Source organism: Mesocricetus auratus, unplaced genomic scaffold, assembly GCF_017639785.1.
Source record: "Mesocricetus auratus isolate SY011 unplaced genomic scaffold, BCM_Maur_2.0 Super-Scaffold_15014, whole genome shotgun sequence".
Lineage (NCBI taxonomy): Eukaryota > Metazoa > Chordata > Mammalia > Rodentia > Cricetidae > Mesocricetus > Mesocricetus auratus.
Genome location: NW_024429186.1, coordinates 64,382,699 through 64,454,787, shown reverse-complemented (window position 1 = coordinate 64,454,787; position 72,089 = coordinate 64,382,699). Strand labels below are relative to the sequence as shown.

Below are 72,089 nucleotides of genomic sequence, written 5' to 3'. Positions count from 1 at the left end.
AGGGAGGGATGCAGGGGAAGAGCGATGAAAAAGATATCTTCATAGAGAGAGCCACTATGGGGTTAGGGAGAAACCTAGTGCTAGGGTAACTCCAACGAATCCACAAGGAGGACCCCAGCTAAGACTCCTAGCAATAGTGGAGAGGATGCCTGAACTAATCTACCCCTATAATCAGATTTGTGAATAACCCAACTATCATCATCGACCCTCATCCAGTAATTGATGGAACCAGACACAGAGATTCACAACCAAGAAGCAAGCCAAGCTCCGGGAATCCAGTCTATGAGAGGGAAGAGGGAATATATGAGCAAGGGTGATCAAGATCATGATGGAGAAATCTACAGAGACAGCTGAACCAAGCCCACAGAAACTCATGAACTCCAGACCTCCAACTGTGGAGACTCCAGGGGACTGAACTAGGCCCTCTACATGTGGGAGATAGTTGTGAAGCTTGGACTAGCTGAGGGGCCTCTGGTAGTATGACCATGATACAAACCTGGTACATGAGCTAGCTTATTGGAGCCTATTCCTTAGTGTGGAATGCCAAGTTCAGTGGCAATAGGACCACGATATTGTACCAGCACATGAACTAGCTTGTTGGAGCCCACTCTCAGTCTTAATGCATGGGAGAGGGGTCTGGTCCTGTCCCAACCTATCATGCCACACTATGTTGACTCCTCATGGGAACCCCTACCCATCAGGAGGAGTGAACTGGGGGTGGGCAAGGGAGGGTGGGAGGAGTTGTGGGAGGGAGAACTGTGGTTGGAATATGAAATCAAAAAATTTTTAAAAATTGAAAAAAAATTCCACTGGGGAACTCCTACAACTGATTAATACTTTCAGCAAAGTAACTGGATACAAAATTAACTCACACAAATAAATAGTCCTCCTACATATAAACAGCAAACAGTCTGAGAAAGAAATCATGGAAACAACAATAGCTTTAAATAATATATAATATATTGGGGGAAACTCTGTCCAAGCAAGTGAAATGCTTGTATGATAAAAACTCCAAGTCTTTGAAGAAAGAATTAAGAAAATATCAGAAGATGGAAAGATAACTCATGCTCATGGATCTGTATGATTAGTCTTATAAAAATGGTCATCCTACAAAAATCAATCTACAGATTCAATGCAACCCCCATCAAAATCCCAACACAGTTCTTCAGAAAAAAACAGAATAGCTAAAACAATCATGAATAGTAAAATAACTGCTGGAGTTATCACCATTTCTGATTTCATGTTGTACTACAAAGATATAGTAATAAAACCTGAATGGTACTGACATGAAAACACCCATTGATCAATGAAATTGAAATTTAATTGAAAGCTCAGACATAAATCCACATAAATGAACACCTGATTTTTTATAAAGAAGTCAGAAATAGACACTGGAAAACAGATAGCATCTTCAATAAACAGTTCTGGTCAAACTGGATGTGCATATAGAACAATGCAAATAGATGATTACTTATCACCATTCACAAAATTAAACTCCAAATGGACCAAAGACCCCAACTTAAGGCCAGATATACTGAATCTGATATGAGAAAAAGTGAATTTGTTGGCTCAGAAGATTTTCAGAGAAAAACATTGTTAGCACAGGCACTAAGATCAACAATTAGTAAATGGAAACTCATGAAACTAAAAAGCTTCTATAAGGCAAAGGATACCATCATTCAGATAAAGCAATAGCCTACAGAATAGGGAAAGATTATTTACCACTAAACATCCAATAGGGAAGTAATATCCAACCTATTTAAAGAACTTAAAAACTAGATAACAAGAAAATGACTCAAAGAAGCTAGAAAACAAGGAAGTCCCTAAGAGAGACATACATGGTCTCCCGGATAAGGGGAAAGGGAAAAAGAAGGGGAGAAGAGGAGGGGAGAGGAGGACATGAGAGAGCAGGAACATTGAGTCAGGGGAAGAATAGACAGCAAGAAAAGAGATACCTTAATAGAGGGAGCCACTATAGTTTTAAAGAGAAATCTGGCACTAGGGAAATGTCCAGAGATCTACAAGGTTGACCCCCTACTAACAATCTAAGCAATAGTAGAGAGGTTACCTTAAATGCCCCTCTCCAATAATGAGATTGATGACTACCTTATATACCATCCTAGAGCCTTCATCCAGTAGCTGATGGACGCAGAAGCAGAAGCTAAACACTGAGCTGATCTCTGGAATCCAGAGAGCAAAGTAGTGAAGACCATGCTGGAGAAAGCCACAGAAACAGCTGACCTGAACAAGGGGGAGCTCATGGACCCCAGACTGAAAGCTGGGAAACCAGCATAGGACTGTTCCAGACCCCCTGAATAAGGATGTCAGTTTGGAGGTCTATGGGGCCTCTGGTAGTGGATCAGTATTTATCCCTAGTACACAAATGGACTTTGGGAGCCCACTCCACACAGAGGAATACTCTCTCATCCAAGACCAACGTGGGAGGGTCTAGGCCCAGCTCCAAAGGATACGCGAAGATCCCCCATGGAAGGCCTCACCCTCCCTGGGGAGCAGAAAGGGAATGGGATAGGGGTCAGTTGGGGGCAGGGGAGGAGGGAGGGAGAGGGAACTGAGATTGACATGTAAAACAAGTTTGTTTCTAATTTAAATTTAAAAAGGAAAAAAATAAAAATAAATATAAAAAAGAGACATCTTATTTACCTGTAATTTCAAAAAATGGGGTACAGATCTATCCAGAAAATTCACAAAAGAATATTCAAATGACTAAAATAATTAAAGACATGTTCAATATCCTTAGGCATCAGGGAAACGCAAATCAAAACTACACTGAGATTTCATATTAGAATGGCCAAGGTCAATAAAACAAATGACAGTTCATACTGGCAAGAATATAGAGTAAGGGGAACACTCATCCACTGCTGGTGGGAGTGCTAACTTGTATAGCCACTATGGAAATTGCTGTGGCAGTACCTCAGAAACTGGGAATAGACCTCAAGATCTAGATATACCACTTTTAGTCATATACCCAAAGGACTCTACATTCTGCTATAAAACCACTTGCTCAACCATGTTCATTGCTGCTCTATTCATAGCCAGAAACTGAAAATAGCCTAGATGTACATCAACAGAAGAGTGGATAAAGAAAATGTAGTACATTTACGCAATGAATTTTACTCTGCTCTTAAAAATGAAATCATGAAATTTGCAGGTAAATGGATGGAGTCAGGAAAATAAATCATCCTGAGTGAGGTAACTGAGATCCAAAATGACAAATATGGAATGTATCCACTTATATGTGGATGTTAGCTGCTAAGTCTCATTGACAAGCAAGCTAGAGGGGGAGGGGTGATCTCCTGAGGAAGGTGTGATGGATAGAGGCATCTGAGAGGAAGAAACCTCAATTAAGAAAATACCTCTATAAGATCAGGATGCAGGCAAGCCTGCAGGGCATTTTCTTAATAAGTGATTGATGGGGAGGGCCCAGCCCACTGTGGGTGGTGTCATCCCTGGGCTGGTGGTCCTGGGTTCTATAAGAAAGCAGGTTGAGACAGTCATGAGAAGCAAGCCAGTAAGCAGCATCCCTCCATGGCCTCTGCATCAGCTCTTGCCTCCAGGTTCCTGCCCTGTTTGAGTTCCTGTTCTGGCTTCCTTCAGTGATGGACCACAGCACAGAAATGTAAACCAAATAAACCCTTTCCTCCCCAACTTGCTTTTTGGTCACAGTGTTTTGTCCCAACAATATAAACCCTATGTAAGTCAAAAGGGGAAATAAAGTAGTTATGGAGGGAGGACTGAAACAGAGGATCAAACAGTGGGTAGGGAAGAGGGAGGGGATACAGGGAAGAGCATAGGGTGAGGGAGAAGATACAGGAGGAAACAGCTGAAAGTAAGGGCCACTTGAGGATCATGTGAAAACCTAATACAGTACAACCTTGTTAAAAATAAATACATTTATGAAATGATTCTCAATGGAGTCATCAAATGGTAGGGAAGGCAAAGCCCCAACTAGACATTTCTTTTCACCAAGTGAAAACTCCAGTGCAGGGAATAGGTTACATCTAATCGAGTTGTTAGCTAAAGACGCTCCATGGAGACCCCTAAACAACACAGGCTATTGCTGAGTCTATTGTTTGCTGTCCACAGACAGACAGTAAGATCCTATTGCTGAGAACAACACTTATACAATGCGTTTGCTGTGGAAGACCCCTTTTGTACACTGTAAACATGTATTGCTCTCATTGCTAATAAAAAGTTGACTGGCCAATAGCTGGGCAGGAAGAGTTTGGGTAAGACAGCCTGAGACAGAGATGAGGAAGAAGGGTGGAGTCAGAGGAGTCACCAGCCAGAACAAGTCAGGCACACAAAATGGGATAGAGGTAAAAGCCATGAGCCTAGGGGAAGCACACAGATTAACAGAAATGAGTTAAGTTGTAAGAGCTAGTTAGCAACAAGCCTGAGCTATTGGCCCAGAATTTTTAATTTAAGCTTCCAAAAAGTCAGTTATTTGGGAAGTGGCTGCTGGTTATTTGAGAGCAGGTGGTTGGGACACTCACTGAAGACAAAGAAGTTGACCTGGTGCCTAAATAGAGCCTTCACCCCTACTGACTAATGTTCATGGTATTGGAAGGTACTTCGCATAATGCCAAAGGAAGGAAGGAAAACACCAAACCAGCTACAATCCCTGTGATCTCCAGTGGGAATCTGACTGCAAGACACACTTGTGCAATATGACACAAAGCTTGTGGAAGTGACCAACTATATCTGATTGGATTTAAGGTCATTTCCCCGAGGTGGGTATGTCTGACGCTGCTTGGGTGGCCAAAAACTAGATATACAGGCCAGGAACCTAGGGGAAAGCCAAGTACTATTGTTATACTAAAGGAATGTAGCAATAGAAAACTCCTAACAATGTTCTGCTATACTCAATGATCAGGGTCTTGCTCAGCCATCATAGGGCCTGCACTTCAGAGTGCTTTGTATACCCGTTGGGAAAACAAATTTTTCCTTTGCAAGTGGGTTATCAATTGAGAAAACTTCCGGGTTGTGGATGGGGGCTTGTGTCTATTTTCCCTCTCAGTGCTGGGACCCCATCTGGCTTAGACCCACGCAGGCCTTGTGCATGCTGCCACAGTGCCTATGAGTCCCTACGTGTGTCTGTCCAGCTGGGTTTAGAAGATCTTGTTTCCTTGGTGTTGCCCATCCCCTCTGCATCCTTTTCCGTTTGGTGCCCTGAGGAGAGGAATGTGATGGAGACATCCCAGTTAGGACTGAGTGTCCCTCGTCTCTCACTCTCTGCACAATGTTCAGTGTGGGTCTTTGTGTCCGTTCCCATCTACTACACCATTCCTTTTGACTTTGCTTCGAAGTGCCCATGTGCTTGCATTCATTCATTCATTCTTTCTTTCATCCAAGTAATCATTTATCAAACATCACTACTTCGGGATGCTCAGGAAGCTAGAGTTACAGAGATGGAAAAACAAAGTTATAGCTTCCCAAAGATTGGAGCCAGTACCATACTTTTACATGACAGATGGGGAGGTAAGCCATGGTCAGAAATGGAGTTCTAAATCATGAGAGTTGCAGCTGTGAGAAAACTGTTGGCAATAATGGGATCTTTCTTAGGTTCAGTTAGGCCAGTCAATATCATAACAGAAAGTTGCAGGCCCTAAGAAAATGCTTTAGCAATAGTGGAACCCAGCTTGACCTCCTAGAGTTGCATTGGCCCTGAGTCCAGTCTCCTGTTGAGTTACCCTGCCAACTCTGAGAAGAGCTACCAAGAGGCAGGGCTTGTGCTGAGCACCTTTCTTCAGTCTAACACTCTCCAACTGAGCTGTGTCTCCCCTTGATGGTAGTGCTATTGTTGTGTCAGCTCACGACAGCCGTCATTAGATGCACCATCACACACCCATCCTGTGGAACCCTGGGCCATCACCAGAAGTACCAATCACCTTTGCTACATTGTTCTGTGATGACTTCACTGCAGCTTCTTAAACTGATGGTTGTGGCCTCAACTGAGTGTGGAGGGTGTGAAAAAAATTGGCCACAGAAAAAGGGGTTCTGAATGTACAACAGGTAAAAATGTGTAGCCAAATGCATAATGAGTCCAAGGGATGATGGCAAGCTTGCCAGGATGGCATCACACAATTCCACTGCAGCCTTGGCTCTGAGCAGTCAACATGTATACATTGCACTGTACACCATCATGCCACATGCCACCAGTGTCCACTGCCTGAAACACCTCAGTCCAGATGCAAGACCACTGTATGCTCTTAACTACCACGTTCTCACTACACACACCAAGTCTCCTATTCTTACAGAACACCATAGAAAACAAAGTATTTCCTACCTTCATATAGCCCTTCACAGCATGTATCAAATTGGTATAGTTTGGATTGTATTAGATTAAAATATTTGGTCTAAAAGGTAGTTCACTGAGTTGCTGGCTTGAGTTTAATTTAAAAAAATACATCACTGAATGAATTTGGTCTTAGCATTCCTACTAATGGAGGATATAGAGCCTGAGTTGACCATCTTCTGTAACCAGGCAACTTCCAGTGGTAGGACTGGGATACCAACCCAACCCCAAAACTTTCCACCAGCAACCTATCCTGCATGCAAGATGTGCTGGGATAATGTAGGTGCACTACTTGTAGGAATGGCCAACCAATGACTGATCTAATTTGAGGCTAGATAGTTCAGAGGCTAGATAGTTCAGAGATCTAGAATAGAAAAAAAATCAATAAAATGGTTCCTAATGATATGCTTACTATATTATACTCATAGACAGGTGCCTAGTCCAGTTGCTATCAGAGAGGCTTCCTCCAGTAGCTGATGGGAGCAGATGCAGAGACTCACAGCCAAATATTAAGTGGACAAATATCCCAAATTGGAGGTCCATCAGGTCCCTCCCTTTGGAGCTCAGGGAACCCCATAGAAGAAGGAGAGGGAAAATTATAGGAATAAAAGGGGTCTAGGACACCAGGAGAACAAGGCCTACACATTCAACTAAGCAGGGCTCAAAGGGCTCACAGAGACTGGAGTGGCAATCACAGAGCCTGTATGGGTCTCTGCTAGGTCCTCTTATATGCCTTATGGTTGTGTAGCATGGTGTTTCCTGTAGGACTCCTAACAGTGGGAGTGGGGAATCTCTGACTCTTCTACCTGCACGGGACCCTTTCCTTCCTACTGGGTTGCCTCATTCTGCCCTGATATGAGGGTTTGTGCCTAGTGTCATTGTAACTTGTGTTCTGTTGATATTCCTGGGATGCCTGCTCTCTTTTTTTTTTCAGGGAAATAGAAGAGGAGTGAATCTGGGGAGAGGGAAACTAAAAGAGTGGAGGGAATGGGAACTGCAGTTGGGATGTATTGCATGAGAGAAAACCAAATTTTAGAAAAACCACTGAATGAATGTGGGCTTGGAATTAAGGTAGAATTCCCAATAGTTCATAAAATACCCCTAAATGTACTGCTTCCATTTTATACTTTGTATCTATGCAAAGTGGCACTTTCCACACTAGCAACTATAAAATCAAAATATTGATGCTGGATGGCCCACAGCATGAAACATTCAGCCAAATTTTAACTCCTTTGTGTATTTACGCAAGTTTGCTTTTGTCTTTAATAAGCTAATATTGTAGATATACCAAAGAATTAGTTTAAAATAAATTTCTCCATGGTCCATCATTAGTAAATGGTTGGTTTCTACAATTATGATACATACTCAGGTTCACATAAAAGTTTCTTAAGCAGAAAGGACTTACCATCCAGGTCTACATGACTAAGACACATGGAGAGGTGCACAGCACTAAATATGGTGTATTTTTGTGTGTGCATGCAAGTTAGTAATATTGTTTACATCCTAAAACGGGAACAGGGTGCCAGGGGCACATGGGTACATAAGGAAAATCAACCTTAGCACACAAAGTTGAATTGTTAATCTGATGGATTATCTTATCTCTCAGAAGCATCTATCATTGTCATCTATTCTTGACCTCATTCTACGGCCTTCTTGACTTCAAAGTACCAATAGAGTCATTTGATCTGTATCTATTCACACCAGTTTCCAAGGCCTCAACATTGTAGATAAGAATCATGATATAAGGGAGAGAATGACACAAAAATTAAATTACAAAAAAAAAACACCATTAGATATTTTTCTGTAGCACAGTTTAGAAACACACAATTCTATTGTATATTGCCAGTAGTGAAAAATAAAAAGGGATTGCCTAGCATTCATAAAGTCCTGAGTTTAAGCTCCAGCAACACACGCACGCACACACGCACGCACGCACACACGCACGCAGGCACGCAAGCACGCACGCACGTTAATCGCTGGCTGAGCATCTGAAAGTAGGCTACCTGAATTCAATCCCAGCCTCTGTGTTGTTTTGAGAAGACTACTTATCATCCATAACTTCAATCTCCTCCTGATAAGGAAGGGAATGCCCACCCACCTTGGTAGTTGCATGTGGATTGGAGCTCTTTCGTGGACTACACTAGGACCCGTGTCTGAAGTTCAGTATCTATTCACTGCTGCTCCTACATCCGGTGCCACGCTTACCATGAGAAAAGAACCCTGCCACGCCCCTGAGCATCTGGTAGCTGTGCCCAGCGCAGGTCTACAGACCCGATATGAGGGGGCTCCTTTGGAATGGTTCCTACCAAGAATCAGGAGCCAGGTTGTTTGTCCCTGCCACCCTTGACCTCTGTGTTCAGACTCCTGCCTGAGACTTTTATAGGGACACAGAGACATCGCCATTCCTGTTGTTCAAGTTGCCCACCATGGTGTGTGTGGCACATGGTTCAGACAGCTAGGCAGGATTCTTGTCCTATTCTGCACCTCTCTCAAGATGCCACCAGTGGGGTCCATGGAGCAGCAGCCATTGTGTTTACAGGCACGCTGCTCCGGCTGGAAAGACAGGCTCCTTCACAAGCCCTCCTGAAGGCAGCGGTTCCCACATCTGAGTAGGAGGAGGCATTCCGAGTCATCCTGGAGCTGCAGGAACAGGAAGGGAGGAAACATGCTGGTTGCTTTCTCATTCCTCAGCTGTCATGTATGACTTGCTCTGCCTCCCTCCTGGCACAGCAAATGATGTGACCACTCTCCTGTGGTCTACTTGCAGAACGCATGCCAACTGTCATCTTTTCTCTGCCCTTGCGGCCAAATCTGCCAAAGTCCACACCCCACACATCTGCCTTGGCCCACTCTGCATCCTGACGCATCAAGGCAGGGTCCAGGCTCAGCAAGGCCGGCAGTCAGCCTCAGCAGCCCTGGCACACCACATCCCTAGTTCAGGGAAACAGTCAGTGACCCTGCTGCTACTTCAGTGGGATCCAGCCGGAGACAGTCTTCTGGCTCCAGAAGCTTCTTTGCAAGGGTTTCTAATGAAACACTTGAGATAGGAAAGAAAGCAATTCAAAGACAAAATGGACCTGAAGCTGCCGAAAACAGCAAATTTCCCCCCAAAAGTAAAACTAGGCTTCTACATCAAAGGGACCTTTGCCCTTTGTTTCTCAGGAGAGTATCCTTCTTGCCTAATACTTCCTCCTCCTCCCCCACCTCTTCAAGATTGCTCCCCTCCCCACCTTTCAGATTTACAGGGTTCCCTAGTTAAAGTGTCAACTTGCCACAGCCTAGTCATCTGAGAGGTAGTGTCATTTGGAGCATCCCCGGGGTGTGATAGGCATCTGGGGATGTCTGATTGTTAATTGATGTAGGAGGGCCCAGCACACTGTGGGCAGCACCATTCCCTAGGCAGGTCCTGAGCTATATAAGAAAGCTACCTAAGCACCAATCTGAGAACAAGCAGAAAGAACACTCCTTCACAGTCTCTGCTTCAAGTTCCTGCTTGAGTCTCTGCCCTGTATTTCCCCCATGATGGACTATGCATCTGTTGAATTAACCATTTTCCTTCTCCAATTTTTTTTGTGACAGTGTTTTATTGAAATCACTGAAAGGAAAATAGAGGCCACTGGCTGGTAAATTCACTACCAGTATTCTGCTCCAGGAGAGGCAAACCAATTCTCAAATATTCCAGTTTAGTTTATCTCTAGTCCAAGTATCCCTGTATGTTCTCATCAGGGATCTGTGGCATTGAACCATTTGACCCATTACTGCATTAGAGACTTTAGAAAGACAGACAGACAGACACTGACCTCAGGATGCCTTGCTTGGATTTCATATTCTATTTTTAATAATTGGGATGAAATCGTTGTATTTTAAAAGAAAAGGGGAGTGTGTTAGTAAGAGCCCCTTTAAAGTGGTTTGGGAGCCATTGCCCTCTTAGATGATAGAACCTTGGAAATGTAGCTTCTCTGCAATTGGCTCAGCCTAGTCACCCACACATCCCCTCAAACATCTCCACCAAGGAGGTCCCTGCCCAGAACAGCACCCCCACAGGGTCTGGCTTATGAGCCTGAGCCATGTTGGATAACTGGACCTGACTCAGGGAGCACGGGAGGCCCACATCCTGTATGCCCAGCAACCAGACTTTCAACGCAGTCTCTTCCACCACCCTGCGAAGCAAGTTTGTCCTGAAGAAAATGCTTACAGCCAGCCACCAGAAAGCAAGAGATCTGAGAACTGTGGCTGAACACACAAAGGCAGCAGCCTCCTTACAGCGGGACCCGTGCCCATGCTCCAAGAGTCTTCACAGCTGTCATGGACACCATTTGCTGAAGAGCATCTCCCGTGTAGTGTGGCCAGGGTATGTGTGAGGACGCATTCCCCAGATACACATGACACCTGGGTCCTCTAGCATCCTCCAAAGGAAAAGCCTCGCCAGGAGGCTGTCAGCACAGGAAACTCACCTCCAACCTTCCTTTTACCTAGGCGGTGTTTTCTTTGGGGACACATATGATTACTGAAGTGACTCATGGTGGACACGTTTGCAGAGGCCACAACAGGCCTAAGCAGTTCACGTGCTTGGGTATTTTAAAGGCCATTTTAACCATATGTTACTGCATGTATAGTGTCTTAGATTAGGTTTCTATTGCCATGATGAAACACTGTGCCCAAAAGCGGCTTGGAGAGAAAAGGGTTTATTTTCGTTTACAGGGGAGTCAGGAGAGAAATTAACGCAGACATCATGTAGGAGTGCTGCTTATTGGCTTTCTCTCCATGGATTGCTCACCCTGCTTTCTTACAGCACCCAGGCAGCACCACGGCAAGCAGGGACCTCCCACATGAATCACCAGCCAGGAAAATGCCCCCACAGACTTGCCCGCAGGGATATCCGGCAGAGGCGCTTCTCAATTGTGGTGCCCTTTTCCCAGATGACTCTGGCTGTGTCGTGTTGACAAACACTAGTCAGCTCACAGAGCAATGCAGCTTACATACTAAATAACACTGTATAGATTGATTTAATTTTAAATGGAAAAAAAGAGACGAAAATTTCAGGTTATAGGGGAAAAAAAGATGGTGGTGCCTGTACCCATCCCCTCGCCCCCCCTCCCCTCTCTCAATTCCCCCTCCCCACCATGGCCAAGGAGTTCTGAGGAGTCTGCTTTAGCTGGGAAAGTAGTCTGTGGCTCCCATAAGCTCTCCAGAACAACCAAAAGGCGGGTGAACCTCTGAGTTCAAAGACAACCAGAGATACAGAGAGAAACCCTCTCAAAAAAACAAAGCAAAACAAACACACACACACAAAAGCCAAATGTTTGTAGCGCCTTTAAAGTGTGGGTTGACCAAATTGGAAGAACAGAGCCACATGCAAGGAGAATGACAAATCTATACCCTGCGCTGCCAAGTCTCAGCCAGCAGGCTGCACGTACAAAAGTCATTTCTGATGAGCCATGTCGCTGCCGGCCCTAATGACTGGAGATGTGTGGCAGTTTGGGGCTCCTGCGGAAACAGGTCATTGCTGAAAAGGACCGGTCCTAAGCCCAGGTTCCAGCATGGAGATGCAGCCTGTATTGCTTGCCCCACTGGGAGACTGAGAATATGGGACAAAAGCACTGCCCACAGGCTACAAGCACAAAGGTTGAGCCTGGCAAGCCTCCTTGGGGTGGCAGACATCAAGGGCAGGGAGGTGTGTGGTAGCCAGGAGCTCTCATAGAACCTGCCCCCAGATGCACTGCCTAGCTGCACCATCACCCGGACTCTGGGCAACAGCAGGGTATCTGAGAGGAATCTCAGTGATGGTCCAGTATTTATGGTGCTTCGGAAACCAGATACCTTAAGGCAGACCAACAACTTGTTGTAATGAACAACAGTATGTAAATCTGTCTGGACAATATGATGTGACACATCACAGTTTCCAGTGCTGCCGAGGTGGGAAAGACAGATGGCCACAGCAGTGAGTGGGCAGTGGCGAGAGGCGGAGCTATAGGCAGGTGTGGAAGAAGCCTGTGGCAGACAGGGGATCATGCTGTTGCCCCCCTCGTAGGGCTGACCGAGCGGAACACAGCAGCCTGGAGCTCGTGCTCTCACTCGGCCCCTGAACTCTCTGCCCAGCCGCACGATTGCCCTAGCTATGAGCAGCATGACAGGATGTCCAAGGTGAGGAGTGGTTCATTTTCTGGACTGGACCTCTTGAAAAGACCTCTAAGGTCCATGCTCCCCCTGAACCCTTACCAAGCCGCCTTGGTATCCATAGTATGCTGCTCCAGGCTGTGTTGACGTCTCAGGTTCTTCTGATCATCCATGGTGCTGCTGCAGCCAAGGTGTGTGTTGATGACCTGTGTTACCACTAAAGGTCATGCAGATGTCCGTGGGCTGTTCTGCCACCAGGGGCATGTTGATGTGAGTGGACTGTGCTGCTGCCTGGGACCAAGGTGATGTCCATGTTCACGTTGCTGCTGAGGGCCATGTCTGGGTTCATGGTCCTCCTGAAGCTGTGATCCATGGGCTGTGATGCTACTGAGAGTCATGTCTGGGTCCATGGTCCTCCAGCAGCTGGAGTCCTGTAATGTTGCTGAGGGCAATGATGTATCCGTGGTCCATGTAGTGGCAGAGAGACATGCTGATGTCCATGTTAAGGTCCGTGGCATGTACCGACACCAGGCACCATGTGAATGTTCATGCTGTCACCAGAAATCATGTGTAAGTCCATGATCCTTGCTCCTGCTGACTGCAAAGGGCAAGAAATCTGCTTTTGCAATGCCCCTGATCACCTCAGACACAGAGTTGAGAAAGAGGGACATAGAAGGATTCTGTGACAACCTCCTTCACCAAAGTAATAGCCTGGGCAGAAAGCCTTTGAAGAGAACTCTTAAAAATTGTGATAGAGATGCTGAAGGGTAGCTCTCCAGAAGGGTGGCTTCTGGAAGGCATGTGAAAGGGGAAGGACCATTTTCTTTCAGGGGATGGCCCCTGGAGTTTGAGCATGCTCCAGAGAGTACATGAGCAACATAAATTGGACTCCTCCACCCCCTCCTCCTGCCCCCTCCTCCTCTCCCTCCCCATCCATCCTTCCCCTTTTCCTCCTCCTTCCTTCTTATTCTGTGTGGGAAGAAGTTATGAGGGTGGGGGATATGGACCTGGGAGAACTGGGAAGTGAGTGTGCTTGGGGTTCGTGATGTGAAATTTCCAAATAATCAATGAAAAAATTTCAGGTTATAGATTCCACCTCCTTCCAGAACAAAAAAAAATTAATCAATTCTTTCTAAGCGGGTAAATGTGAAAAACTGTACTCATAACTATCTGTGCCTAATTCCCATTGCACTAATGGTCAACGGAATTAGAAAGAAAGCCTGACTTTCACAATCACTGCTTCAGAGGAGGAGCACATGCTAGATTGGTTTGGAATGTAAAAATGGTTCTTGCTACATCAGCACACAGAGAATTAAATGCATATATCCAGCATGGGTGAGAGTGGAGTGAAGCAGGAAGGTATGCACCCTATTTCATGACGCATGTGTCCTTTTGTCTATTCTTTGTCCTTCTCCATCACTACATACTACTCTCTCTTAGTTTTCTTTATAAATTTTATACTATATTCCTACTTCTATCTATTTACATGTACATTATAAGCTAGGATCCATATATGGGGGAGAATATGTGGGATTTTTTTTTAGTTTGTATTACCTTACTTGAAATTATATTTTCTAGGTCCATCCATTATCCTTTAAATTTCATAGTTTCATTTTTCTTTATAGCTGAATAATATTCCATTTTGTCTATTACCATGTCTCATTATTCCATCATCACCTGGTAGACATCTGAGCTGGTTCCATTTCCTGGCTATTGTGAATACAGCAGCAGTAAATATAGATTTGAAAGTGAATCTCTGCTATGGCACTGGATGATGGAAAGACCTTCCCCATGCTTCTGCACGGCTTACCAAAAGATTTCCACAAATTCAGTGCAATACCAATTAAAACTCCAATGTCATACTTCACAGTTCTAGAAGAAATAATCCAAGAATGTATATGGAACCACAGAAGACCACAAATAGCCAAAGCATCCTAAGAAGAAAGAACACAGCTAGAAATATACCAATACCTGACCTCAAATTATAATACAGAGCCACAGTGACAAAGACAGCCCACTGGTATAAAAACAGACTGGTAGATGAACAGTATAGAATAGAAGACCCAGATGTAAACAAAGGCCATGATGCTAGAAAAAATACCATCCGGGGTATGGAATCACATGCATATATTTAACCCTATACAAAAAATAACTCAAAAGACCTTAATTCAAACCTTTAATTTCTAGGGGAAGGACAGTAAATACTTTTTAAGACATTGGGGTAGGCAAGGAATTTCTGCTAGAACATCAATAGTACAGAAACTCACTCTAAGGATATGAAGATAAAAAGTTTCTGCCTAGAATAATCAACTCTCAGTGGACCAGACAGACAGCTCACAGAGTGAGATAAAATGTTTACCATCCATAATTCAGATAAGGGGTAACATCCATAATTTACAAAGAACTACAAAAATTAGACACCAAAAATAAAAAAGCTGCTATTCAATAAATGGGCTAATTAAATGAACAAATGGGTCTCAAAAGAAGAAACACCAATAGACAATAACATTTTTCAAAAAAGTGTTCGACATCCCTAGACATGGGGGGGCATATGTAAAAGTACAAGTATAAAGAAGCACACTATAACCAGACAGTGATCATTCGAAAGCAACCCAGACAGTAATAATGTTTGCAACAACTACTTGTTGAGCATCTAACATGGGCCAAGAATCGGGTAAGCATGTTACATGTGTGTACCTGGGTAGCAGCTGGGCAGGAAAGATGATTGAGAGGTGTGGATTGTGGAATGAAAAAGCCACCCTCGAGTGTTGTATGCACCGTGCAGCTGAGAACCGCTACGGTGTACATGTGCGGTAAACGAACCTTCACCAGTAGCAAGTGTCAGACGTGAGTCACAGGCAAGGGTCTAGAAAGTCACCACCCAGTGAGGAGGAAACCAGGCCACTGGGCAATATCCAGAGGTCTTGGAAATAAGCTATATCACACAAGCTCCAGGAATTCTGACGGCAGCACCGGATGCTACTACTGTGACTTCTGCTTGCCTCCCAATGAGACTGGAAACACGCTGGAGAGAGGGTCCTTCGGGCTAGAAATGGTTCAGTGAGAAGACAGCTGTCCAGTTTGCTTTCTGTCTTTTTCTTTTTTTTTTTTTTTTTTTTTTTTTTTTTTTCATTTTTATTTTTATTTTTTTTATATTAATATTTTTTTATTTTCCATTTTAAATTTAGATAAGAAACAAGGTTGCTTCACAAGTCAGTACGAGGTCCCTCTCCCTTTCCCTCCCCTCCTCCTGTGCCCTCCCCCCATCCCCCCCCCGTTATCCCCTCATTCCCCCAGGGAGGGTGAGGCCCTCCATGGGGGTGTCCATAGTCTGTCATTTCATATAGGGCAGGGCCTAGACCCTTCCCCAAGAGTTCAGGGTGAGAGTGCACCTCACATTGTTCTATGGGAGTCCAGAGACCGTGTGTATACTTGGGATGGGTACTGATCTGCTGTCCAAGGCTCAATAGATTACCTAGGCCTCCTCACTGACACCCAGATTCAGGGGGTCTTGATCAGTCCCATGCTGGATTCCCAGGCTGATGCCTGGGATTCAAGAGTTAACCTTTGTCTGGTCAGCTGTTTCTGGGGGTTCAACCAGCCCAGTCTTAATCCCTTTGATCATCAGTCCTCCCTCTCTGATACTGGCTTTCTTGAGTTCAGCTCAGTACTTAACCAGCCAGTAAATGAAGTTTCTGTTTCCCAGACTCTCTGGCAATAGGATTGTAGGCTGGCACTCCCCAGATCTATGTCTAAAATCCATATATGAGAGAGTACATGCCATGTTTCTCTTTTTGTGACTGGGTTACCTCACTCAGGATGGTTTCTTCTAGTGTCATCCATTTGCCTGCGAATCTCATGATTCCATTATTTTTTTCTGCTGAATAGTACTCCATTGTGTAGATGTACCACATTTTCTCTATCCATTCTTCGGGTGAGGGACATCTAGGTTGCTTCCAAGTTCTGGCTATTACAAATAAAGCTGCTATGAACATAGTGGAACAGACATCTTTGTTATATGAATGGGCATCTTTTGGATATATGCCTAAGAGTGCAGTTGCTGGGTCTTGTGGTAGGTTTATTCCCATTTTTCTGAGGAATCTCCATACTGCTTTCCAAAGTGGCTGAACCAGTTGGCACTCCCACCAGCAATGGAGGAGTGTCCCCCTTTCACCACATCCTCTCCAGCATAAATTGTCATTGGTGTTTTTGATTTTAGCCATTCTGACAGGAGTGAGATGGTATCTCAGAGTTGCTTTGATTTGCATTTCCCGGATGGCTAAGGATGTTGAGCACTTTCTCAAGTGCCTCTCAGCCATTTTAGACTCCTCTATTGAAAACTCTCTATTTAGTTCTGCAGCCCACTTCTTAATTGGGTCCTTTGCTGTTTTGGAGACTTGCTTCTTGAGTTCTTTGTAAATTTTGGAGATCAACCCTCTGTCAGATGTGGGATTAGTGAATATTTTTTCCCATTCTGTGGGCTGCCTTTTTGTCTTGCTGACTGTGTCCTTTGCCTTACAGAAGCTTCTCAGTTTCAGTAGGTCCCATTTATTAATTGTTGATCTCACTGTCTGTGCTACTGGTGTTATGTTCAGGAAGCTGTCTCCTGTACCAATTCTTTCAAGGGTACCACCCACTTTCTCTTCTAAGAGGTTCAGTGTGGCTGGATTTATGTTGAGGTCTTTGATCCATTTGGACTTAAGTTTTGTGCATGGCGATAAACATGGATCGATCCGCATTTTTCTACATGCCAGTCTCCAATTATGCCAGCACCATTTGTTGAAGATGCTTTCTTTATTCCATTGTATATTTTTAGCTTCTTTGTCGAAGATCAGATGTTCGTACGTGTGTGGGTTAATACCCGGATTTTCAATTCGATTCCATTGGTCTGCCTGTCTATTTTTGTGCCAATACCAAGCTGTTTTCAGGACTATAGCTCTATAATAGAGCTTGAGGTCAGGGATAGTGATGCCTCCGGACGTTGCCTTGTTGAACAGGGTTGTTTTGGCTATCCTGGGTCTTTTGTTTTTCCATACAAAATTGATTATTGTTCTTTCAAGGTCTGTGAAGAATTGTGCTGGGATTTTAATGGGGATAGCATTGAATCTGTAGATTGCTTTTGGCAGGATTGCCATTTTTACTACATTGATCCTACCTATCCAAGAGCATGGGAGATCTTTCCATTTTCTGAGGGCTTCTTTAATTTCTTTCTTTAAAGATTCAAAGTTCTTACGATACAGGTCTTTCACTTGTTTGGTTAGCGTTACCCCAAGGTATTTTATGTTGTTTGTGGCAATTGTAAAGGGTGATGTTTCTCTGATTTCTCTTTCAGCCCTTTTATCATCTGTATATAGTAGGGCTACTGACTTTCTTGAGTTGATCTTGTAACCTGCCACTTTGCTGAAGGTGTTAATCAGCTGTAAGAGTTCCCTGGTAGAGTTCTTTGGGTCACTGATATAAACTATCATATCGTCTGCAAACAGTGAAAGTTTGACTTCTTCCTTCCCAATTTGTATCCCCTTGATCCCCCTTTGTTGTCGTATGGCTATAGCTAGAACTTCAAGTACCATGTTGAAAAGGTATGGAGAGAGTGGACAGCCTTGTTTTGTTCCTGATTTTAGAGGAATTGCGTTGAGTTTCTGTCCATTTAGTTTGATGTTGGCTGTTGGTTTACTGTATATGGCTTTTATTATGTTTAAGTATGTCCCTGTTATCCCAGATCTCTCCAAGACCTTTATCATGAAGGGATGTTGGATTTTGTCAAAGGCTTTTTCAGCATCTAGTGAGATGATCATGTGATTTTTGTTTTTCAGCTTGTTTATATGGTGGATTACGTTGATGGATTTTCGTATGTTGAACCATCCCTGCATCCCTGGGATGAAACCTACTTGATCGTGGTGAATGATTGTTTTGATGTGTTCTTGGATCCGATTTGCCAGTATTTTATTGAGTATTTTTGCATCAATGTTCATGAGGGATATTGGTCTGAAGTTCTCTTTCTTGGTTGTATCTTTGTGTGGCTTGGGGATCAAGGTTATTGAAGCCTCATAGAAAGAGTTTGGCAAAGACCCTTCTGCTTCTATTGTGTGGAACACTTTGAGAAGAATTGGTATAAGCTGTTCTTTGAATTTGTGGTAGAATTCTGCACTGAGGCCATCTGGACCTGGACTTTTTTTGGTTGGGAGACTTTTGATGACAGCTTCTATTTCCATAGGGGTTATAGGTCTATTTAAATTGCTTATCTGTTCTTGATTTAGTTTTGGCAAATGATAGCTGTCCAGGAAGTCATCCATTTCCTTTAAATTTTCGAATTTTGTGGAGTACAGGTTTTCAAAGTATGACCTAATGATTCTCTGGATTTCCTCAGAGTCTGTTGTTATGTCCCCCTTTTCATTTCTGATTTTGTTAATTTGCGTGTTCACTCTCTGCTGTTTGGTAAGTTTGGACAAAGGTTTGTCTATCTTGTTGATTTTCTCAAAGAACCAACTCTTCGTTGCATTGATTCTTTGTATTGTTTTCCTGGTTTCTACTTTGTTGATTTCAGCCCTCAATTTGATTATTTCCTGGCGTCTACTCCTCCTGGGGGAGTTTGCTTCTTTGTGTTCTAGAGCTTTTAGCTGTGATGTTAATTCTCTGGTATAACTGTTTTCCTGTTTCTTCATGTGAGCACTTAGTGCTATGAACTTCCCCGTAGCACTGCTTTCAAAGTGTCCCATAGGTTTGGGTATGTTGTGTCTTCATTCTCATTGAGTTCGAGGAAGTCTTTAATTTCTTTTTTTATTTCCTCTTTGACCCAGGGATGGTGCAGTTGAGCATTATTCAATTTCCATGAGTTTGTAGGTTTTCTGCACTTTGTGTTGTTGTTGAATTCTAGTTTTAAGGCATGGTGGTCTGATAAGATGCATGGAGTTATTCCAATTTTTTTGTAGCTGCTGAGGTTTGATATGTTGCCAAGTATGTGGTCGATTTTTGAGAAGGTTCCATGTGGTGGTGAGAAGAAGGTATATTCTTTTTTATGTGGATGAAATGTTCTATAGATATCTGTTAATCCCAGTTGGGTCATTACTTCTATTAGACCCTTTGCTTCTTTGTTGAGTTCCTGTCTGGTATTCTTGTCTAGTGGTGAGAGTGGTGTGTTGAAATCTCCCACTATAACTGTGTGGGGCTTTAGATGAGATTTAAGTTCTAATAATGTTTCTTTAACGAATGTGGATGCCTTTGTATTGGGGGCATAGATGTTCAGGATAGACACTTCGTCTTGGTGGGTTTCACCAGTGATGAGTATGTAATGACCTCCTTCATCTCTTTTGATTGATTTTATTTTAAAGTCTAGTTTGTTAGATATTAGGATTGCTACCCCTGCTTGTTTCTTGGGTCCATTTGATTGAAAAATTTTTTCCCAACCTTTAACTCTCAAGTAATGTCTGTCTTTGAGGGTGAGGTGTGTTTCTTGTATGCAGCAGAAGGAAGGGTTCTGTCTTCGAATCCATTCTGCTAGTCTGTGTCTTTTTATGGGTGAGTTAAGGCCATTAATATTGAGGGATATTAATGACCATTGATTGCTCATCCTTCTTCGATTTGCGATGGTTGTTGTTGGTGGAATTATGGGTGGAATTTCGCCCCTTTGTTCTTTTGGCTGTTGGTAGAGAGGATTCTCTAATGCTTATGTTTTTCTGGTTGTAGTTAGCTTCCTTGGGTTGGAGTTTTCCTTCCAAAATTTTCTGTAGGGCTGGGTTAGTGGACACATATTGGTTGAATCTAGTTTTGTCATGGAATATCTTGTTTTCTCCGTCTATAGTGATTGAGAGCTTTGCCGGGTATAGTAGTCTGGGCTGGCATCCATGGTCTCTTAGTGTAGGTAGAATATCTATCCAGGACCTTCTGGCTTTCAGAGTTTCCATGGAGAAATCAGGTGTAATTCTGATAGGTCTGCCTTTATATGTTACTTGACCTTTTTCCTTAGCTGCTCTTAATATTCTTTCTTTATTCTGTATGTTTGGGGTCTTGATTATTATGTGGCGAGGGGATTTTTTTTGTGGTCCACTCTATTTGGTGTTCTGTAGGCTTCTTGTACCTTCATTGGCATGTCTTTCTTAAGGTTGGGAAAGTTTTCTTCTATGATTTTGTTGAATATGCCTTCTGCCCCTTTGAGGTGGATTTCTTCTCCTTCTTCTATACCTATTATTCTTAGGTTTGGTCTTTTCATGGTGTCCCATAATTCCTGGATGTTTTGTGTTAAGGATTTGTTGGATTTAAGGTTTTCTTTGGTTGATAAATCCATTTCTCCTAATGTATCTTCAACACTTGAGATTCTCTCTTCCATCTCTTCTATTCTGTTGGTAATGCTTGTATTGGTAGTGCCTGACTGTTTGTCCAGCTTTTCTATTTTCTGCCTTTCTTCAGATTGTGTTTTTTTTAGTGTCTCTATTTCAGTTTTCAACCCTTGCAGCATTTGCATTGCTTCTTGCAATTTTCTGTTTATCTGTTCGTCCGTTTGTTGCCTTTTATGAATTTTTTGGTTTGTTCTTTCTTCCATTTCTTGCATTTTTTGGTTTGCTTTTTGTTCCATTTCTTGGATTTTGTGCTTTGTTTCTTCTTCCCTTTCCTGCCTTTTTTGGTTTGTTTCTTCCTCCATTTTTTTTATTTTTTGCTTTGTTTTTTCTACCATTTCTTGCATTTTTTGCTTTGTTGCTTCTTCCATTTCCTGCCTTATTTGGTATGTTTCTTCTTCTAATTCTTGCATTTTTTGCTTTGCTTTTTCTTCCATTTCTTGCATTTTTTGCTTCATTTCTTCTTCCATTTCGTGCCGTTTTTGGTTTGTTTTTTCTTCCAATTCTTGCATTTTTTGGTTTGTTTTTTCTTCCATTTCTTGCATTTTTTGGTTTGTTTTTTCTTCCATTTCTTTGAGGGATTTTCCAATATCCTCTTTTAGGGCCTCTATCATTTTCATGAAAGTGCTTTTAAGATCGTTCTCTTCTGCTTCCTTCGCGTTTGAATATTGGGGTCTTGCTGGTGTGGAGTCTCTAGAATCTGGCGGTGTCATATTTGTTTTTCTGTTGCTGACTGTGTTTTTGTATTGTCTCTTTCCCATCTCTTCTTTTAGTGGGTGCAGAAAGAGACCCTTCCTGGTCTGGGGACCAGAGTTCCCTTTTGGTGGGTGCTAGTAAGTCCAGTAATCTGGTGGTTCTTCTATGCCTTGTCCAAATGCTGGTCCGTGGGTAGAGAAGAAGAACAGGAATCTGGGGCGCTTAGCCTCCTACCTGGTCCCCTGGACCCTATGCTGGGTCCTGTTGTACCTGATCCGGAACAGCTACTCCCCTGGTCTCCCTGGTTCCTGTAGTTTCCTGGTCTCTTTGGTGGGAGAGAAGATCTGGAGTCTGGGGTGCTTGGCTCCCGCCGGGATTGGGAGCTCTGTGCAGTTCCCAGGCGATCTGCAGGCTCTGGAACTCAGGCTGGGAAGCTGGCCTGTTTACCTGATGATGCCAGAGGGACAGCTACTTCCCTGTACTCCCAGCCTCCTCTCCTTTCCTGGAATCGTTGGTGGGAGAGAAGATCTGGAGTCTGGGGTGCTTTGCTCCCGCCGGGATTGGGAGCTCTGTGCAGTTCCCAGGCGATCTGCAGGCTCTGGAACACAGGCCGGGAAGCTGGCCTGTTTACCTGATGTTCCCTCCGGGATTGGGAGCTCTGTGCAGTTCCCAGGCGATCTGCAGGCTCTGGAACACAGGCCGGGAAGCTGGCCTGTTTACCTGGTGCTCCCGCCGGGATTGGGAGCTCTGTGCAGTTCCCAGGCGATCTGCAGGCTCTGGAACTCAGGCCGGGAAGCTGGCCTGTTTACCTGATGATGCCAGAGGGACAGCTACTTCCCTGTACTCCCAGCCTCCTCTCCTTTCCTGGAATCGTTGGTGGGAGAGAAGATCTGGAGTCTGGGGTGCTTTGCTCCCGCCGGGATTGGGAGCTCTGTGCAGTTCCCAGGAGATCTGCAGGCTCTGGAACACAGGCCGGGAAGCTGGCCTGTTTACCTGATGCTCCCGCCGGGATTGGGAGCTCTGTGCAGTTCCCAGGCGATCTGCAGGCTCTGGAACTCAGGCCGGGAAGCTGGCCTGTTTACCTGATGATGCCAGAGGGACAGCTACTTCCCTGTACTCCCAGCCTCCTCTCCTTTCCTGGAATCGTTGGTGGGAGAGAAGATCTGGAGTCTGGGGTGCTTTGCTCCCGCCGGGATTGGGAGCTCTGTGCAGTTCCCAGGAGATCTGCAGGCTCTGGAACACAGGCCGGGAAGCTGGCCTGTTTACCTGATGCTCCCGCCGGGATTGGGAGCTCTGTGCAGTTCCCAGGCGATCTGCAGGCTCTGGAACTCAGGCCGGGAAGCTGGCCTGTTTACCTGATGATGCCAGAGGGACAGCTACTTCCCTGTACTCCCAGCCTCCTCTCCTTTCCTGGAATCGTTGGTGGGAGAGAAGATCTGGAGTCTGGGGTGCTTTGCTCCCGCCGGGATTGGGAGCTCTGTGCAGTTCCCAGGCGATCTGCAGGCTCTGGAACACAGGCCGGGAAGCTGGCCTGTTTACCTGATGCTCCCGCCGGGATTGGGAGCTCTGTGCAGTTCCCAGGTGATCTGCAGGCTCTGGAACTCAGGCCGGGAAGCTGGCCTGTTTACCTGATGATGCCAGAGGGACCGCTTTCTGTCTTTTTCAATAAAGGCTACGATCAAAGCAACTTAGAGAGGAACAGGTTTACTTCAGCTTACAACTTGTAGTCCATCATGAATCAAAGGCATGGCAGGGAAGTCAAGGCAGGAACGGAAGCAACAGCATGGGGAAGTGTTGTTTACTGGCTGGCTCCTCATGGCTTGCTCGATAGCTTTTATACAACCAAGACTCACCTACTCGTGGGTGGCACCACCCACAGCATGCTGGGCCCTCCCATCAAACATCAATCAAGAAAATGTCCTTCAAGCCAATCTGATGAAGGCCATTCCTCATTGAGATTTCCCCTTTCTAGATGAATTTAGCTTATGTCACCTTGACAACAAGCAACAACAAAACTAACTGTCCCAGTGGCCAAGGAGATGGATGATAGACGCTAAGGTAACTGTCATGCCGAAAGACCACAGCGCCACCGTAAGTAGACTAGACAAGAGAGCCCACAGCCTTGGGCCCGACAATGAAGCATCATAGGGGCTATAGGAACAGTGCTGGGAAAGCTGAACAATTAAATTACACACTTTTCCTCCTGCAGCCTTCATCCCAACTCACCAAAAGAGTTACTCATGTGTGCATTTTACAGATGAGAGTTGAGGCACAGGAAGTTGATTAATAAAAGGACTAGTATAAAAAACAAGACAGAGCTGGGGTTAGAAGGCAGGAATATAATTCCAAAATCCATTTTTGCTGTGCTGCTGTTCATGGAGCAGCATTTGAGTTGTGTGGCCAAAGGCCCAAGGATGTGTAGGAGATGGGCTGTTAGTGTCACCTCTGTGACTATTTATGAAGAGGGATGGAGTCTGATATGGCAATCCTTGATTCTTTGCGCAGAACGTATTCCACCCTACCCTAGTCAGAAGAGGTTAACTAATCAGCTTCAGGTTACAGGGCAGCTGTTCCAGTAAGAACTCTGATACCTACCCTTCCTCTGTCCTTTCTGAGGAAGCCATCCTAGCTACACCACCACTACCCTAAGAATGTTCTGGAACACATGACCTCTGAGTCCAGCCATTGGTGAATGAACCAGAGTGGCATCTATAAACTGAGGTAGGGTTATCTGACCTCAAGGGGTAACCCCAGGGTGGGTCACGCCTGAGCCTGCACGTCCTTTCTCTTCAGGAATGTGAAAACAAGACACACAGAAAGAAAAAGGTACTTCGTATTGGAAAAAACAGAGTGCTGGGCAGAGGGGATCGGGACAAAAGCCCAGCATGACTGAGTCCACTGATGGCAGAGAGTGAGTTTGATTTAGGGAAGCCCCAAACTCAAGAGAAGAAAGTTTGTACTGCTCAAACCCAAGCAACATCATTGACCTCCCAGGATTGTGCTATTTCCAGACTCACAAGTCCCCATGACGAAACCTTCCCCGGGCTTCACTACATCTGCAACCTGGGTCTGTGCGAAGCCTCACAGTGAAGCACCTGGTTTCTTTAGTTTGTCTGGATGAGGCACGGATCACCCTAGCAACCGTGAAACCACGAGAAGATTACATATAAAGCAGCCATCAGGTCAGGCCAGTTTCTGTTGGGATGAAATACTTGGGGAATGGCCACTTCTTCCAATGCGACCTTGCGACAAAGTGAAAAACCAATGCCAGCCAGCACGGGCCGCATGGCTTGTGGTGAGCCCCCCTGGCGTGGCTTTTCCATGCTAGGTCTGCTCTGTCAGGGCTCCTGCTTCTCATACTGCACTTCAGCACGTAAACTCTTGTCAGCTCATCCACACTCGTGACACTTTTTCTTTGTCTGACAGATTCTAACACTCATGGAAACTTGACGGGAAATGAACAAGTTAAAAAAGAAGAAGAAGAACTAGCTGGAGCCTTCCCCCCCACCATCTCGCCAACCCCCATTTTTACTAGATCTTTGAGAATTCTGTACAATGTACTTTGATCGCCACTCCTTCCAGATCTACCCTAATCCCACCCATCTTTGTGTTCTCTACCATCAAGTACAGTTGGGGCTGCCCACATGCTCCCGGATGTGTGGCCTTCTATGGCCAAGCCACCAAGCCTAAGGAAAGCTTACTCTCCCTTTCCAAGCAGCTAGCAGCTGCCAATTTTTCCTTAGCTAGAAGTGGGACTTCATGCCCACCTCCCCTCTCCATGCTGGAATCTTAACAACAAACAAACAAACAAACAAAAACTAAACCAAGAAACCCTAGAGTTAAATGATATCCTAAAGCCAATGGATTTAACATATCTATGGAACATTCTACCCAAACACTGAAGTATACACGTTCCTTTCAGCAGTCTATGGAAGGTTTCTCTAAAACTGACCACATATTAGTTCACAAAGAAAGTCTCAACAAATACACAATTTGAAACCATGTCTTGCATTATATTTGGACTTCATGGAATAAAGCTGGGTATCAACAGCAGCAGAAACTTACAGAAACTAAGAACATTCCCGTAATCTCTTTCTTGAGATTCTTATGATGCCTTTGTTGGTTTTAGACTGCATCTCTGGATCAGTTTGTGTTCAAAGTCAAAAGTGATCTGGCCACTTCTTCAGGTGCTGCAGCGTACTCCAAGCTAATCAAGGTTTGCCATCAGGGAATTCTCTGGCCTCTAACATCCAAGTTACAGTTGCTGGTTTTGACCCTTTCACTTAAATTTTTTTTCACTTCTGGGACTTTTTTCCATTTTGGTGGGGGGAGGGAATGGGATCCAAGGTGCTGTGTATTCTAGGCAAGTCTTCTACCACAGAGTAGCATCTCTAACCATGCCTGGGACTCCAGAAAACTAGGAGGCTAGGAAAATCTCAGTGGCCCTTGTGCTTCAACTCTGACTTAATACAGTATTAGGAAGGCCCAAATGTATTTTAAAAATCGTTTAGAATAAATGTTTCTTTGGGTAAGAGACCATTCACACATTTTATCCTGAAGTCTCTATCACATCAAGTCTCAACAGACAATGTGTCACAGAATGTAAATGACAAAGCTGGACACATAACAACTTACCTACTCAATAAGCCATATGGTGTACATTAAATGACAAGCTCTCCCAGAATACTGTCAAACTTTCATCTTAGCATGATGCCTGATTCAATAAGAAAAAGACCTCAAAAATGATGAAACGATAGAGAGGAAAAGAGCAGAAAGGCCTGACAGACACACAACCCAAGGACTAGACTCTAAAACCATGAATTTCATACAGTATCTCAAAAATGCACACAGTACGGCGAGCCACTGCCTGCCTATCTTCTTTCTGGCTCTTCCCGATCACAGTCTCTTCTCAGATTAAATAATCCATTGGAGACACAGGCCTATGATGCTGGAGGACCATAATGCATTGAAGTCACCAGCAATGAAGCACCAACAGCGCTGACCTGTGTTTGCCCATGACAGTGGAGCTATTATGTTTTGCAGGGTGTGTTTGGAGATTTCCCTGAGCTGTGTGGTCTTAGTGGCTGTCTCCTCACATCCTCCCGCTGAGAGGCATTCTACAACAGAGACATGAATGACTTCTGAGCCAAAATCTAAATGTTAGTTTATGTAGCCGAAAGTTTGCTTTTTTCCAAATGGTTTTTACTAGGCAAGCAAGTTCTATTCCCAGACTTGGCCACAACATTATCTAGCGTTTCCATTGTGGTTGGAAACTAGGAGATTGCACTTTCAACCGCCTCACTGAAGTTCAAAGTCAACACTAACATGCATAATAAGAGCTAATTTTTAGGGAGCAGATTTCCACAGAGGTCAGATGCCTTTCAAATAGAGATCTATTAGAGTGAAGTTGGTGAGGCAAACAATGAGACCTTTACTATCCTGACAGCTACTGTCTTCACGCAGGCAGGCTCATCTTTCAGCTTGTCAGGGGGCCAAAACCTTTGAAAATATGCCAATGGAAGGCAAGGATCATCCTGAGAGAGCTGGTATTAGCTTCCAACTTGCCAGAGTCTAGAACCACCCAAGAGATAGGCCTCTGGGCACACCTCTGGGCACGCCTCTGAGTGTATCTCTGGAGGCTTATCTTGATTTTGCTAGTTGAGGTAGAAAGACCTGCTGTTGGTATCCCTATTACCTGGCTGGGATCCTGGATGAGTGAGAGAGAGAGGCAGAAACAGGAAGATACAGAGTCATAGATGGACAGAGACACAGAGAGTCAGAGACAGAGATACAAAGACATAGAGACAGAAATATACAGAGACAAACAGAGAGATGGTGATAAAGAGAGAAAGAGAGACAGAGTGAGAGAGACTGAGAAAGACTGAAAGAGAGAGAGACTGAGGGGGGGAACAGCATGCCTCCGCCCCTCTCTGCATCCTGACTCCGGCTGGCATGTGACCAGCCGTTTGAAGCTCCTGCCATCTTAACTCCCCCTCATGCTGACCTTTGAACTATGAACTAGAACCAAGCATTTTGCCCTCAAGTTGTTTGTCAGAGTATTTCATCACAGAAAAGGGAAAGATTGGCACTTGCTCTTAAGAAGTTTACATTCTTGGGAGAAGAGGGGAAGTGGAGCTAACATATTAACTATTACACTAAAAAATTTTCATTTGGGGGCTGAAGTGATGGCTTGGAGATTAAGAGCACTGGCTGTTCTTCCAGAGGACCTGGTTCAATTCCCATGGAAGCTCACAACTGTCTGTAACTCAAAGACCTCACACCCTCACACAGACATACACGCAGGCAAAACACCAATGCACATAAAGTAAAAATAAATTATTTTGAAAAATTATAATGTGTTTGAATAAAGCAAAATTGGTACAAGTTCAAGGATGGGAATGTACTGGGAAGAGTTAGCAGTGTAGGGTCAGCTGTGCTGAAAATGTCAGAAGTTTAAGAAGGACACAGAAGAGATGAAACTGAACTAAACACTGAGCCCTATCACTGTGACCTCAGAAGAAAGAATAAACTCTCAATAGACAAATGACAAGGAAACAAAGGAAACCACAGCATCTCTCTGTTCTTGCTCAGGTGAGATGATGGCTGTCACTCCATATCCAGGGTTAGCAACGTTCCCTGATCATGCTTCTCAGTGTTGGTGGGCTGGGACACCCGACAGGCATTCTAATGGCAGAATCCTGTGCCTCCAATCTTACAGGCTACCTCTCTAGTCTTTCGAGTCCTCAGCATCATCCTCCATGGTCATTCATTAGGGTCATCTTTATTAAATGCATTTATATGCCCATATTTAATATTATGGTTGTTACCAAAATTGTGAGCAGTCCCATCTGGAATGCCACATGTTACCAGCAAAACTAGAAGCCCCCTGTTCCCCTATCACTTAGGGTTCTTAGTCTCAATGATAAAAGAATTTATGGATAGTCTACAAGGATGCTTGAAGATGATTTTAGTAGAGTTTAAAGGAAAATCTCATAGCAGGCAAGCTCTGAATCTTAGCAACTGGCCAGAGCAGGAAAGATGGAAAGGAAGGAAAAAGCCATGTCCCTTAGAGTCAGGCATGGAAGTCTGGCACAGAGCCACACAACAAAAAGACTCTACTTTAGCTTCAGAAAACAGTGAAGAGGCATACTAGGCAAGAATACTCGGGCTCTGGTTAGCATCCAAGAGGAAGAAAGAGAAAAGAAGAAAAGGAAAAGTTGTGCCTGTACCAGAGTACCCAAAATCAAACAAGAGAGGCTACTCATGCTGGCATAGTAATTTAGATGGAAATGACTCCCAAGCTGAATATTCAGCTATGGACAATTTTAACAGTGACCATGGCAGTGAGAAAGAAAATATAACAACTTTCACTAAGCTAATTCAGTGACTTGTCTGATGGCCATATATCGGAGCACAAGGGATATACTCTTGATAATCCAACCCAGCCCATCTCTCAAAGCAGCCAAATAGGGAGAGAAAGAGAGTCAAGAAAACAGCCAAGGGGCTATGTGGGAACTTCACTGAACACAAGTTAACAGAGAGGGTGGAGCAGTACCTAAGCGGGACTCCATGGTGGGGTCCAATGCTTGCACAGAACAGGCTAAGGTCCATTTTTTCTATTACCTTCGCTGCAGCCTATTTCAGACCTATGACTTACAGGAATACTTGAATTTGTTGCTAAATGACCTTCCACATTCTGGTCTATTTTGCATCCAGTGTATCTTCGAATATGTCACTGGACTTATTCACATAAAATTGAAATCTAATAATGACTCCCCACCGAGCGTTCTAGAGTTGGGCAGTGTGCTGAGTATTTACATGAATTATTTCATTCTACTGTCTTCCTAATGAGAAAACCGAATGACAGTTAAATAATTCGCTCAGTCACAAACCTCATAGAGTTAGTAGCAAGGCAAGTGCAGAGCTGGTTTTCAAAGGCAGCTGTGTCTGAATACTGCTTTTGTCTTAACTACTACCATACATCGTTCCTCCCGGAAAGCAAAAGTCTTACATGTGCAGAAATGACTCAAACAGAAAAACAGGGTTATTAAAAAAATACTAACTGCTGCCCTGCTTCCACTTAAGACGTAGAAAAGCACAAGAGGTGATTGTTTCCACCCTACAATACAGAGAGACTTAATATTTCCGGTTATAGAGTTTAGCTTCTGTTGAACATAGCAGATCACAGGGGCCTAAAAAGCTGTGGGCAGATCACAGACATCACGACATCCCCAGGCCACTTGCAGAGTTGGTAATGTCCAACTTGTGGGTTGACATGATGCTGTCAGCAGTAAGTGTGTTGGGCTATACTCATAGCCATCTTGGGATGCGTGTGACCCGGGCTACATGTTAGGCATGGCTGGAGACTAACAGCATTCAACCCAGAGGAAGTGATGTCTACGGCAGATGCAAATAAACAAACCCCACTAAATTGTTGCCAAGACTGCTTCAGGTCCTCATATTACAACCTGATGGATGAAGTACCTCCTCAGATTCACTGTAGTCTCTCCTCCTCTACAGGGTCTAGCATCCAAGGACAAATCACAAATGCCATGGAAAGTGAAAACCAAAACACATTTTCAAGATGGGCATGGCGGTGCAGGCCATTAATCCCAGCACTTGGGAGACAGAAGCAGGCAGATCTCTGTAAGCTCAAGGTCAGTGTAGTCTACATAGTAAGCTCCAGGACAGCCAGAGTTTCAGACCCTGTTCTCACCAAAAACAGAAAATGGTATAAAACCATCAACAGAATCTGATTCATCATCTTTAAGGATGGATGGTGAAACAGCTGTAATTAATTAAGAACCGTTGGGAATAGTGAACATCATCTACAAATAGAGAGGCCCAAAACATCAATAAAAATTCATTTTGAGAACTCATATGAGAATTCTGGAAGTAAAACATGATATCAGAAATAAAACATTTCTTTAGAGGATTTATTAGAAGACCAAACATGGCAGAGAAAAGAATTGGGTATCTTGAAGATAGGCAAATAGAAATTATGTAAACAGAACCACGAGAATGCTGCACATTCAAAAGACTATTATGCGTGATGTTTTTGTTTTCACTACATTCAAAATATTTACTAATTTCTCCCAAAAGCTCTTATTTGTCCCAAAGCTTTTTTAGAAATGGCATGTGTACTTTACAAGTCTTTGTACATTTTTCAAAAGCCTTTCCGTTTTTTACTTCTGATTTAATTTGTAGAGTTCAAAGAATACAATACGTATGATTCCAATTATTTTAAAAATTGGTTTGTCCAATACTTTATTCCTGCAGGAGAATGTGTCTGAAAGCCCTCTTAACTAGGGAGAGATCCCAATGATTAAGTAACAGAAGCATCTGCGAATTGTTACCAGGCAGAACCAAGAAGCCTCAGGAAGGGTGCCATTGCTCCACTCACTATCCAGTTACGTGGAGACAGTCACCTGACATAATTATCTGGGAATATGAAGGACTTAGAGCAAACTGGGGACCGTAGGAACTACCAGATAATAGCGGTTTCCCCTTACTCATGCACTAGCAAAACACCCTAGGGAATGGATACAGCAGAAACTTGAAAGCATTCTATTATGTGAAGTAATAAGAAAGAACTGAAAAGAATTTTAAAAATTGGTTTGTTTTATGGCCTAAAATATGGTCCTTCTTGATTGACTGTTGCACGTGCACTGGAGAAATGTTTAGCCTGGTACTTTCTGGTTGGAGTGTTCTAGTGCTAGGTTAGCTTCTGGTATTGTAGACATCTATGTCATTGCATTAAATGACAGAATTAGAGCATCTTACATACTCCATACAGAGCTGTAGATTTGTCTATTTGCTTTTGGTTTCTGTCAGTTTTCTTTATATATTTTAAAGAATTTGTTATGACCAAATGCACAAATAGCACTTACACTCTTATTTTTTCTGTTTTTAGCGAGAGGGGGTCTAGTTATATAGCCCAGGCTGGCCTTCAAATCGTAATTCTCCTGTCTCTACCTGCCAAGTGCTGAGATTTCAAGTGCGTGCCAACATACTGACCAGATAGTGTATCCTATAACTGTATGATTTGGTTTCCTCTCATATCTTTTACACACATATTTTTGTGTGTACATGTATGTGTGACTGTGTATGTGTATGCATGTAGGAGTGTGTATATGTACGGGAGGTGGTATGTGCACCCATTCTGTGTGAAGGCTAGACAGGATCTCTCTACTGAACCTGGAGCTAGTCTGGTGACCAGCCAACCCCAGCAATCCTCCTGCCTGTGTGCTACTCCAAACTCCGCAGTGATGGAGTCACAGTTCCCGTTCCACCATGCCCACCTTCTTTGTGTGTTCCAGGAATTTCCACTGGTGCTTGAACAGCAAGCGCCCGTCCCCTGAGCCATCATCTCCCACTGTGAACAGTGCTTTCCTTTTAACTTCTGTATGTGTTAATCCCGTTTTTTTCTCTAAGTAGTCAATAGCATTAAGTGCTTGTGATCACAGAGAAGAAAGGACTTTAATTGATAAGTGAAGAACAGAAAGCAATGAATGAGACACAGAAAATCCATGAAACCAAAAGCTAGTTATGTGAAAATTTCAATGACGTTCATAAACATTTAGCCAAATGTATCAAGAAAAGGAAGGAAGGGCTCAGAATGCAGTGCAGTACTCCATGGCTGACCCAGCATGCACAAAACCCTGGATTTGAGCCTCAGCTAGTGGGGAGGGAGGAGAACATATGAGTTCTCAGCATCAGAAGATGGCTCAATAGTAAGGAAAATTAGTAAAAATCTTAGACAAACAAATACGGCGTGGTGTTGGTTGTTTTAACTCTAGCCCCATATTGGAACACCAAAATGTTGTTGGTTTTTTACTCTTTCGGGGGCTCACCACCCAGCTCCCAGATAGATACACATGGAGGTTTATTATTATTTATAAGTGCCCTGCCGTAGCTTGGCTTATTTCTAGCCAGCTTTCCTTAACTTAAATTATCCCGTCTACCCTTTGCCTCCGGGCTCTTATCTTTCTGTATTCCTGTATACCGTTCTTCACTTCTTATTCCATTGCTGGCTGTGTGACTAGGTGGCTGGCCCCTAGCATCTTCTCTCCTTGTTCTTGCTCCTCCTTTTCCCAGATTTCTCCTTCTATTTACTCTGTATGTCTGGCAGACCTGACCATCCTTTGTCCTGACTTGCATTGGCCACTCAGCTCTTTATTAGACCATCAGGTGTTTTAGACAGGCAAAGAATCACAGTTTCACAGAGTTAAACAAATGCAGCATAAACAAAAGCAGCACATCTTTACGCCATTAAACAAATGTTCCCCAGCATAAAAAAATGTAACACACCTTAAAATAATATTCTACAACAATGACAAATAAAACATGTGATTTACTTTAAAAAGCAATGGTCTTGACTACCCATGAGCAGTTGGAACTTGAAAAACAAAACCATATGTCAACAAATTAAAATACATGAACTCCTTGAGAATAAATCTAACAAAATACATACAATATATGTGCATTGAATATTAGCCATTATTGAAGGAAATTAAAGATATTAAGAAATGGAATGCTAAATCATATCATGGGTCAAGCAATTTAACATTATTGTTAAAACACACCCATCCCCAGCTGATCTAAAGAATCAACACAATCTAGTGAAAATCCCAGTAAGCCTTCCTGATGGAAAAGCTAACTGAGGAACTGGAGAGATGGTTCAGCAGTTAGGAACACTGGCTGCTCTTCCAGAACACCCAGGTTCAATTTCCAACATGATATGGTGGCTCACAACCATGAGTAACTCCATTCCCAGGGGATCAGTGGACACTGGGCACAACACAAGTTGCACAAACATATAACAGATAAAACACCCATATGCAATAATAAATTAATTCATAAAAATGAAAAGTTAGTTGAACTGAGGAAACTCAAGTTACCTGTTTTCAAGACAACACAGGCATGAGCCTAACAATACAGAACAAATAGTCCAGATTTAAACCTTCACCTGTGTAGCCGATTGACATCTGCCTTGCTCAGTGGTGAGAGAATTGTGATGTCTATAATGATGCTAGAAAAACCAACCCCCAAAAGACATTAGTTTACCAATAATCTCTACCTATACACACAAAAAAATGAACCCGAAATGGATCATAGTCCTCAATGTAAGAATCATAGCTATGGAACATCTAGAAGGAAGTCTTCACAACTTCAGATTACACCGATTTCTTAAACAGGACATAAAAATTGTCAACTATCTAAAGTTCATGAATTCTATCTCTTTGACATCTTGTTTCTTTGGTGATTGTCTTAGATTGCTTTATGTTGCTGTAATAAACACCATGAACAACAACAACAAAAAAAGCAACTTGGGTAGGAAAGGGCTAATTCCGTCATGAATTGAGACCAGGAAAAAACTCAAAGGCAAGAACAGAAGCAGAGACCATGGAGGAAAACTCCTTACTGGTTTGCCCAACCAGGTTCCCCAACCCCCAACTCCCATTTACCTGCCCAGGGGTAGTATCACTCACAGTACATCTATCATTAACTCATGAAAATGCACTACAGACTTGCCAACGGGCAATCTGATAGACTCTAGTTTGTGTCATTGACAAAAAAAATTTTAAGAAAGTAAGAAAAGGCACAGATTTGGAAAAATATTTAGAGAACAATATTGAATTAAAACTACCGTGTAGACAGTATAACATACATCTTTTGATAAAGACAGAACTGCAAGGGCAAAATGTCAGGTCAGAGGATACCAGGGGCTGGGTGTAGGGAGAAGGAGCTGACATCAGCGGGGTTTAAGGGGCAGACCCTTTAGGACTTTGGATGATAGGAATAATCCATGTGTTATGGTGGGGACTACACAATTGGAAGTAATTGTTAAAATATAAGTGTTAAAAGGACACCTTCTATCCTCAATGAGATAGAGCTAATAGATACAAAGTTAAAAATGCTAAGTGAGGTCTTCCTATGCCCTGCTTGGAGCCTCCTGAGGCTTGGGGACAGCGCATGAGGGAACCAGTCCCAGTGAAACAGTCCATCCAGAGTTTCCCAATGTCGCAGTGCTAGTCCTGCCTCCACCCACTGGAAGAGGAGAGCCATCGGAGTATTGAACCTGCTTGTACCCACTGTAAGAAAACCTTGGATCTCTACCAACCAGGAGAGGGAGAGACTCCACTGGCACCCACTGGAATAAGGGATGGGAAGACAACAACATAAGAACACAGTCAACAACAAAAAGATCAATATGATGCCACCAGAGTGCAGGGCCTCCATACCAGTGAGACCTGAGCATCCCAACACAGATGAAACAGAAGAGAACAACCCTAAAAACAACTTTAAGAAGATGATAGAGACCCTTAAAGAAGCAAAGAGAAAAATCACTTAAAGAAATGGAAGAAAAAGCAAACAAAAAATTCAAGAAATAGAGGAAAAGACAAACCGAAAATTGTAAGAAATAAACAAATCTCTTAAAGAAAACAAGGAAAGCCAAGAAAAAGCAACCAAACAAGTGAAGGAAACAATTCAAACAGTGCAAGGTTTGAAAGCTGAAATAGAGACAATAAAGAAACACAGTCTGAGGGAATGCTGGAAAAAGAAAAGCTGGGTAAATGATCAGGAACTACAGATGCAAGCATAACCAACATAATATAAGAGATGGAAAAGAGAATCTCAGGCATTGAAGATAGACTAGGAGAAATAGATTCACCAAACAAAGAAAATCTGAAGTCCACAAATCCCTAACACAAAATATCCAGTAAATATGGGACACCATGAAAAGACAAAACCTAAGAATAATAGGTATAGAAGAAGGTGAAGAAACCCACATCAAAGGTGCAGAAAACATATCCAACAAAATCATAGAAGAAAACTTTCCCAACCTAAAGAAAGACATGGCAATGAAAGTACAAGAAGCTTACAGAACACAAAACAGAAAAGTCCCCTCACCACAAAATAATCAAAACACCAAACATACAGAATAAAGAAAGAATATTAAGAGCAGCAAAGCAAAAAGGCCAAGTAACATATAAAGGCAAACCTATCAGAGTTACACCTGACTTCTCCATGGAAGCTCTGAAAGCCAGAAGTTCCTGGATATATATTCTACCAACATTAAGAGATCATGGATGCCAGCCCAGACTACTATAGCCAGCAAAGCTTTCAATCACTATAGATGGAGAAAACAAGATATTCCATGACAAAACCAGATTTAAGCAATACATATCCACTAATGCAGTCCTACAGAAAGTTCCAACCTAAGGAAGTTAACTACACTCACAAAAACAAAGGCAATAGATAATCCCACCTTACTAACAGCTAAAAGAAAAAAGGGGTGGAAATCCACACACAATACCACCACCACCAACAAATCCAAAACAAACAAGAATGAACAATCAATGACCATTAATATACCTCAATATTAATGGTCTCAATTTGCCTATAAAAAGATAAGGCTAACAGAATGGATACAAAGACAGAATCCATCCTTCTGCTGCATACAAGAAACACACATCAACTTCAAAGACAGATGTTACCTCAGAGTTAAGGGTTGGGAAAAGATTAGGTACAATCAAATGGACCTAAAAAAACAAGTGGTTATAACAATCCTAGTATCTAACAAATTAGACTTTAAACTGAAAACAATCAAAAGAGATGAAGAAGGTCATTTCATATTCATCACAGGAGAAATCCACCAAGATGAAGTTTCAATTCTGAACATCCATATTCGTAAAAGAAACATTACTAAAACTCAAATCACACATAAAATCTCACACACTTATAGTGGGAGACTTCAACACCCCACTCTCATTACTAGACAGGAACACCAGACAGAAACTTAACAAAGAAACAAAGGAACTAACAGAAGTTATGACCCAATTGGGTTTAACAGACATCTATAGAACATTATATCCAAACACAACAAAATATACCTTCTCAGTGCCACATGAACCTTTCTCTAAAATTGACCACATACTTGGCAACATAGCAAACCTCAACAGGTACAAAACAATTGGAATAACTCCCTGTATCTTATCAGACCACCAAGCTTTAAAGTTAGAATTAAACAACAACACAAGTTGCAAAAACCCTAAAAACTCATGGAAATTGAACAATTCACAATTGCACTATCCCTGAGTCAAGGAAAAAACAAAAATATAAATTAAAGACTTCCTAGAATTCAATGAAAATGAAGACACAACATACCCAAACATATAGGACACTTTGAACGTAGTGCTGAGAGTAAGGTTCATAGCACTAAGTGCCCACTGGAGAATAGTCACACTAGAGAATTAACAACACAACTGAAAGCTCTAGAACACAAAGAAGCAAACTTGCCCTGGAGGAGTAGATGCCAGGAAATAATCAAATTGAGGAGTGAAATCAATAAAGTAGAAACAAAGAAAACAATAGAAAGAATCAATATAACAAGATTTTCTTCAAGAAAATCAACAAGATAGACAAACCTTTATACAAACTAACCAAAAGGCAGAGAGAGAACATATACATTAACAAAATTAGAAAAGAAAAGGGGAAATAACAAGGGACACTGAGGAAATCCAGAGAATCTTTAGGTCATACTTTGAAAACCTGTACTCTACAAAATTCAAAAATTTAAAAGAATTGCACAATTTTCTGGAAAGATATCACTTACCAAAATTAAACCAAGAACAGATAAGCAATTTAAATAGATCTATTGAAATAGAAGCAGTCATTAAAAGTCTCCCTACCCAAAAAAAAAAAAAACCCAGGTCCAGATCGTTTCAGTATAAAAATTGTACCAGAAATTCAAAGAACAGCTAATACCAATACTCCTCAAAGTTTTCCACGCAATAGGAACAGAAAGGTCATTGCCAAATGCTTTTTATAAGGCTACAATTATCTTGGTACCCAAACCATACAAAGACACAATTAAGAAAGAGAGCTAAAGACCAATATCCCTCAATTCTCAATAAAATACTGGCAAATCAAATCCAAGAACACATCAGAAAAATCATCCACCATGATCAAGAGGGATTCAGGGATGGTTCAGCATATGAAAATTCATCAATGAAATCCACCATATAAACAAACTGAAAAAGAAAAACCACATGATCATCTCTCTAGATGCTGAAAAAGCCTTTCACAAAATTCAACACCCCTTCATAATAAAGGTCTTGGAGAGACCAGGGATAACATGAACATACCTGAACATAATAAAAGCAATACACAGCAAACCAACAGCCAACATCAAACTAAATGGAGAGAAACTCAACACGGTTCCTCTGAAATCAGGAAGAAGACAAGGCTATCCATTCTCTATATATATCTTCAATATTGTACTTGAAGTTCTAGCTAGTGTAATAAGACAACAAAAGGAGATCAAGAGGATGCAAATTGGAAAGGAAGAAGTCAAACTTTCACTATTTGTAGATGATATGATAATTTATATAAGTGACCAGAAAAACGCTAACAGGGAACTCCTTCAGCAAAGTGACAGGATAAAAGATTAATTAAAAAAAATCAGTAGTCCTGCTATATACAGACAATAATGGGCTGAGAAAGAAATCAGAGAAACATCGCCTTTACAATAGCCACAAACAACATAAAATATCTTGGGGTAATGCTAACCAAACAAGTGAAAGACCTGTGAAACAAGAACTTTGAGTCTTTAAAGAAAATATCAGAAAATGGAAAGATCTTCTATGCTCTTCAATAGGTAGGATCAACATAGTAAAAATGGCAATCTTGCTAAAAGCAATCAACAGATTCAATCCCATCAAAATCCCAACATAATTCTTCACAGGACTTGAAAGAACAATACTCAACTTTATATGGAAAAACAAAAGACCCAGGATAGCCAAAACGACCTTATACCATAAAGGAACTTCCAAAGGCATCACCATCCCTGACTTCAAGCTCTACTATGGAGCTATAGTAATGAAAACATCTTGGTATTGGTACAAAAATCGACAGATAGACCAATGGAATAAAATTGAAAACCCTGATATTAACCCACACACATACAAACACCTGATTTTTGACAAAGAAGCTAAAATTATACAATGGAAAAAAGAAAACATCTTCAACAAATGGTGCTGGCATAACTAGATGCTGGCATGTAGAAGACTGCAGATAGATTCATATCTATTGACATGCCCAAAACTTAAGTCCAAAAGGATGAAAACCTCAACATAAATCCAACACTGAACCTCATAGAAGAGAAACTTGGAGGCACCCTTTAATGAATTGTTACAGGAGATCACTTCATGAACATAACTCCACTAGCACAGACACTGAGATCAACAATTAATAAATGGGACCTCCTGAAACTGAGAAGCTTCTGTAAGGCAAAAGACACAGTCAACAAGACAAAACGTCAGTCCACAGAATGGGAAAAGATCTTCACCAACTCCACATCTGACAGAGGGCTTATTTCCAAAATATACAAAGAACTCAAGAAGGAAGTCTCCAAAACACTAAATAATCTAATTAAAAATGGATTACAGAACTAAATAGAGAATTTTCAATAGAGGAATTTAAAATGGCTGAGAGACACTTGAGAAAGTGCTCAACATCCTTAGCCATCAGGGAAATGCAAATCAAAACAATTCTGAGATACCATCTTACTCTTGTCAGAATGGCTAAACTAAAAAAAACATCAATGGCAGTTTATGTTAGAGAGAATCTGGACAAAGGGGAACACTCGTCCATTGCTGGTGAGAGTGCAAACTTGTACAGCTACTTTGGAAATTAGTATGGCGATTTCTCAGGAAAATGGGAATCAGTCTACCACAAAATCCAGCAATTCCACTCTTAGGCATATACCCAAAAGATGCACATTCATACTACAAGGACATCTCTTCAACTATGTTTACAGCAGCATTATTTGTAATAGCCAGAACCTGGAAGTAACCTATATGCCCCTCAACTGAAGAGTGTGGATAGAGAAAATGTGGTACATATATATAATGGAATACTATTCATCAGGGGAAAAAAAACAATGTAATCTTGAAATTCCCGGGTAAATAGATGGAACTAGAGAAGAAACCATCCTGAGTAAGGTAACCCAGTCACAAAAACACAAATATGGTATGTACTCACTAATATATAGATATTAGACATAGAGCAAAAGATTACCAGCCTACAATTCACACCACCAGAGAAGTTGGGAAAAAAGGAGGACCCTAAGAGAGACATACATGGTCTCCCAGAGAAGAGGAAAAGGATAAGATCTCCTGAGCAAATTGGGAACATAGAGTGAGGGGAGAGGGAGTTAGGAGAAAGAGACAGGATGAAGAGGAGGGGAGAGGAAGACATGAGAGAACAGGAATGCTAAGTCAGGGGAAGAATAGAGGAGAGCAAGAAAAGAGATACCATAATAGAGGGAGCCATTATAAGTTTAAAGAGAAACCTGGTACCAGGGAAATGTCCGGAGATCTACAAGGATGACCCCCCAACTAAGAATCTAGGCAATAGTGGAGAAGCTACCTTACATGACCTTCCCCTATAATGAGGTCGATGACTACTTTATATGCTATCCTAGAGCCTTCATCCAGTAGCTGATGGAAGCAGAACTAAACCACAAGCTAAACACTGAACTAAACTCCTGGAATCCAGTTGCAGAGAGGGAGATGTGATGAGCAAAGGGGTCAAGACCAGACTAGAGAAACCCACAGAAACAGATAACCTGAACAATGGGGACCTCATGAACTCCAGACTGATAGCTGGGAAACCCAGCATAGAACTGACCCAGACCCCCTGAACGTGGGTGTCAGTTACAAGGCCTGGGCAATCTATGGGGCCTCTGGTAGTGGATCAGTATTTATTCCTAGTGTACGAATGGACTTTGGGAGCCCATTCTACATAAAGGGATGCTATTTCAGCCTAGACACAGGGGGAGGTCCTAGGTTCTGCTCCAAAGAATATGATAGACCTTGAAGATCCCCCATGGAAGACCTCACCCTTCCTGGGGAGCAGAAAAGGGGATGGGACAGGGGGTCGGTGGGGAGAAGGGGAGGGAGAGGAAACTGGGATTAACATGTAAAACAAGATTATTTCTAATTTAAATTTTAAAAAGGTCAATTATAAAAAAAATGTTAAACTAAAGAATGCCAGACTGCCCATGGGCTGCCTGGGAGACATGTCTAAGAGGTGATGCTATGAGACTATTGCTGCTGCCGGGCAAAGTTTCTCTAGTTTCCACCACCATCCTCAACCACTGGGCACCTAATATCAGACCTGGCTCATGCTGTGTCTAAACAGGGAAGGCTCCTTCTTCAGACATGAAGTACACTTGGGGTCCCTGCTGCTTAGCACCTCTATGCAGACTCAGGAATGAAGAAGACATTATTGAGAAGAGCCTCCATCATGTAACAGTACTTAATTGCAGATGAAGTTGGGAAAGAAAGCATTCCACACCGTCTACCTCCATAATGAGTGAACTCTACCTGTACAGCATTGAGCATCTCTGACAAAGAAGCTAATTCCAACTTTCTCTAGCACAAAACTTGACATTCATTTCAGTTATCATTAAACACTAGCAATTTTACCTGAATAGTCGGTGTCATAAAACCAGACTCAGGGTCCGGACCTCATCTGTCTTCCTGATCTCGGGGTCCCTGCTTCATTCACCCATTCACTCAGGAATTGTCCCCATGTCTCTGGCAGTGGAGTAGCTTGAAATGTACTCTCCAACTGGCACAGATGCCCACACTCGCCTGTCAACGCCCCAGTCCTTGGGCAAGATGAACCAGGGTGCTCACTGTACTACGATGTACCATGCTGTCAGTGTGGATTACGGGAATAAATGCCTGGTAGCTAAGAACCTTTCTTGACATTCAAAGGAACAGCTTCCCATGCTTACTAGAAAAATAAATAAAAATAAAAACTACTCAGGTGGTGTGATGGCTATTCTTGGTTGTCAACTTGACTATATTTGGAATGAACTGCAATCCAGAAATGGAGGGCACACTTGTGGTCTGAATCTTGGGGCAGAAAGACAACATGCCTTTAATCTGGATCTTGAAGCACAATGACACACACCTTTAGTCTGGGCCACACCCTCGGCTGGAAGCCTATTTAAGGGCAATAGAAGAAGAAAAGGTTGGTTCATTCTTTGCCTGATTGAACTTGCCTTCCCAGTACATCCACTCCTTCACTGGCATTAGAAGCTATATCTTTGGGATTTCAGCATATACAGAAAACCAGAAGAGACACCCAGCCTCATGGGACTGAGAAACTACTAGGTTCTTGGACTTTCCATTCATAGCTAGCCATCGTTGGACTGCAGCCTGTAATACATTCCAGTTAACACCTTTATATTTATATTCTATAAAATATATGCTACGGGTATAGTCTGTATATCTATTCTCTAAGTTCTGTGACTCTAGAGAACCCTGGCTAATAGATAAGTGTAGTGGTTTGAATTAGATAGTCAAACCCGGGCTCAGATGTTTATATTTGTCCCTAATTGGTGGTGTTGTTTGGGAAGTTTAGGTGTCACAGCCTTGCAGAAAGAAGTACATCACTGAGAGAAGGCTTCCAAGAGAAAAAAGCCTGGCCTACTTCTCCTTCAGTCTCTCTGCTTCCTTCCTGTGTCTCTGGCTCTGCTGCTGTGTACCCTCACCATGATAGATTCTTATCCCTTTGCCCAAACAATCTATTCCTTCTCTAAGTTGCTTTGGTCATGACACTGAACACAGCAACAGAAAAGTATCAAGAATCTGGGTGCTGCCCTGGCTGGCTTTATGTCAATTTGACACATGCTAGAGTCATTTTGGAAGAGGGAACCTCAACTGAGAAAATGCTTCCTGTGGTGTGCTAGCCTGTGGTGTGCCTTGTTGATTGATATGGGAGGACCCAGCTCATTGTGGGTAGAGGCTACCCTCAGCAGGTGGTCCTGGGTTACTGTAGGAAGGCAGGCTGAGCAAGCCATGGGGAGCAAGCCAGTAAACAGCATCCTTCCATGGCCTCTGCATCAGCTCCTGCCTCCAGCTTCCTTCCTTCAGTTCCTGCCCTTCTCTGTCTGGGTGATGGACTACAAGCTGTAAACCAAAATAAACCCTTTCCTCCCCACATTCATTTTGGTCAGTGTTTTATCACAGCAATAGGATTCTAACAGGCTTGGTGGTATCTGTCTATAGACCCATTTTGTCTGGGAGCTCAAATGGAGGATCACTTAAGCCCCTGGGTTTAAAGCCAGGTAGACCCTCCACCTAATGGGGAAGAAGTTGCAAAGTTCTAAGAGTTTTCCAAGAAGTTTGAACCAACAGATGACCTTTGACCCAAAATCCTATTCTTCCCATTGTCCTGAAGAGTCTCCCTGTATAATTAAATTTTAAGATCTCTCTGAAAACTCTCACTAATCCAAGAAACACAGCCAACCAAAAGTACACCCTAGATCCCTAAAGGGCCTGCCTTAGTTAGGGTTTCTTCTGTTGTGAAGAGACACCGTGACCTCGGCAACTCATATAAAGGAAAAATCTAATTGGAGTGGCTTACTTGGTATTCAGAGATTCAGACCATTATTGTCATGGTGGGACAAGACAGACACGGTGCTAGAGCAGGAACTGAGAGCCCTACATCTTGCTCAGGCAATAGGAGGGTCTCTCACTGGGCGTGGCTTGAATATATCTGAGACCTCATATATGCTCAACCACCTCCACAGTGACACACTTCCTCCAGCAAGACCACACCTCCTAGTAGTGCCACTTCCTTTGGGGGCCATTTTTTTTTCAAACCACCAAGGGGCCCAAGACTGAGTCCAGTCAAAGTTTGACCTGAGATGGGACGTTGACTGTAAATGCTTCTCACTGATAACTAGCAAGGTCAACAAAATTACTTACTACAAAATGAACAGAACACAGCAAACAGATTCAGCTGCTCTGAAACTCAGATAGCTGCTCCATCCTCACTCACTCACCCAAGCTTCTACCTGAGACAATAAAAAGGGGATGTTCCAAGGAAGAGGATTCCAGGGAAGGGTATTTGAGGATGGCTCAAACAGCAGGCAGACCCCACTACCTCCCACATCTGCAAAGCCAGCTTGTGTCACTAGTCCCTATCCAAAGGGAATTTGCTCATGAGCTGAACCTAGCTCGACTCTCAACTGCTCCGTCCTCCCTCGCTATACTAACATACTTCTACAAAGATCCCTGTATGATGACTGGTCTGCTTCCTTGTTTAAGACGGTAGCATGCCCTTTGTTCTCTGTCATCTTTGGTTTTTTTCTATAGATTAACCTTCTGAAGCGTAAGAATTCAATTTTTTGTGTTTTGAAGAAGGTTTTGTGTAGCCAAGCTGGCCTCAAACTTGCTAAATAACTGAGCATAATCTTGAACTTATCCCCTGTCCCCACCTCCCAAGTGCTACAATCACTAGGCGTGTTCCATTACACAGTTTGTGCAGTGCTAGGGATTGATCCCAGGGCTGTGTGCTTGCTAGCAAGCAGTCTGTGTACTGAGCTACACACCCTGAGCCAAGGTTTTTGGTTTCTTATTTGTGGGTTTCACTTTCATTTTTATGATTTCTAAAGAGTTTGTGATGAAGTCTTCACTATACCTTACTTTTTGAGAGAGAGAGCGCGCTCTAGGAACATTAATTTTAACTGTCAGGTTACATACAAGTGAGCACTCACGGTCAAGTGGTAGCAAGCAATGTGGACCCTGAGAAAGTGAGCTGTTCATCCTGAGCTGAACAAATCTGGCCGGGCATTGCCGAAGCCAAGGCAAGAGCCACGAGCCCTTAGCCCTCCTCCTATCTGCGACAACAAATCTGGGCTGCTCGCTAGATCACCCTGCTTGTCCTCCTGGAGGACAACAGAAATGTGTGACTTACCAGCCTCCAACAATGGTTCCTAAGAGTCTTTGAAACGGAACATTAAAAAAAAAAGTCACAAGGGAGAAGGACTGAAATCATTAGCAAAGGAAAATCCCCAGAGGGACACTTGCTTTCCCAAGCCGTCTCTCCAGGCTTGGGAGCATGTACTATACCCAGCTTGTGCCCAGAGAGAAAAATCTTTATGACCTTACAAAAAAGTTACATAAACAACACTACCCCCTTTGTTGGCTTCTCCCCCCCCCTCACGTTTTTTTTATTTTTGGATTGTTTTGAAATAGATAATTTTACTGATCTAGCAGCCAAGAACTGCTGCTCTGTCTTGAGGATCGGTTGGATGCCCTTTGGCAGAACTGTTTGTTTGCTGAAGATTATTCATGTCTGCTGGGGACATAGAAATGTACCCAGGGTTGGAGATCACTGCGCCTGAATAAATCTGTTGGAGCTGTCACATAGGAAGTTATCAAAGACCCCAACCTCCTCACTCATTAGCTCCCTGTTTCCTCAGATCGGAGCTCCCCCTTGATGAAGATACAAGGACGGGTGTCTTTACAGTCTTGCCGACCAACTAAATGGTACACACAAATCTACCAGGGTCCAGAGTCAGGAGGGCAAAAGGAAAGCGGGAAAGGCAAGCTAACAGGCAAGGCTCTGCAAGTCCACTCATGGCTTAGAGGCTGTTCTGCCAGTAAAGGGACATGCCACAAAAGAGAAGAAGAAAGCTCCAAGAGGACAGTTGTCTCAGACATGCACATAGCTCGGAAAACTGATTAGTTCCACGTCTAACATTCCCTCCTGGATCTTCAGACTCAAAGGAGATGTTTCCAGATGTTCTGAGTGACCGAGAGGAAATGGTTACAGGGTCTGAAGGGAGGCTACATTATGCAAAAGAACAGAATGCTACCTGGCAGGCAGGGGGCTCGCACTTTGCATGAAGTTTCTGCTTTGATGTAAATCTGCTTGAAACAGAAGTATAGAAAGTTCTACAGACAAGCCCTCCTCAGTCCAAACACACAAAACAAGGAACTTCAAGAGAGACAACCAAAACTAAACTTCCTTCAGATAAGAACACATCCCACTGAGGGTCTCTGTGCAACGGATCTCTGAAAAAGAAAAATCTACTAAATCTCAAGGCTGTGTCAGCTGAGCTTGCCTTTCCGTAATTACAGCCACTCAGAATAGTAATTCTCATATGAAATGTCCTTTTCCTAGCAAAGAGATAAAAAGGAAATCCTTGAGAAATTATATGCTGCATTTTAGGCCAGATGTTTTTAACTCCACACTGTCAATGTTCAACTCATCTTTGCGATAGCCTCAACACTAGCCTGAGTCCTTCCCTTTTGTGTGGAACTGTCTCTAGAGTAGATGACCTTCACAGTCCCATCCCAACAAGTACAGAGCCTGACTCACAGCGGTCCTGGGCCAGTACTAGTACAATTATCCTCAATATGAACAAAGCCCACAATGTCACAACTACTTTCTGCAAACTGCCTCCGGAGTTGCTTTCCAAGCAGAGGGGACTGTTTTAAAATTGGCACATCAGGTTTTAAGAATGTGGGGGAGGGTCTATACTTGTTAATTTACAAGAACACATCAATTTTATTAGTTTTGAGCCGAGAATCATCCTGGGAACACAAGAGGAGGCAGAAATGAGGCCATGTTGACTCTTTAGGGACCCAGCCAGCCAGCAGCTCCTGTACCACAACACGACAGCATTCTTCTCTGTTTGTATTGGAAAACGATGAGAGCCCACAGAGTTCGTCTTATCAGTTTCCAGGTGGAGGCAGTGGGCCCAGCCGCTTCAAACAGAGACGTGGGCCAGGGGGGAGGCCCAACAGAGCCATGAAACCCCCTGCAGCCCGCTGGGCCAGAGGCTTTGTGGATACAATACCTGACTGTCGCCCAATGCCTTCACTGTCCGGGGCTCCCACTGATGTTTGCAAAGAGCCCGAGTATGCTTAAGAAAGAGTCTTTTCATCCTGGTGGAGGAAATAACTGAAAACAAGAGAGCCTCCTACTTCTCTTCTCTCTGTCAAACCTATGTCAACTCTTTGCGATTACACTGATGAATCAGAGGGAGGGAGGGACGGAGGGATGGAGGGACAGAGGGACAGAGGGACGGAGATAGAAGAAAACCAAAGCACATGAAGCAGATGTGCCTCCCAAGGGAATGCATATCCGCATGGGCTTTAAGGCTGTTGAATGCCGCCCTCAAGTCACTCATGCCCTGCTTCCTCTCCCGAGTCTAAGACAGTTTTCTCCCCTGTCCCTTCTCTGTGCCTCACTGGACAAAGTAAGAATGAGGACAACCCTGAGAAGCATTGGAGAGTAACACTTTTTGCTCCTCATTTCTTATTTCTTCGCACGTCGCAGCTGGCCTACTGATTCCCCCACACTGTACCCCCGAATGGCAGCTCGTCTGATGTCTTTTATGCGTCTGTGCCTCGGCTCCTACCTCCTCACCCGCACCCCCAGAAGCGTCAAAACCTACATCGACCTGAAACAAACAGGTGTTGTAGCCCTCAGGTAACCAACCGACTGGGTTGAATCTAGCAGAAGTCCCTACATGAAACTGTGTCCTGAGCCAAAGGCTCCCATGTGTGAGCTACCCTGAATTCCCCTCTCTGGACTTCATGGAGCTACAGTGCTGTATTCTACAGGAGGGGGACGTGCAGCCTCCTGTCTGTCTCCATGGAGTGCTTGTCAGGGACTGAAACCATATTCCCTTCCTCCAAGGAATTTCAGGGGAAATGTTTCCTGGGTGCATGTCTTAGTATGAATAAACACTGTAATTTCAGACTACAAAATAGCTGGGGGGGTAGGACCCTTGCTACATGACAGAAAGAAGGAAATGGCTAGCAATGGTGTCAGGCCTTTGTGAAACTTTTCCACACAAGCTGATCCTGATTGACTACTAATTAAGTGTGTCCCATCAGCTCAGGCATCTACCAATACATACTTTGGGATCATGTTCACCACCCTACATTGTAGTAGAGGCCATGATATGTTTCTATGATGCATTTGCCAGCAGAGAAATCCTCCCCAGCACTGTCTGATTCCACCTGTTCCAGGACACTGCAAAAGACTTTCATAACTATGATGGCATCTCCAAAGGAGGTATAAGTTTGACTGCGCATTCCCACACTCCAGGAACACAGCTTTATCCTTAGACTAGTAAGACTGTGCTGGTAGCAGTAGTTACTCTGTTGGGTTGACTGTATATGGAGTAGAAGATAAACAAGCAGTCTAGGTCCATTTAGCGCAATATCCTGCTAACAGGGTCTGACACCTAAGGCCGGCTATGGCCACCCAGCTCATGTCAAGGCTTGGTCAGCAATGCTTTTTTGGTAACTCAGAGCCAAACAGCACCACTGAACTCTGCCACACAGGCAGTATACTGTCCAAAACACATGGGTCATCCAAGAAATACGAAGCCAAATGAAGAAGGCCAGCAGACAGCATGGCGCCAGCTGGGCATGGGGCTCCAGACCAACATCAGTTTCGATAAATCAGTGACATCTAACTTCCCATCCTGCAGGGCAGAACTTGGGCCGACCACAGATGTCGCCTCTGACATCCTTCTCACTTCCTCTAGTGCTGCTTTTCAGCACCCGTGAAATTTTAAATTCTGGTACAGATTCAACACCACTGAAGGCCTATGATGTTATTGGCCTACCGAAACCAGAGCCATAACTGAATGTAAGACCACAGACAGGATGCACAGCCATACACCACACAGATCATACCAGCAGAAACCTCTGCATATTGCTGGCATGGAGAGGGTCTACAGGAACCTTCTGAGAGGTGACTACAGACGTGAAACACGCACGCGCACACACACACACACACACACACACACACACACACACACGGTTGCCAGTTAACACAGCACCAGCTTGACTTTGTTTCCTTACAAAGAGATCTCCAAAGTTTAGGCTGCAGCTCATGGCATATTTTTAAGTAATGGGTAAATCTTAAATGTCGTTCTAACTCAATATTTCCTCCACCCTTGTCCTCTACCCCTCACTCAGACATCAAACTGAACCAGTGATGATACTATATATTATGGGGAAAGAGCATAACTATGCCATTTGGTTCTTTTCCTTGAAGTAACTGACTGAAGCATAATAAGGATTCCCAAGGCATGGTAGTGCATGCCATTAATCCCAGCACTTGAAAGGCAGAGGCAAGTAGATCTCTGTCCTATATAGTGAGCTCCAGGCCAGGACAGCCAGGACTATATAGAGAGACCCTGTCTCAAACAAAAAAACTAAACAAAATGAAACAAACATAATAAGAATTTCTATTCAAGTGTCCCAAGACTTCAACTCCAGGTAAGAACTAAGGAAAATTATTGAAAACTAAGCTGTTTGAGCTGCTTTACTAGCAAGGAAGGTACTGCCAATGAAGCCACAACTCCTATCTGAACATGGGAAATTAAAGACTTTCAGTGGAGTGCTTCTGGAAGAAGAAAATGCAGCAACGAAGACATCAGTGCTCTGGTATATTCAGGTGATCTACTACAGAGTCGCAGGCCCTAACCAAACAACAAAGGTCTTATTTGTAAAACACGCTGACAGAGTGAATCATGAATTCATAATTTTGAGGAGTCCATATATGCTGTGTTACTAAGAAAACCAAAATAAATAAATAAATAAATAAATAAATAAATAAAGACAATGTTAGAGTATGGTGAAAAGACCGAAGACCATGGTGAGCTTTGAGCTCATTGGTATTCATTTGGTTCAGCTATCCTAACTGCATAGTGGAAAGAACAGAGTCACGTCTATAGATTAGGACAAGCCACAGCCCCCACACTGCAGCTGTTAGCAAAGTAAGCGGGGCAGGGCATCCTTGGTCATCTGAGCCAGCCTTCCCACTACACTGGCTTGGCCATCCTGCATAAGCTACATCTGGTTTGTGGAAAACTTGAAGATGGTCCAGAGAGGAGCAACAGAAGTGTCTGGAAAAAGACAGAAGAAGGACCACAAAGAAGGGTGAGAAACAAATGGAACAGAGAAAACAATTCTGCCAAAGATGTGGCGGCTTGGTGACGGCTTCTATGACACCCCTAGATCACATGCCTCTCTACACGCGCAAAGGATTCTGAAGAGCATCATAGCCGTTGGAAGCATTAAGTTCAAGGCATATGTACATTTATTATGTTGTCGCCCACCACACTCTCTTCGCCTTAGATAGCTGGAACCATCATTCCAATCCCCCCAGCCTCTGACAGCTCACTTTCCGTCTCCTCAAAGTTGACAGCTCAGGGTACCACATAAAGTGGAATCACACAGGATTTAAGCTTCAGCAACCTGCTTATTTCCCTTAGCATGATGCCCCCAAGTGTGGATGTTCTTTTTAAGAAGGGATTTAACACACATTAGCCAAGGATCATGACCAGCTGCTTCCCATCTTCCATAAGAACAAAAGAACCGAGTTTAAGTTGTAGAGTTGGAAAAGCTGTCGTGTGGACACAAACTCCTTGGGAAAAAAAAAAAAGACTATGCCTTTTCTCAACACTCACAAAATGGCCACAACAGCAACATGCTCGCATACACAAAACTGACCTGCAGGATAAATTAAAATTGTGAAATTCCACAAGCCCTCATTGAGCCTTTGCTTATAATAATGTGGACTATTCTGAAGAACATACCACCCTCATCTCTGAAGAACATACAATTGACTCAGAAACAATTAACTTTCTTCAAGTTCTTATGGTGCTTGTCATTTTTACCACAGTCCAAGGATCACAAACAATGTTCAGATGAAATGCCAACTCTTGTAAACTGTGAAAGGCTGCCTTCAGCCCTGGAATGAATCCTGAGCTCAAGAATGAACACAGAAAAGACACCACGATTATTGCTGATCATGGGTCAGGAAGAGAGAGCATGGGCGAGTGTTGACAAAGCCACATTCCTGCCGTTCCTGTCCAGACTCTTGCCCTTTGTTACCTACTGGCAACTGCGGAGTGGGATCTACTTTCTCCAGATAACGCTTTTCTCCAGATAATGTGTCACAGACTGTACCTAGCATGCCCACATTCTGCAGGGTACTGAGTATAGTCACAGGACCAGATAGAGTAACCATGGAGATTACTTCACTGCATACACATCCACTCACCTGCTTCCTGCCTTCTCCAGACACTGCCCTTCTTTCTCTTGGTCCTTTGCTCCATCGGTTGCCTTCCTTCCTTCCGCTTCCTTCATAGGGACCCCCAGCTTTCAGGGACTCTCTTCCTTGGGGCCCTGTGTGCTCCAAGCTACTTTTCCTCATCCCTTAAAGTATAAGTGAAGTGAAGCCTACAGGTGTTACCTACAGGTCCTCCTCCTCCACTCTCTGCAGTCTAGGTGTCCTTCCCATAGCCACCTGAAACCGGTTCTGGCCACTGATTACCCATTTTCATGGGGCTATCCCTTACAGCCTTAGACACCTCCCTGTGGTACACTGTGCTGGCATATCATGTGACCTACCCACTCCACAGAATTATTTCACCTTTTCATTAGCCACGCACATGTCTACCTTTTTCTCTCTCTCTCTTTCCTCTTTTTATGCACCTTCAAAACACAATCCTAAGTGGCTTTGTCCCAAGGGTCAGGACCATGCAAAGTCTTGCTGAGTATTTTCACCATCTGCTCATCCAAACGTCTCCAGCTCAAATCAACTACATAACCACACACACCTGAATCTCAACCTGGCCCAGCTCAAGCTCCTGCCTGTTGGGTCCCAGTCCCCATGGATCTCTGTGCATTGCTTGTCAGCTGATAACCACAGGTGCATCCTGTTCTCTAGTCCAGGCTTACAGCCAGGGCCTTGCCCCACTGACATCAACATCTAGTACGAGGAAAACACGGACTCTTACACCGGGGGTTTCTCCACTGTGCTGTAAGTCTGTATATCAGACTGCTCCCTCTTTGCAACACAGAGACACACATGCATTCTCTTAGCACAAATGATAAAGGCACACACACGCACGCATTCTCGTAGCACAGACGTCTTTTAGTTAAATCTCCAGGCTTTCACTTGCTACGTTAGACTTGAACCTGCCCACTGCCCCTCCTCCACAGAAGGCCGCTCCACCCATATCCCCTTCTTTCCTACATAATTGTCCTTCTTTTCTGTGATTACCATCTTTGCCCACACAGCTATTCAACCCAGAAACTGGGTCATCCTAGATCCTCCCCTCTTCTCTTACTGTCTTCAGTCAGTCACTATCACCCCAGGTAACTTTCCTTCCTTAGTCCTTTGTTCTCTTTCCTCCATTCCCCCACCAGCGCTCTCTGTCTCCAGATGGCATCAGTTCTCATCATGGCAGCAGCCAGCAACCTATCATTGAAGCTCCCGCCCCATTCCAGGTGCTTCCTGCCTCCTGTAGAACAATCCTCCAGCCCTCCAATCTGCTTGTCTTACTTCCGTGCTTGGGATCCTTCAGTGGTTCCCTACAGTCTACGGGATGGAATCTAAGCACGGTAAGGGATTGTGAGGCTTTGGGCTTGGCTCCGAGAACGGCCTCTTCTACCTCTGTTCCTTTCCACTCCAGTTTCCAACAATAGCAAAATCTCCAAATTCCTGGGACAAATGATTTTCTCAACTACATCCACATCTGTGCCTCGTGCCCTTCCCTTTGCCAGCTCCCAGGCCTACCCTGACATGGGGTGTCTTAGTCCACAGCCACTGCTTCAAATCCTAACCGTCATGCAAAGTCCTCTGCATTGCCAGACTCTTCGGGCTGCAGGTGGCACACGTACTTCCTGACTGGCTTGAGCCAAAAGGAGTATGTGAGGTTTCACAGCTAGGAAGCCATGGTAGGTCCCCGATGGAATCCAATGCCCCATCTGTCCATCCCCTTCCTGGCTCTCATTCCAAATAATGTTCCTTCGTTTTTACCATTTGATTTTTTAAAAGATTTATTTATTTATTACATATACAGTGTTCTGCCTACATGCCAGAAGAGGGCACCAGATTGAGTTGTAGATGGTTGTGAGCCACCATGTGGCTGCTGGGAATTGAACTCAGGACCTCTGGAAGAGCTCTTAACCTCTGAGCCATCTCTCCAGCCCTTGATTTTTTAAAAATTATAAACAATCATATTTTACATATCAATTCCAGTTCCCTCTCCCATGCCTCCCACCAACCCCATCCCACTCACTGTCCATTCACCAGGGAGACTGAGGGGATCATCAAGGTCTGTCACATCATTTGGGGCAGGGCCTAGGCCCTCCCCCATGTATTTATTTAGGCTGAGAGAGTATCCCTCCATGGGGGAATGGGCTCCCAAAGTCCATTCGTGCAAAAGGAATAAATACTGGTTGCACTTCAAGAGGCCCCATAGACTGCCCAGGCCTCCTAACTGTCACCCCCACTCAGGAGGCCTGATTTGGTCCTATGCTGGTTCCCCAGCTGTCTGGCTGGGGTCCATGAGCTCCCACTTGCTCAGCTCAGCTGTTTCTGTGAGTTTTGCCAGCATGATCTTGACCCCTTTGCTCATCACTTCTCCATCTCTACAACTGGATTCCAGGAGTTTGGTTCAGTGGCTGTGGGTGTCTGCTTCTGCTTCCATCAGCTACTGGATGAAGGCTCTAGGATGGCATTTAAGGTAACTATCAATCTCATTATAGGAGAAGGGCATTTAAGATAGACCCTCCACTACTGCTTAGATTCTTAGTTGGGGTCATCCTTGTGGATTTCTGGACATTTCCCTAGTGCCAGATTTCTCTTTAAACCTACAATGGCTCCCTCTATTATGGTATCTCTTTTTTTGAACTCCTCTATTCATCCCCTGACTCCATCTTCCTGATCCTTCATGGATGTTCCTTCTTAATGCTTCTGTTCTACTATAAATTTCAGTCAGTTTGCTTAGACCTGAAGCATAGGTGCACACCTGTGGTCCCAGCTCCCCAGGAGGGTGAGGCAGGAAGATTGCTTGAGCCCAGCAGACTATCTAGGTTACACCTCATTAAAATACATATGTGTTTAATTTCTGAAAATATGCTTCAAGAACACCTTTCCAGACATCAACTGTGTTAATCTAAGCCTAGAAATTAGATCCTAAAATATCCAACATATTACTAAGTTATACTAGTAGTTAGTAGCATTTGATGAGTTACCTTATTGTCAGAAATGAGAAACAAGAAAGTGTTCACACTGATTGAAAACAACTGGTGCAGTTAAAGGAATGACTTCAAACAATAGTTCTATGATCTTTCTAACAGTGAGTAAAAGAATAAGTCAGTCCTAAAGACTACCCTGAGACTCTCCACCATACGGTCTAAATATCCCAAGGATGCCATCCTTTCAGTAAAAATAAAAACTTGCAGAACAGACAAATAACTTCTGCAAAATCAATCATTTGACCCACCCAAGGCAGTGAGAAGCCAAGTTTACTTGTAAAACACTGGTGTGGGGGAATAAAAAGCATCCTTTCTTGTCTGTTTTTAAGTTACTACAGAAACCAATCTTCCCAAGCATCTCTTCTGTGTCCTACAGCAGACATCAGCAAACCAGAGCCTCTGAGCCAAATCCAGTCCAACACCTGGTTATGTAAATAAAGTTTTATTGGCAAACAACCACGCCCATCTGTTTATGCATTGTCCAGGCTGTCTGGGCACAAGAGCTACAGAGGGATGTTGTTAAAAGACTGTGATTCAGAAAACTAAAGATATTCAGCACCTAGATTTCTACAAAAATGCTTGTCAATCCAATCCTCACAAATTCAGGATATTTCCTTATTTTCCAGTGACCATGAAGAGGGGCTACTTTTGTAAAAGATTCAATGTATCTACAATAATACAGGATTACCAACTGTTCAAAAATCAAGTTATAAATTCTTTGAAGCCTTTTCTGAGAGGTTAGACTCCCTTCTTGCCTTTTTCTTTCTTTTTCACAACCTTTGATAGGATATGAGAGATATAGGCTGAAGAGATAGGAGATCCAGATGGAAAACCACAGAGCAATAGACACCTTATTTTTCACAAACCCCCCCAAAATACACATGAGTGGAAGAAGACCATCTTCTAAAGATAGTGCTGGTAAACCTGGATACTCACACGTAGGAAAATGAAGCTAGAGCCATATCTCTCAAAATGACTAAAAACTCATTCTGAATGTATCAAAGACTTCAACATGAGACTGCAAGGAAAAATGTAAGGACATCTCTTCAAGACATGGGCCCAGGCAATGACTTTCATAGGAAGACCCAGCTTCTCAATAAATAAGGTTGGTTTTCTCAAATGACAATGGGACTTCATAGAACTAAAAAGTTTCTGTACAGCAAAAGAAATAGCAAACCAAGTGAAAACACAGCCTACAGAATCAGAGAAAATCTTTTCTAGCTAGTAACCTGACAAAATATGAATGTCTAGAATATACAAAGAGCTCAATAACCCAAGTCAACAAATGGGCCAATGGAATGAACAGGTGGTCGTCAAAAGATGAAATACAAATGACCAACAAGCCCATTTTTAAATGCCTAATTTCAGAAGCCACCAGAGAAATGAAAATCAAATCTACCTTGAGAATCTACCTTACCCCAATTAGAATGTCAGTCATGAAGAAATCAAATAACAGCAAATGCTGACAGAATTGTGGACAAAAGTTAATTCATATAGACATTGCTGGTAGGGATGTAGTCCAGCAACTACAGAAACCAATATGAGTTTAAAAAACTAAAATCATATTTACTATATGATCCAGCTGTACCATTCCTGGGTATTTACACAAAGGACTACAAATCAATTCCCCCCCAGAGATTCTTTTTTCTTTCTTTCTTTTTTTTTTTTTTTTTTTTTTTTGGTTTTTCGAGACAGGGTTTCTCTGTAACTTTGGAGGCTGTCCTGGAACTCACTTTGTAGACCAGGCTGGCCTCGAACTCACAGAGATCCGCCTGCCTCTGTCTCCCCAGTGCTGGGACTAAAGGCTTGCACCACCAATGCCCGGCTCCCCCAGAGATTCTTAGCCATCAATGTTTATTGTAGCACTATTCACAACAGTAAGTTATTGAACCAACCTATGCGTCCAAAACAAAGGAATGGTTAAAGAAAATGTGTGACATACACCCAATGGAATTTTTTTTCATCCATAAAGAATGAGTCTGGGGCTGGCAAGATGTCTCAGCAATTAAAACATCTGCCACCAAGCCTTATGGCCCGAGTTTGATCCCCAGATCCCACATGATAGAAAGAGAAAAAAACTCCTGTAAATTGTCCTCTGTCCTACATACTGATGCTTGGTGCATGTACATACATGATAAATAAAGAATAAAAAGAAGAATGAAGTTACTTCATTTTCAGAAAGGTGGATGCAGCTGGGAATAATAGTATTTGGTGAGGTAAGCCAGTCTCAGGAAATATTGTGTGTGTTTCTCTTATTTGTGATTCCTAGGTTTGGTGTAGCTCCACAATCCCATGTACACTTACATAAAATGAAAGTGGAAGGAAATGTCCCAGCACAGGGGACAAATGAGGAAGGCTGGGGAGAGGAGCCTATGTTCAATGTACAATAATTCTTGTATGAAAAAATTTATTTAAATTAGATTTTTAATTCTTAAATACAGATACCAAATGCATATATTTATCAAAAGCCCTCAGAATGGGTATTTGGACCCTGTGTGTCTTAGTTGGGTTTTCCACTGCTGTGAAGAGACACCATGACCATGGCAACTCTTTTTTTTTTTTTTTTTTTTTTTTTTTTTGGTTTTTCGAGACAGGGTATTTCTGTATTGTTTTGGAGGCTGTCCTGGAAGTAGCTCTGTAGACCAGACTGGCCTCAAACTCACAGAGATCCACTGGCCTCTGCCTCCTGAGTGCTGGAATTAAAGGCATGCGCCACCAACAACCAGTCATCATGGCAACTCTTATAAAGGAAAACATTTAATTGGGCTGGCTTATAGTTCAGAAGTTTAGTCCATTCTCAATCACGGCAGGACATGGTATCATGCAGGCAGACATAGTGCTAGAGAAGGAGCTGAAAGTTCTACATCTTGATTTGCAGGCAACAGGAAGTGAACTGTGCCACTGAGAGCAGATTGAGCATATTAGACCTCAAAACCTTCCTCCATGGTGACACACTTCCTGCAACACGGTCATATCTATTCCAACAAAGTCACACCTCCTAATAGTGCCATTCCCTATGGGGGGCATTTTCTTTCAAAGCAACACACTATGACAAATCACTAAGAAAATTCTGAGCTGGTGAGATGGCTCTGCAGAAAAAGACCCCTGCTGCCAAAATCGGAGTTCAATCCCTGGCACCCATTCGGTTGAAGGAGAAAACTGGCTCCTAGAAGCTGTCCTCCGATCCCCATGTTCACTGTGGCCCATGCATATGCACACATATACACGCACATTGAATAAATAAATGTACAAAAGTTAGCTCCATAGAAATCACACAAACCACGGTCTCTTCTACAGCAAGGAAAAACTAAGAAATAACCAAGTCCTGTGAGGAATTCAGCACATCTGTAGAGTAAAGGAGGAATAGAAGATGATGATCTCACAGGATGCAGAAAGCACAGGTAATCACCATGACCACTCAAGATTCTGCCCGGCAAACAAACAAACAAAAGCTCTGAGCAAGAGAATAGAGCTGGGCGTGGATGTTCACACATGAAATCCCAGCACTTGGAAAGCAGAGGCAAGAGGACCATCGAGAGTTCAAGGCCAGTAAGTTCCGGGTCAATATGGGCTACAGAGTGAGACCTTGCTTCAAAGAAAAATAGGAATAGAAGAGAATTTCCTAAATAAGATTAAAGCAAATCTGCATAATTCCTACATTAGATATTATATTGAATAGTGACATATTGAAACATAGGAAACAAACCAAAAATGCTTTCAATCCTTCCTCCTATAAACCACTGTACAAAGAAATTCTAAGATGTGAAACAAAATTTAAAAATACATTTGTGAAGGAATTAAATGCCATTATTCAGACACCATGATCATGTTCATGCTAAATTTATCTATGATTGTACATTTGTAAATTGCTCAGACTTGATGGATACAAGGCTAATATGCAAAACTCAACTGCATTTCTATAGCCAGCAATTAAAGATGTTAAAAATCTTAGTATTGATATCTATCATGTTTGTGGGTCAGAATTCTCAAATCTAAATATACTATGTAGTATAAAAGTATAATATGTTAAATAGAATAATGTCTCCAATATATTCAGATTACCTGGACATTTAATAATATCTCAGTCAAAATATATATATATATATATATATATATATATATGATGAGCCAGGTCTGGTGACACACACCTTTAATCCCAGCCTTAAGTAGGCAGAACCAAGCAGATCTCTATGAGTTTGAGGTCATCCTAGTCTACACAGCAAGTTCCAGACTAGCCAAGGCTACATCGTGAGACTCTGTCTGAAAAAAAAATGTTTGTATGTATGAAGTGTGTGTGTGTGTGTGTGTGTGTGTGTGTGTGTGTGTGTGTGTGTGTGTGTGTGAAAGCTACCAGGGCACACCAATTTCAAAACCAAATAGAAATACAAAATGCCAAACAAATCCCAGATACATTTGAGGAAGAAGATTATGGTAAGTGTCTTAGTCAATGTTCTATTGCAGTGAAGTGTTGTGGAATATTTGTTTAACTATGTAAAGAAGTGTTACATTTGTTTAATTATGTAAAGACATGTTGCATTTGTTTAATTATGTAAAGACGTGTTGCTGTTTTACTTTATCTGCCTAAGGTAACTAATTAGTCCAATAAAAAGATGGATGGCCAATATTGAGAGAGGGTCTATAAGCAGGACTTCCAGACGGAGAAAAGAAGTAGGAGGAGGAATTTATGCTCAGGGGAAGAAAGAAAAAGAGATGCCAGGGAGACACAAAGGGACACACAGACAGAGAGACACAGAGGAAGCAGGAAGTAGGAAATACAGAATGAAAGAAAGGCAAAAAGCCTGGAGGCAAAGCATAGATGAATGGAAACAGTTCAAATTAAGTTAAAAGAGCTAGTGGGACAAACCTAAGCTAAGGCCAAGCATTCATAATTAATAATATATCTCCATGTCTTCACTTGGGAGCTGGTTGGCGGCCCAAAGAAAATTCTAGCTACACTGAAGAGATACCATGGCCATGGCAGCTCATAAAGGAAAACAATTCACTGGGGCTGGCTTGCAGTTCAGAGGTTTAGTCCGTTGTTGTCATGGCAGGGAGCACAGCAGCACAGAGGCACTTATGGTGCTGGAGAGGCGGCTGAGAGTTGTACATCCAGATCAGCAGGCAGCAGGAAGAGAGAGACACTGGCTTGAGCATTAGAAAGTGCAAAACTAACCCCCAGAGACACACTTCCTCAGAGAAGGCCACACCTCCTAATCCTTGTCAAGTAGTGCCACTCCCTAATGACCAAATATTCAATTATATGAGCCTATAGGGGTCATTCCTATTCAAACCACCACAGTGATATTTCTATGCTGGGTAGCAAAACTCAATAGATAATTAGGATGGTATTTTCTGGTAAATGCAAATGTGACACACATGTGTACACACACATACCCCACATAAAGCCAAAGAACAGAAGCCTATAACAGCCAATGCACCTAGTCATACAGATGTACTCCAAGATTGCAACTGTTCAGCTTGGGTTTTGGGGACCTTCTGACAGTAAGAAAACATTGCTCACTCATGTTAGTTACTTGTCACATTGCTGTGACAAAAGCATCGTAATAGACAGAAGGCTTTATCTTGGTTTACAGTTTGAGGGTACAGTCGACTGTGGCAAGGAAGTCAGGTAGCCAGGAGTTTGAGTCCCCTGGTCACATAATGTCTACAGTGAAAAAGCAGAGAGTAATGATATAGTGTTTGGCTCCTTTCTTTCAGTCCAAGGCACCAGTCCATAGAATGCTACTGCCCACATTTAGGGCATCTCTTCCTGCCTCAACTAACCCAATCTAGGTACCCGCATACAGGCCCAGAGATCTGTTTCCATGGTGGCTCCCAACCCCATCAAGACCAACTCTTACAACATTCAAAAGAAACATGCAACTCACTTCAAAGTTTGATGTTTTCCTGGCCTAGGAGTTTGAAGTACAGGGCTTTTTTCTGAATGACAAAGCAAGCACAGCCCCTGGTCACATGAGGGAAACATACTCTACTGTGTGCTGCGCTGCTGAACTGCATTTATTTGGTAGGTCAGGTACTGAATGCATTTTTAATTTACAATGGGCGTATTGAGACAGCACCATCATACGTCCCTCTGGGAGCATCTATACTAGATTTTCAAGACAGATGGCACTGCAGAGTAATGGGCAGAATGCTTACCAGTGACTCAACAGGAAAACAAAACATAAAAATGGCTTCACTATTACTTTGTAAGACAGCCAGCCCTCAGTAGCAGTGAGAAATTGGCACCAAGATATCCAAATTCTCAGATACTCTGCATGTTGCCTCTCACGAACTGTAGCATCTCTGGATGCCTATCACGCTAACACAATGCAAATACTGTGTACATAGTGGCTATGCAGCACGGACAATGACAGATGTGTGAGTCCTGCACATCAGTAGAGATCTATGGCTCTGTCTTTTCTAGTAGTTCCGGTCATCAGTTAACTGTCTCTAAATCTCTAGATCAGCCATTACAAGAAATGTCTCCATTGCCTTCGGAACGGCAACAATAAAGATATGCAAAAGTATTAACCCCAAAGGAAAAGAAAAGATAACTGGTATTGCTTTGAAATTGGTATCTTCTACTCATTAAAATCTGTTCTGGGCACAAAAATATAACCGTTTAGAGAGAACTCTGGGAAAAGGCTCATATCTAAATACAAAGCATCTACAACTAAAAAAGTGGACAAACAGCTCCAGGAAAGTGGGCAATACACCTAAATTCACAAAGGATAGTAAAACATGCAATCAATTATGTTACAGAAATGTAAAGTTAAGTGATAATGAAATACTGATGAACACACACGTGTGCACACACACATGCACACACACACGGAGCTAAAATTATGGAGTAGCAATGTGAAGGAAGCATCTGAACTTTCCTGTGCTGCTGGCTAGCATATCAGTTAATGCCATGTACTAGGGAAGATAGATAGTACCATAGCATATGAAAATACTATGTGTAAAAATGATAAAATGCAATTAAGATGCTTTTTTGAGGGAGGTTAGTAGTGTTACATGAATATTTGCTATCATAAGGAAGAATTTAATAAAATAAATATCCAATAAATATCCATTATATTACATAATAGCCAAGGAAGGCCAAGGAAATAATAAAGCTGCAAGCATGGATTAATAAAATAGAGCAAATGTACACTGGAGAGATTAAGAAAATGAAAAGAGTATCCGATTCTGGGTCAGACTATAGATTAGAACTCTCAGCCGGGCGTTGGTGGCGCACGCCTTTAATCCCAGCACTCGGGAGGCAGAGGCAGGCGGATCTCTGTGAGTTCGAGGCCAGCCTGGTCTACAAGAGCTAGTTCCTGGACAGCCTCCAAAACAACACAGAGAAACCCTGCCTCGAAAAACCAAAAAAAAAAAAAAAAAAAAAAAAGAACTCTCACCAATGAAACTATGAAAGACAAATGATAATACATAATAATCTCCTTTCCTGAAAGAGACAGGATCTCTAAATGAACATCAGGCCAGACAAGACTTCAAGGGGAACCAGCAGAATGTGAGTGCTGGATAGTTTGGTGTCAACTTGACATAAGCTGAAGCCATCTGAGAGGAGGCAACCTCAGTTAAGAGAATGTCTCTGTAAGAGCTGACTGCAGACAAACCTGTAGAACATTTTCTTTTCTTTTTTTTTTTCTTTTTGGTTTTTACGAGACAGGGTTTCTCTGTATTGTTTTGGAGGCTGTCAGTCCAGCCTGGCCTCGAACTCACAGAGATCCGCCTGCCTCTGCCTCCCGAGTGCTGGGATTAAAGGCGTGCGCCACCACCACCCGGCTGAGCATTTTCTTAATTAGTGATTGATGGGGGAGGGCCCAGCCCATCATGGGTGGTGCCAGCCCTGGGCTGGTGGTTCTGGGTTAAGAAAGCAGCCTGAGTCAAGCTGTACCATGAGCCCAATGGAACCTTTGAGAAGGTGCTTCTCTCTCACACCCTATCCTTGCAGGAACAGAAGCTCAAGCAGTGTGCAGAGACCAGCTCAGATAGGTGGGAACTGCCAAACAACGACTTCCAGCCTCCCCTCCCTGGCACACCAGCACCACAACACACTGGGACTGCTGGTGAAGCCTAGGGGGTCACACTTGCTCCCACACAGCACCAAGCCCAGGCTATCTGAGTCGTGCAGAGCCAAATGGAGAAAGCACTCGGGAGAGAAGTGAGAATTACATCTTCCTCACTGCAGGTGTGCAAAACACACTCTGAAAGGCAACTGGGTTACGCTACCCTAGTGGAAATATATACCCTAAGTTTGGTATTAAGGGTCTGAACTAGAATTGCAAATTTCACCATCCCCATAAGTTTGCTATGTGAAATATCATAGACAGGGAAGAGCTTCAAATCCCATCCCACCAAGAACAATATACTAACCAATAGGACTATTTTTCCTCTTTTAATAAAAATAGGTTCTCTTCTCACACAATATGTCCTTATTACAGTTTCCCCTCCTGCTACTCCTCCCAGTTTCTCCCCACCTCTTCTCTCATCCAGATCCACTCCTTTTCTGTCTCTCATTAGAAAGAAACAGGATTCTAAGAGATAGCAACAAAACATAACAAAATAAAATATAAAATAAAACAAAAACTGTCACATTGAAGCTGGACAAGGCAAACCATCAGGAGGGAAAGAGCCCCAAGAGAAGGCACAAGAGTCAGAGACCTGCTTGTCCTCAGGAGTCACATAGAAATACTGAACTTAAAACTGTAATACCTATGAAGACATACAGACACAGCAAGCACAGAGCTGTAGAAATGTATTACTACAGCTCTGTGCTTGCTGTTTCAGTTCATATGGGCTTTGCTCAGTTGATTTAGAGGACCTTGTTTTCCCACTGGCTATTACACTCTTTCTTCCTCTTCTCCAAGGAGTTCTGTGAGCTCTGAGGGGAGGGATTTGATGGAGACATCCCATTTAAACCTGTGTGTCCCAAGGTGTCTCCCTTCCCACTCTCTCCCTCTCTCTCCCCCCTCTCTCTCCCTCCCTCCCCTCCCCCCCTCTGTCTCCAAGTCTTGCTGTGGCTATCTGTATTTGTTACCATCTATAGCAGGAGGAAGCTTCCCTAATAATGGCTAGGTAAGGCACTGGTCTGTGTTTATAGCAGAATATCACTAGGAGTCATGTCATTGTTACATTTTTTAGACCAGTAGTGTTTGATTTTACCCTAGTTCTCTGAGCTCTCTAGGCTCTGGTTCGATCTGAGAGTGGATCTTAAGTCAGATTAAACATGGGTTGGTTACTCCCACAAAGTTTGTGCCATCTTCGTCCTATCACATTTTGCATGCAGGACAGATTGTAGATCAAAGGTTTTGTGGCAGGATTGGTGCTACATTTCTCTTCTAGTAGCCTGCAGAGTACCTTTCTACATTATTCAGTTTGGCTAGCACCCTTTGTTGAAGATGTTGTCTTTTTTCCATAGTCTATTTCTGGCTTCTTTATAAAAAAATCATGTGTCCATAGGTATGTAGATTTTTGTCTGGGTCTTCAATTCAACTGCATTGAACAACAAGTGGTTTTATGCCAATACCATTCAGTTTTTATTACTATACCTTTGTAGTACAGCATGAAATCAGAAATAGGGATGTCTCTAGAAGTGCTTTTATTATTCATGATTGTTTAGTTATCCTGTTTTTTGTTGTTGTTTCAATATGAAGCTCAGAATTGTCCTTTCAAGATCTGTGAAGAATTGTGTTGGAATTTTTACAGGAATTGCATTGGATCTGGAGATTCTGATAGGCATTTTTATAATGTTAATTCTGCCCACCCATGAGCATGGGAGATCTTTCCATCTTCTGATTTCTTCAATTTCTTTCTTTAAAGACTTGAAGTTTTTAATTACACAAGTCTTTTACTTGCTTATTAGAGATACCTAAGGTATTTTATATTATTTGAATCTATTCTGAAGATGATGTTTCCCTGATTTCTTTTTCAATCTGTTTGTATATAGAGAGGCTATTGATTTTTGTGTATTAATTTTGTATTCAGTTACTTTGCTGAAAGTGTTTATCAGCTGTAGGAGTTCCCTAGTAGAATTTTTAGGATCACTTTTGTATACTATCATATCATCTGCAAATAAAGACACTTTGACTTCTTCCTTTCCAATTTGTATCCCCTTGTTCTCCTTCACTTTTTTATTGCTCTAGCTAAGACTTCAAGTATTCTTAGCTCTGTAGAACTGGTGTCTTCTTTTACAATTACACTTCTGTCAGGATTTCCTGGTGAGATTTTGGGCAGTTTTCAGATTGCCTTAACTAACTTTAGTGGTCAAATCTACAAAGATCAATGTCATTTCCAATGACTTGAGAACCAGCCCACTTCTTCTTTGTCTCCTCAATGGCAAAATCATTGATGGCATGATGATCTGCTTGGGTGAGGTCACAAACAGACCATTCATGACTTAGCCGACCTTCAACAGTCACTGAGGAATATATTACTCAATTATTCAGCTATAAGAATCACCATGTTTCCTTATTAGAGCTCTAGGTCATTTATTTATCTGGGATTTTGAGTCCTTATCCAATCAAAGTCATCTTCACATTCTTGTAGAGAAACCAGTATTGTACACTTCACATTTCACCCTCTTCTTGTATATAGCCCAGTGATACAAAATTCCACATGTTTTGCTAAAGAAGATGTAGGCATGTGTTGCCTGAAATCACAGGGCAAATCAAAACTTCATCCTCTGCTCTCTGTTCACCCCCCAAACTCTATCCCAGGGGTGTTGTCTGAAGCTCTTCATCACTGAGATAATCCTGTAGCCACTACGAGTCCTCCACCAAACCAGCATAGCCACAATGACTGCAGCTCAATTCATGGAGGAAGTCTGTTTCTGATTTTTAGTTTCCAGTCTTACATATCTACTTCCTAATGGTTTTTCTTTGGTTTGAATATTGCTGTTAGGTTTTAGGATTGCTCTGTATCTTTCTCCACACAGGGTCTGATTAGGCAAATCCTACTAGTTTTCCAATGTCCAGCTCATATGCTTTCCTTTTCCTTCCTATTCATTTTCCTTTTCTCACCTTCCTTACACCTATTTTTTATACTTGATAAAGATAACTGTCTTAGTTAGGTTTCTATTGCTGTGAAGAGACACCATGGCATGGCAGCTCCTATAAAGGAACACATTTAATTGGGGGTACCTTACAGTCTCAGACATTTAGTCCATTAGTGTCACAATAGGACATGGTGGCATACAAGCAGACATGGTGCTGGAGAATGAACTGAGAGTTCTACATCTTGATTCACAGGCAACAGAAGGAGTCTGTCCCACTGGGCAGATATGAGACCTCAAAGCCTGCCTCCACAGTGACACACTTCCTCCAACAAGGCCACACCTACTCCAACAAGACCATACCTCCTAATAGCGCCATTTCCTAGGGCCAAGCAAACAGGTGTATGTATGGGGAGCATACCTATTCAAGTCACCACAGTAGCTTTCCATAGCTTTAGGACTCTCTAAAATCTATGGACACTAACAGTATCTCAACTTTCCAGCTATTTTCTTCACCTTGACTTTTCTAAAAGTTTATCTAATATTGATTCCACCTAGCTTCACCCACCTACTTCCTGTCCACTCCTAATATTAGGAACTAAAATCCAAGTATATACATAATGCTATCCTTGTCTGTTTATCCTTCAATGGTTACCAGAGTCAAAGGGAATACTGTTGTAGTGTGGCATTTTCATAGTGGCATATCCAGCAGCTGTGGTTGCTCCCATGGGTACTAGTTTACTCTGGGAGTAATATAGTGCCTACACTAGACACCAAGAGCTTCATGAAGACATAACCTCTGAACTCTGCACTTAACTCTACTGCAACCTACCCGACTTGAACATTGAAAATACTTCATCTGAAAGACTACAGTTGAGTTGTTGGAGAGATGGCTCAGTGGTGAAGAGATCCAGTTGCTCTTTCAGAGGACCTGAGTCTGGTTCCCACTACCCACATGGTGGTTTATAACCACTCATAACTCCAGTTTCAGGGGATCCAACTCTCTCTTCTGGTCTATGAGGGAATCAGGCATGCATGTGGTATGCATACATACATTTGGGCAAACACTCATAGGCCTAATAAAAATACAACTGGTTTTGAAATCCAAACAAAATAACACCAGATTTATAAATCTCAACCTAGTGATATAAAAACATGAGAAGCCAAGATAACATAACTCCTTCAAAAATCACTAATCTAACAGTAATGGCCTTCAATGAGAATTGATTAGAAAAAAAATCCCAAATGACTCAAGAGAATGCTCATAAATATGTTCAGAGAAATCAAAGAGAACACATCACAGAAAGAGAAAGCTTAATGGGAAAAAAGAAAGTCAACACAAGATATAAGAATGAATTCAGGGCTGGAGAGATAGCTCAGTGGCTAAGAACACTGGCTGGTCTTCCAGAGGTCCTGAGTTTAATTCCCAGAAACCACATGATGGCTCACAATCATCTGTAATGAGATCTTGTGTCCTCTTCTGGCCTGCAGGGATACATTCAAGAACACTGTATACATAATAAATAAATAAATATTTAAAAAGGAAATGAATTCAAAGAGATAGAAGTACCGAGGAAAAGTCAAACTGAAATACTGGAGATGAAAAACATAGTTACTCAAATAAAAGAAAGCATTGTGGAAAGCCTTGCCAATGGGACAGATTAGGGAGAAGACAAAGTATCTTAGCTTTAAGACAAGGTGGAGAAATTTGAATATTCCAACAAGATCAAAGATAAATTAGTAAGAAGGCACCAATGGGCTTTCAAGACATTCAGGATTCTATTTTTAAGAAAATACATGATGCATGGGTAGAAGACTAATCTCATTCCATCCCAGAACTGATAGTGGTTAGAGCTGATTCTTGCAAGGTGCCTCCTGACCTCCACATGCATAGTGTGATACACACACACACACACACACACACACACACACACACACACACACAGAGAGAGAGAGAGAGAGAGAGAGAGAGAGAGAGAGAGAGAGAGAGAGAGATCAAATGAATGCAATGAGAACTTAAGAGCTAAAGGAAGAGGTTGAGTACTGTGGAACTCTCTTTCAGGCATGTTCTAGTTTGCTATCTGTTGCTATGATAAAACACTGACCAAATCCAACTTGGGGGGAGAGAAAGATTTATTTTACTCATAGGTTACAGTCCATCATCAAAGCCTTTGATTAAAGAGAAGCCAAAGTGGGAATTCAAGCAGGAGCCTGGAATCAGCAACTACAGCAGAGACCATAGAAGAATGCTGCTTACTGGCTTGCTTCCTCTGACTTGCTCATCTTTCTTATACAGCCCATATCCATATGCTTATGGATGGCTCGTTCCCCAGTGCCATCTTACATCAATTAGCAATTAAGGAAATGCCCCCCAAACATGGCCAAAGATCATCTGATCATCATGGGACCCGGATACTAATTGCTGAAGCATGCCGGGGTCTTTCATGTAGGAAACCTAGTCCTTGGCAACTACCCCTGCCCCCAAGATGATCTCAGCTCATGCTTAAGTAGCCAATGAAATACCTGTTGCTATGCTGATACTTATGTAACCATTAAAACTCTATAAATATTGTACTCCCTACAAGCCTGGTATGCTCTGCACCCGAGTTGCAGTAGCATCCGAAGGCGCCTGTGTACTCAATAAATCACCTCTTGCATTTGCAGCCAGTGGTCTGGCCCCGGTTCTTGGGCAGAGGGTTCGGTTCAGTGCCCGGCGCTTTGATGCCGAGGTTTTTCATGATAAAGGCAATTCTTTAAAGGCCCCTCTTCCTAATTGCCTCTAGGTTGTATGTTCAATTGACAACCGTGGCCAACTATGGCAAGACATGACATGACCATGAACTCACAACTATGATTACTTGCACAAGACCTGAATAAGATTGGTTCAATCAACATTCCTTCATGGAGTTGGGAGTTTCACAAAGTCCCACCTCTTCCTAGGAATCTATGGACAATTGGTAGTTGTTGAAGGAGGGAACATGTCTTCTTCAGTGGAATAGCCACTGGTTAGCTGCCCATGCACAGATACCCCGAATGGCTACATAGTACAGGCCAGTCTTGAATGGTGGTCTGCTTCAAGTGTGTGCCACCATACTTGGCTTTAGTCAACATGTCCCTTTTGGTCCTGCTTACGAATAAAGAGAAATGATGTTCTGGACAACCTGATGGATAACCTGTGGAGAGCTTCCTACAAAACATGACCTGCTCCTGTATGACTCAGTTCTTCTGAATCTGATTCATGGCGCCTCCCAGCCAACTTCAGCCTTGCTCTGTAGTAATGAAGTCATAACAACCAGCATCCATAACCAAGTATCCCCCAGACTGCACTGAAGGCCATCGACAGTCTCTCAGACCAAACTGTAGCATGCTCTCTTGTTGGACCGCCTTTGGACTGCCAGCCTGCTCATGATGACCCAGAGACTCAATATTAATTATGAAAGCTTGGCCTTAGTTGAGGCTTTTTCCCAACTAGCTCTTATACGCTGATCTACATTCCTTTTATAGACAGGAAGAAACAAAATTGGCCAATAATTATATGGAAAAAGGTACAGCATCTTCAACCCTCAGGGAAATGCAGATCAAAGTACATCAAGAGCCAGCAAGATGGTTACAAGATGAAAGCACTGCCTTGCTAGCTTGATCCCCAGACATACTGCAGAGGAAAGGAATAGACACTGGCATTTGTGTGCGTACATATGCACACACACCACATACGTTAAGTAGTAATAAATAAGACAATTTCTACAAAGAAAAACACCTACACTGAGATTCCCTCTCACCCAAGTCAAAATGGCTGCCACCAAGAAAACAATTAAAACCCCAAGGAATGCTAGCAAACCTGGGGTGGAGGGGTGACCGCATGCTGTTGGTGGGAGCATAAATCAATACAGATTCTGGAAGTTAGTACAGAGGTTCCTCCAAAGAAATTCAGGCTGGATGTGATGATGCACGCCTTTAATTCTGGTACACAGGAGGCAGAGGCAGGTGGATCTCTGAGTTCGAGGCCAGCCTGGTCTATAGAGCAGCTTCCAGGACAGCCAGGGCTACACAGAGAAACCCTGCCTTGAAAAGAAATAAGAAAGGTATTGCTTAAGTGTATGGCAATGCTCACTGTGGAATGTGACATTTCTAAAGCACAGGTGTGCATGGCTAGATTAACACAAACTGGTGTAGCTCACTTGTTAGTGGTGTTGTGGAGAAGTATGAATTCTTACTTACGGCCGGAGTAAACAGAAATTAATGTAGTGGAATGACTCAATAACACAAAAACTGCAGCTGGAGATATGCACTACATACTTGGATGATAAGTGAATATGATATAGTGGAATAGTATATTGAAATGAAAATGATGGGATTGTACTGTAGTTATTTATAAACAGAGAAATCAAGAGACAGAAAGTATGATCTATGAATAATTATACAATTTCTAAAGATACTTCTTTTCTATAGTGTTTACTGATGTACAGAACAATGGATTTCATTTTAACATCTTCATACATGCATATAACAAACTTGTATCATATTCACCTTCCAGATTATACAAACATGCTAGAGCATGTCCACAGGCTGGGGAAACTCCCAGACATTTCGAGTCAGGAGTAAGAGCAGATAAAACTAGAAGCCCAGCAGGCACAAAAATCCCACTTTTCAGTCAGTTCAATATTTAAGAAAATCAAATTGACCAGTATCCGCTGAACTGACTGACTGGGGTGTGAGTGGTGGGGGTGGGGAGGGGAGCATGTTCTCTCTAGACAATAAAATCACTCAGAGCCTGAAATTGCCCCTACAATTTCTATCTATGATACCTAGAACCTAATCAAGTTAATCAGCAAATGGGGGGACTACTAGAGCGTATTAACGTACAAAATAATGGGTTTTGTTATGGAATTTCCATAGTTGCATGTAATGGAAAAAATTACTGACCAAAATCCTAGAGGAAAACCAAGCATCAAACAGAAACGCGCTCCAGCTCTGTTATCGAGGGTATCAATATGGACCTTAATTCTCTACAACTGGGCCAGTGAGATGGCTCAGCAGGTAAAGGCACTTGGTACCAAACCTGCCCCAAACACCTGAGTTTGCTGTCTGGCACCCACGTGGTGGAGGGAGAGAACCAACTCCAGAAAGTTATCCTCTGACCACCACACCACGGCACATGTGCGCATGAACAAAAACACCGATTAAAAACATTAGCGTCACTGCGATTCATATGTAGAGGAACGGCAAGCCAAGACAGAGGATCTAGGTCGAAGGTCAGACGAGACTTTGGAAGACTAAGAAGTCTAGAGTGGCAGAAAGCCCAGTGTCAGGCATAAGAACCCTCCTTTCCGTGTTGTTTGTTCCCAGACAATACAGGTGTTGCTGTTGCCCTGGGCGCCTCTCGAGTGTTGAAGGTAAATCCCTCTCGCTAAGGAAACCGCGAGCGCTGGACACAGAGGGCTTGAGCTGGACCTGACCTGAAAGCTGCCTTCCTTCAGTCTGGCTTCCGTAGTACTGGAGGTGCTGTAGGAAGGGAAGCAACCATAGTCTTACCTAGCTGTGAGGCTTGGGTACCGCCACAGTGAGCAGCAGGGTGGGGAACCCGGAACGCACAGCTGTGGTGCTTTTATCTAGATGGTAACCGACAGCTGTTTAATTGGGTTTAAGGCCCTCTCAACAGGAGGGAAGTCACGTCTGGTAATGGACGCGTAGCCAACTTCCTTGAGATAGTGAAGCCATGGATCTTAGAGGAAGACCTACAACCAACACTATCGCAGGCTTTCTTTTGGGCCACCAACTCATGACAAGGGACTTATTATTATTAGTTATGAATGTTCAACCTTATCTCATCTCTTGTTTTAATCTGTTTCTCTTTACGTTTTCGCCTCAGAGCTTTTTAGCCCCCCTCCCCTTTTCTCTCTCTATATATTTTACTTTCTTGTTCCCTCCATGGTTGGCTGGCTGGCCTCTGGCCCCAGACATTGTCCTCTCCTTCTTCCTTCTCTGTCTTCTCTCTCCTACTTATTCTCTCTGCCTGCCAATCCCACTTATCCCTTTACTGCTTAGCTATTGACCCTTCAGCTCTTTATTAGACCAACCAGGTGCCTTAGGCGTGCCAGGTGAAACAGATGCAACACATCTTTACATAATTAAACAAATGTAACACATCTTTACATCGTTAAAGTACTATTCCACAACACAGCACTTCACTAAATCAGCTTGATGCCTAACTGCATTGTAAATACTTCTTATACCCACAGATGAGTGTAGCTCTCACCCTTTATCAAAGAGGATTCTCTGCAGTAGAGTTAGACCACAACAGAAAGCTACATCTGAGCCAGGCATTGGTGGCGCACACCTTTAATCCCAGCACTTGGGAGGCAGAGGCAGGCGGATCTCTGTGAGTTCGAGGCCAGCCTGGTCTACAGAGTGAGTTCCAGGACAGTCTACAAAACAATACAGAGAAACCCTGTCTCGAAAAACCAAAAAAAAAAAAAAAGCTACATCTGGTCAAAATGCACACAACAACTGAGCATGGGGTCCCCAGCCCCAGTGGGTAGACATATAACACAGTCCCAAACCTAAGGCTCAAGGAATATTGAAGAAGAAAGAGTAGAGGATCAGGAAGTCTGCTGTGAGGTTGTGTCTTCTAGAAATGACAGGGAAGCCACTCTCAAGATACTGTAAGGACATGGCTGTATGAATAAGACCTAAATAATAACACCACCAAGGGACCTTCTAACATAGACGAAGCAAATCTCAGGAAGCCCCACTTCTAGACAAAGAACTATAGGCAATGACTGCTAAGAGAAGGAGAATTAGTCTTTCCCAGAGAGATGGCCCCTAGTTGGTTATCCAATGCTAAGTGGTCAGCCCTGGAATCAGATGCATGCTAGCAATACTAAACAGACTCAGCGGGTCTTAGTTATGTACTTATGTGTGTATATATATATATATATTTATAAATATGTATATAGATGCATAATATGTATGTAATAACATAAGCTATGCAAACTTGACAGCCTGAGTTTGATCCCCAAAACAATATATGTAACAATATGTATACACTAGCAATAACATACATATAATTAAAGAAAAATCTCTGAATTTGAAAGAGATCAAGGGGGAGATACAGGAGGGATTGGAGGAAGGAAGGGATAAATAATGTAATTATATTTTAATTACAAAAAAGTAAAGCCAGGTGTGGTGGTGCATGCTTTTGATTCCAGCATTCATGAGGCAGAGATAAACAGATCTCTGTGAGTTCAAGGCTAGTCTGGTTTATAGAGTTAATTATGGGATAGCAAGGGCCTCATAGAGCTCTTGTCTCAAAAAAAATCTTTGCAAAAAATTAAAATAATAGGAAGTCAGGAGATTCAAATAAACTTTTTCTGAAATTAAGAATTCCATGGAGCCAGGAATGGTGGTTGGTGCACACCTTTAATCCTAGCACTCGGGGCAGTAGAGACAGGCAGATCTCTGAGTTCAAGGCCAGCCTGGTCTACAGAGCGAGTTCCAGGACAGCCAGAACTACATAATGAAACCCCGGTTTGAAAAAAAAACAAAACAAGAAGAATTCAATGGATTGGCCTAACAGTAAATTAGATGAAGCTGTGGCCTGAAGATAAGCCAAGAAAAACTAGTCCAGAGTGAAAAGCAGAGGAACAGGAACTATAAATTCACAAGATAATATGAGGAATATGCAGGAGACTGCATGAAGGTACACTATCAAACTATAATTGCAATCTAGAACAGCA

General features: G+C 42.9%; 1 protein-coding gene and 1 long non-coding RNA gene across 2 annotated transcripts in view; one reads left to right on the top strand and one right to left on the bottom strand.

Annotated features, from left to right (window-relative positions):
* Positions 1–11,622: 11,622 nt before the first annotated feature.
* Positions 11,623–51,330, bottom strand: LOC121139388. Its single transcript, XM_040743131.1, has 2 exons — positions 50,365–51,330; positions 11,623–13,031 (listed from the first exon to the last, which is right to left on the bottom strand). Exon 2 carries the CDS (start codon positions 12,443–12,445, stop codon positions 11,690–11,692), a length of 756 nt encoding a protein of 251 aa, XP_040599065.1. The 5' UTR covers positions 12,446–13,031; positions 50,365–51,330; the 3' UTR covers positions 11,623–11,689.
* An 18,435-nt stretch (positions 51,331–69,765) lies between these two features.
* The window catches only part of LOC121139389, an 11,769-nt gene continuing 9,445 nt past the window's right edge, over positions 69,766–72,089 (top strand). The window contains exon 1 of the long non-coding RNA XR_005876347.1: positions 69,766–69,852. This is a non-coding gene — a long non-coding RNA (uncharacterized LOC121139389). The remainder of the gene's footprint in view (positions 69,853–72,089) is intronic.

Bases quoted from the DNA above. Each gene is read 5' to 3' on its own strand.
- LOC121139388 (XM_040743131.1), bottom strand. From the start codon at position 12,445: ATGCTGCTCATAGCTAGGGCAATCGTGCGGCTGGGCAGAGAGTTCAGG.